The sequence below is a fragment of the Camellia sinensis genome, chromosome 12 (assembly GCF_055761805.1).
Source record: "Camellia sinensis isolate YWXY chromosome 12, ASM5576180v1, whole genome shotgun sequence".
Lineage (NCBI taxonomy): Eukaryota > Viridiplantae > Streptophyta > Magnoliopsida > Ericales > Theaceae > Camellia > Camellia sinensis.
Genome location: NC_138972.1, coordinates 52,141,932 through 52,202,879, shown reverse-complemented (window position 1 = coordinate 52,202,879; position 60,948 = coordinate 52,141,932). Strand labels below are relative to the sequence as shown.

At 36.3% G+C, this 60,948-nt stretch overlaps 3 protein-coding genes across 4 annotated transcripts; all 3 read left to right on the top strand.

Annotated features, from left to right (window-relative positions):
* The first annotated feature begins 1,570 nt into the window (after positions 1 to 1,570).
* LOC114278745 (putative disease resistance protein RGA3) lies at positions 1,571 to 12,586 on the top strand. 2 transcript variants are annotated; one of them, XM_082898586.1, is made up of 3 exons: positions 1,577 to 4,758; positions 7,863 to 12,149; positions 12,245 to 12,586. In XM_082898586.1, exon 1 carries the CDS (start codon positions 1,719 to 1,721, stop codon positions 4,602 to 4,604), a length of 2,886 nt encoding a protein of 961 aa, XP_082754712.1. In that variant the 5' UTR covers positions 1,577 to 1,718; the 3' UTR covers positions 4,605 to 4,758; positions 7,863 to 12,149; positions 12,245 to 12,586. The 2 variants fall into 2 exon arrangements, with proteins under 2 accessions (XP_028076664.2, XP_082754712.1); XM_028220863.2 differs by lacking the exon at positions 7,863 to 12,149 and having other exon boundaries at positions 1,571 to 4,758.
* A 1,527-nt stretch (positions 12,587 to 14,113) lies between these two features.
* LOC114278740 (uncharacterized) lies at positions 14,114 to 16,729 on the top strand. Its single transcript, XM_028220853.2, has 4 exons — positions 14,114 to 14,265; positions 14,598 to 14,736; positions 15,222 to 15,294; positions 16,353 to 16,729. The coding sequence occupies exons 1-4, from the start codon at positions 14,235 to 14,237 to the stop codon at positions 16,596 to 16,598; spliced, it is 489 nt and encodes a 162-aa protein (XP_028076654.2). The 5' UTR covers positions 14,114 to 14,234; the 3' UTR covers positions 16,599 to 16,729.
* A 17,448-nt stretch (positions 16,730 to 34,177) lies between these two features.
* On the top strand, positions 34,178 to 35,365 carry LOC145803567 (uncharacterized). Its single transcript, XM_082896871.1, has one exon. It carries the CDS (start codon positions 34,178 to 34,180, stop codon positions 35,363 to 35,365), a length of 1,188 nt encoding a protein of 395 aa, XP_082752997.1.
* The last annotated feature ends 25,583 nt before the right edge of the window (positions 35,366 to 60,948 follow it).

Here is a 60,948-nt window from a genome sequence, read left to right as displayed (position 1 = left end):
AAAATAACATGTAACCATTGGAGCACTATTCCTATAATTTGGTAAAATAGTATTATTTATTATCAAATTATAACAATATTATTTTAACAAATATCATTGGAGATGCTCTTAAAAATGAGTTTCTTGAAAATTGGCTAACGATATGTGATTTTGAGGAAAAAAATATTTTACTTATTGTTCACGCAAACCAAAAAAAAAAAAATATGTAAAATATTTTTGAAGAAGCGTTTTATGTGAATAAACGAAGCAAAAAAAAAATGTTTAATTTTTGTTAAACGTTTTCCTGGCCGAAATCATAGAGTGATCATGTAATCTTCTCATTTTTTTTTTTCTTTTCTCTCTTCCGATCATTTTAGAGAGATTAAAATGTGAATTATGAGAGAAAATTTCTTTCCATTTTTTTTCTCTATTTATTCCCACTTATCTCTTGTTTTGTAATCAAAACAAGTAAGATTACAAAAAGTCACTACGTTTGGTTTGAAATTTTCAAAAATAGTTTTTAAAATTTTTAAATTTTGTATTTTAATGATTTTTTAAAAGTATTTTAATTAATTAATTAATTTTTTTTAAAACTTTTTAGATTCACTTGATCTTGATATATTTAAAAAGTAAAAAATTTGTACAAAATATTTAAAAAATTCATTGAATACAACAAAATACGAAATGTGTTGAATTTTTATTTTTATTTTTATGTTTAGTGGTTTTTTTAACAAAAAATTCACAAATATATATATTTTTAAATGTATCTAGATTAGTTACATTTAATAAATAAAAATTTATATAAAATATTAAAAAATTCACTAAAAATAAAAAATAAACATAATAAAAAATTCAATTTTACGAAAAACAGAGATACTAAATGGAAAATTCTCCCATGTAATGCAAATCATATAAAATTCTAATATAAAATTAGGCAAATTTTTGCAAACTTAAACAATTGATTTCATAAAAATATATAAATTGAATATATATTTGTATAAATTCACAAAATCACAAACTTACACCAATTTGTCTTTTAACTTACATGTCTTTATATTACTAGTTAGGACAAATTACAAATTTTTCCTTGAAGGTTATATTTATATAACAAATTAGGAGGTATTTGTTATACAAATAGAAATCTCAAGAATAATTTGATATGAAAATATAAATTTAAGAAATAAGATGTAATTTTTTGAATTGAGAAAAATTTGTATTTTAGTCGAACTTTGAAGGGCTGTTGGTAATTTGCCCTACTACTTACATAAATTCGTCTACGGAATTTTGGCCAAGTTTGGCATATTGTAAAAATGTTAAAAAGTCAAAAAGATACTCAAAAAGTTAAAAAGTTAACACTATTCACCAAAAGTCAACAATTACGGCTGCATAACTCCCAATCCTAATTTTTCCCTACAAATCAATTTTTACAATTTTTTATTACACATTTTTCCATAAAAAGTTAAAAATTTAACCTAAACATCCATATTTTCTTCCTTAATTTTTTAATCTAAAAAGACAAAAAGTACACTTATTTAAGACACACCAAACAACCCTTTGTATTAAAATTACATACGTGTGCATTCTCTAGAGTAGCATTTCCATAGTCATCAAGGTGTAAAAAGAAGAGGAAATAAGGTGAGAAGCACTGTTGGGTGTTGACTTTATATATTCTGAGGAGCGAGGAGAAGATTAAAAAAAAGGCTTTTTTTTTGTCTGTTGTTTTCCCATAATTTGGTGCCATGGAAGCTGCATTTCAGTCTGGTATTGCCTCTGCTTCTCTACAAGTCATCCTTGAAAGATTTGCAACTTTTGCTCTCAACGAGATTGGCCTAATACTCGGCGTTGACGATGAGCTCAGAAAATTGGAAAAAACTCTGTTGAAAATCCAAGCACTTGTTGATCTTGTTGAGGACAGTCATGCCATCAACAACACCAAGGCTTGGCAAGTCTGGCTCGAAGACCTCAAGAAACTTTCCTACGATGCAGACGACCTGCTCGATGAAATTTCTCTCGAACTCTCCAGGTTCAAATCGAAATCCCACCCACAAATCTATACTAACAAAACCCAGGTGCGCGATATGGTCTTTTCAACTTTTAAATTGAGTTTACCTCATGAGATTAGTAAGTTACAGAAGGAATTGGAAGGTATTGCTAGTGAAATGGACAGTTTTTCTCTAACTCAATTGATCAAATTTGGGTTTCCAAGGAGGGATATGGGGATCCAATTGGGTAGTACAAGTTGTGGTAGTAGTAGTGTATCATTGGTAGATGAGATGAATTTAATTGGAAGAGAGAAGCAGAAGGAAGAGATTGTGGAAATGTTGTTGACTGAGGATGTTGGGGGAAACAATGTTTCTGTGATTCCTATAGTGGGTATGGGTGGTTTGGGTAAGACAACACTTGCTCAGATTGTTTACAATAGTGAGGAAATAGTGAAGGATTTCGATTTGAGAATGTGGGTATCTGTGTCTGTAGACTTTGATGTGATTAGGATTACAAAGTCAATCATTGAGTCTGCTACTGAGAGAAGTTGCAAGTTGTTGGATTTGGATCCAATTCAGGTTACGGTGCAAAAATTACTCCGGGGTAAGAAGTTTTTGTTGGTGTTAGATGACTTGTGGAATGAGAATTATGGTGATTGGGATGTCTTGAGAGCACCTTTTAGAGTTGGGTTAAGAGGAAGCAAAATTCTGGTGACCACTCGGAGTTCGATAGTTTCATTGATTGTTGGCACCACTCCGCCATACTACTTGCCCAGTTTGTCTGATGAAGATTGTTGGAAAGTGATGAAACAAAGAGTGTTCTTAAATTGGAATTCGGATGAGAATGAGAGGTTTGAAGTGATTGGTAAAAAGATAGCCAAGAAATGTGATGGTCTTCCATTGGCAGCCAAGACACTTGGGAGTGTCTTACATTCAAAAACCAGTGAAAAAGACTGGGACACACTGTTAAGAAGTGAGCTGTGGGATTTGCCTCAAGATAAAAATGAAATATTTCCAGCTCTAAGACTGAGCTACCATCATCTGCCTACACATCTAAAGAGATGTTTTGCTTATTGTTCAATATTCCCTTGCAATCATGAGTTTGAAATAGATAATTTGGTCCTTGTGTGGATGGCGGAAGGACTCATTCAACCTGTAGGAGAACAAAGATTGGAAGACATTGGCAGTGACTACTTCAGTGATCTACATTGGAGGTGTTTTTTTCAATATTCACATGTTAATATTCACAATCAACCAGTATATAAGATGCATGATGTCATTCACAGCATGGCACAATTCATTTCTGCTGGTATGTGCTTTCGGATGGAGGACGACAAAGGATGCTGGTATCCTATGTTTAGAAATGTTCGTCATTTGTCTTTGAATCATAAAAATATTCAACATATTACTTCAAAGCCCTTTGATAGATGTAGAAGAAGATTGCGAACATTCTTAGTGATGTGTGAAGATGGTGCTTGTGTTGGACAAATCCCTTCTGATCTATTTCTGAAATTAGGTCGCTTGAGAATGTTGGATTTAAGTTGTATTGGCATTGATGAGCTGCCAGATTCCATCGACCACTTGAAACATCTTCGGTACCTCAACCTCTCTGAGAATCGATTCCAAAAGCTTCCTGAATCAATTGATAATCTTGTAGGCTTACAAACATTGAAGCTCAGAAACTGCTTTGAACTTCTTGAATTACCCAAAAACTTGAAAAATCTGACCAACCTACGACATCTTGACTTGGATGTAAAACGGCAACTGAATTCTATGCCATCGGAACTTGGAAGATTAATTAATCTCCAAACCCTCTCTGCTTTTATCGTGGGAAAAGAAAAAGGACGTAGTGTTGCGGAGCTGAAGAACATGAGGTTTCTTAGGGGATCGATTTGCATTACAAATCTTGAGAATGTGATGAATGTAATGGAGGCTAAGGAAGCAATGTTAGACAAGAAACCACACCTCAACAAAGTGGAGTTTCAGTGGAACAACTTCGGAGATAGATTCATTCAACAAGAAGTCCTAGCAGGCCTACAGCCTCATGAAAATGTGAAAGAGTTACAAGTGACAAACTACGGTGGAATAATTTTTCCTAGTTGGCTCAGTGACCCATTGTCATGTAAACTTGTGAGTATTCACTTGCAAAGCTGCCAACGATGCACAATCCTCCCCCCTCTTGGGCAACTTCCGTTGCTGAAATCTCTTTACATTGAAAGTATGGGTGATTTGGTTAATGTGGACCATCGTTTTTGTGGGTTTGGTACTGTTAGGGGGTTCCCTTCATTAGAGTCACTAAAATTCCATGATATGCCAAACTTGACTGCATGGAAAGGTTTAAGTCCTGCTGACATGCCTTGCCTTTTGGAGCTCACTATTGTAGATTGTCCACGACTAGTTACATTACCATTACTTCACAACCTCAGTTGCCTAGAAAATCTAGACATCAGTCGATGTCCAAAACTTCAGTCATTACCAGAGGAAGGTCTGCCAACTTCTCTTAAAACCTTGATTATTGTAGAAAGTGTCATTTTAAAAGAAAGATGCAAGGTGGAAGAAGGTGAAGATTGGTGCAAGATAAAAACAATCCAGAAGATAGAGATTGACTACATAGAGATTCCTAGGCGGTCACAAAGAATCTGAAAGTTGCAAGCATCATAGCTGATTCACTACTTGCGTCGGACTATTTTGAAACTTCTGTATCAAACAGCCTTTTGTGGAGTTGAAGTAAACATGAGCATAATCGAGTTTGAAGTTTAACTAAAAGGATGCGACAAGGTTGGGTTTTGAATTGCCTGTAAGTTTCAAATCCCTTTTGAATTAGCAACCATGTTTTTTTTTTTTTTTTTTTTGGGTTTTCTTTATTAAATTCAAATCCCCTAGTATAGGTTGTTTCAGTTTGTATGGTTCCAGCCATGCATGTAGTTCAAACTCACTCTCCAGGCACATATTGCTCACATAGTTTATCCAGCCAATGCAGTTTGCGAATGGTTGAGACTTTCTTAAGGTGCCAATGAGATTATGGAGCTTTTATATGGTATCTATGATAAGCATTAACATACACCTGATTTCTTATAATAGCTGCATTTGTTTCAGTGGTTTATTTATTTATTTTATTATTATTATTTTTTTCTTCAGAAAAACATTTTCTGCATTTTCTAGTGTGTGGTATGATAGAAAACGAAAGTCAACGATTTTTATTTATTTATTTATTTTTATTTTTATGTCAATGGAAAAATAAGCTGATTTGTTTGGAAAACATTTTATTTTTTTAAGGTGAAAATGTTTTCCACTTTCCAAATGTAGAAAACATTTTCCAGACCTAGCAAGACAGACAGATAAGTGTCATACCAATGCCACCACCATTGTCACTACGACCATTACCACCGCCATCACTACTACAAAACAACAACCATCACTACACTGTTGGCGATAAAACCCACCTTAAAAGAAGCATACCCAATAAAAATATGCATACACAAAAGAAACACACAATATTTAACGTGGTTCAGCTCAGGTGCCTACATCTACAGGAGAGATATGCCACTATAATCAATAGAGAGTACATGTGAGATGGCTGAAAATATTCAAAATTCACACTACTACTTGAACCCCATGTTCAAGATAGTTGAGTCCTTGCTCACCCCATTGTCCTATGGTTACTTTTTCTCTCACACAACATACATCCTTTTCTTCCCTTGACAACTCTTACTCTCACCACACATTGGAGAGTCCCTCTCTCTCTCTCACACACACACACACACAAATTGGGGAGACTCCCTCTCTCTCTCTCTCACACACACACACACACACACACACACACACACACACACTCACACAAATTGGGGAGACTCCCTCTCTCTCTCTCTCTCTCTCTTACAATGGTGAGCACCTCTCACTCACTCTTAACTCAACCCATATACTCATAGTTATACATAACCTATGAAGCACGGACACTTGACACAGACACGCATCGAACACGTTGTGGACACGTGTCCGACACTCTCCCTAAGGTGTCCCACTTTTTTTTTTTTTTTTTTTTTTTTGTTTTGAATTTTTAGTTAGACACGCAATGGACACGCGATGACACGTTTTGGATACGCATGAGATAGATCGAAGAAGCCCTAATCTGTTGGGGAGAGAGAGAGAGAGGAAGCCTTGAACCTATTCAAACGAGATCAATGGAAGGCCCTTCTGAGGTATTCTTCTTCTTCTCCTCCCTTTTCTGATTTTGTTTCTCTCCCCTCCTTCTTCTGATTTCGTTTCTCTCTTCCTTTTCTGATTTCGCCTCTCTCCTTTCTTCTGATTTCGTTTCCTTTTTTTTTTCTTCCTAATTTCGTCTCTCTCCCCTCCCCCTTTTTTTTTTTTTCTTTTTTTTGGGTATCTTTGTTTTTGTTGAACCTAAAATTCATAGAACAAATTATTTTTATTTGAAAAAAAATCAATTTTTATTAAAATTTTTTAGGTAATATGTTTATTAATTTTATTATTTTTGTAATTTTATAGGAACCAATGATTTTTTTTTTAAATTTAGATATATAATAAATAAATAAAATTATATATATTAAGCGTGTCCCTAGTGTGCCATGTTTCTCGTTTTTTGAAAATTTACGCGTCTGCGTGTCCATGTCGTATCCCGTGTCCGTATCCGTGCATCATAGTACATAACATCAGATAGTTGAGGAGACATACAAAGTAAATACGCATTCCTTTTGGTCTTTCCTATGATGACAGCCGAGTACCCAAAAAAGCATCATGCACTTCATTTTCAAACCTAATGTCAGCTGCTACTTCCTTCCATGCCATTTCATTAACCAATGTTGACAGCACCATTACAAATAAAACCTTTGCTCTTCCAAGACTAATATTGGCTGCTCCGCAGATTGGCAAACTGTGAGATACACCACTGCCAATAATCACATTAATTTTCACAAATGTCATATATACCATGCATGTACATGCATATACACACATATCCAATAACATTGAGCCTCAATTAAATGGCTCCCAAGGGGAAAAACCAATTACCATTAATAATAATATATTTCCATTTCGTATTGATAGAAAATCCCAACACACACCTCCCACCACTACGATCGTTGTTGCCACCACCACTGCCACTACCACCACACAACAATCACCACCACCACCACTCTACCACTCTATCGCTATCTCTCACACCACCAGAAGTGCCATCATTTTCAAGGTCACAACCAAACACAAGAATACATTTTGGGGGAAAAAAAGGGCTTAGCTTAGGCAAGAATACGTTTAAAGTGATATAAGTAGTAATGTATAATTTAAAATGTTTTCATGCTGCGTTTCATTAGTTATTAATATAAATAATTTGAGGAACTTTTATCTGTGATTTCTGTTTGATTGGATTTTTAAAGTAAAAGTGGATGAATATTTTGCCCTTGCAATTATCTGTGTACAAATGGCTTATAGATTTAATGTTATCTGCAAATAAAGTAGTCAATATTTAATGATAATTAGTGAAGTGCATACTACTTGTCAATGTTGTGCTATAGCTGTGAAATAATAGTGTGTGCTTTCTTTTGCTATTTTTTATATTGACCTTGGTTTTTGTTGGGAAGCTCCCTTAATTAGCTCACTACACATGTTTGGGCTTAGCTTAGGCAAAATCTTTGTAATTAAATATGTTTAGGCATAATTTCTGTATAAGCCATATATTTTAAATTATGTATATACCTCACTTGAGAAGAATAGAGATTAGCCAATTCTCAAAGTTCTTTCATGGATTGCTTGAGTGACAGAAATGGTGGAGGGCAGTGGTGTGATATCCAAGTTTTATTTATATAATAATTATAACATTAAGAAATTATTTATGGGATGACTTTGTAATTTCTTTTACTTAGATGGGTAATTTTGTAATTGTAGAAAACTAGGATAATGAGCCAATGCTTGGGCTTTTAAGTCTTGCGGCAGAGACATAGGTTGATATATATGCTTATTTTCTGAGGGTCTAAAAGAGAGGGCCGTTCAAGGGTTTGAAAAGAGGAGTGGGTGATTTTGATCTGTTCATCTATTAAAGGTAAGATTTTTAATGGTATTCTTGTCTATTAATTTAGTTTCAATATAACAATGCATGATTCGTATGGGTAAATATGAAAAAATAAGCATATTTGTCTAATCGGATATTGGGTGTCGGTTTTGCCAAAATATGAATACAGTGGGTTGTTTTGGCCACAGAGTATCTTGTATGTTGATTGGGTGTGTGCATTTTGGGGCTGATATGTGATAGGTAATTCTAATGGTGGTGCATTTGTAGGATACAAGCTTTGACTGCTAGCAACTATGGGTTTATATATGTAAAAAAAAAAAACAATAGAATAAAATAAGTCTTGAAGATTGCAGAAGCCGTATTTTGGGATTTTGGAATTTACTTGTAGACTATAGGATTAGATTATTATATTATAAAGAAAAGAATGATGGGCGTATTTAGGATAATAATATTTGTATATGTGGTGTAATATTTTATTAGGTTTGTAAGATTGAAGTGGATCTTTGTATTTTGAGGTTAGCTTTGGAAAATATTATTTTAGCAGTTTGAGGTAAGTAACCCTCTATCACTGTTGGTCTTTTTCAATCCTATTGAATTTAAAAATATATGTTTCACTATTGTAAATAATAATAATAATAATTATTATTTATTTCTAGCATTCTTGTTTTCTTAAAAGAAAAATATGGATCAAGTATGCAAAGGCATTGAATATGAATTCTGAAAATTATTCCTATACTTTTCATGAAACTATTTTGAAAATTTGTACCAAAATGTTTTCAAATGATATTGAATGTTTTATATTTAAAAGAAATTTCTTGTTTGAATTTTGAATATGATTGTAGTCTGACTATTATCTAGAACTAGCCAATGGAGGGTTATTTATTGGCACCAAAACTAGTTTATTCTGGGTCTTTACCACATGCCTTTGTGTGATTTTGGGTCTTGTCACGGGCTAAGTGGTTGTAGTTACCAAGACTTGAGTTTGTGAATCAAATCATTGAACCATTGGATTTCAAACCATCGATTTGAACAAATGAAATTACTTCGAATTATCTTATTGTGTTTTGAATTAAAATGTATTGTTACACCGTTTATTTTCAGCTATGAAACCATCTTGCAAACTAATTGCTTCAGTCGTTGAATTGTAGAGAAATACATTTATTGTTTATTGACTATTTTTCTGTATACTTAATCTAGCTAGCAGTGATAATTGGTTATTTGTTAAGCTATCCCTTTTTTTTATTTTTTCTTTTTCAGATTTTGAAGAGTAGAGTTGCGCAGGTTTTACTTTTGAGAGTGCTAAGAGTAGGAATATGATTTAAGTTATTTTGGATTACAATTTTGTTAATGGACTATCGTAGTGGACTTGGTGGAGGTTTTCAGAAGTTAAGAATTAATTATAGTTTGATGGATTTTGAAACTTTATAATTAAAGATGAGAAATTTTATTTTTACCCCTATATTTTGCCTCGATGATCAATTACACCCCCAGACTTTGAATAATTTTAATTTTATCCCCAAAGTTTTTGAAATCGTATCAATTTTCCGCCTGCAATCACATTTAAACGGAAAAAGTTAAAAAGAATTATATTGACTCCAAATTTCAAAACAAAGATGCAAACTCACCCTCTCTTATCCAAATTCACTCTTCTCCCTCCTCTGTTGTCATCTTCCACAAATTTCTTTGCAACTCCTCCCTTTCTCTCTTTCTCCTCCTCTATTTCTAAGCCCTAAACCCTCTCTCCTCTCTACACCTCTACAACTCTGCCGGCTACTACTGGTGGCGACATCTAGCCCTCTTCCTCCTTCCACCAGTGCCCTAATTTTGCATACATATCAATCAATGAATATATCAGATTCCATTCCCATTCTTATACTAAAACCATGAAATTCTTTCCCGGCAAGGAAACAATCTAGTTCAACCAACATTGATACAATTTCAAAAACTTTAGGGGTAAAATTGAAAATTATTTGAAGTCTGGGGGTGTAATTGATTATCGAGACAAAGTATAGGGACAAAAATAAAATTTTCTCATTAAAGATTTATTTTATGTCGATTATTATTATGGTTTATTTGATTGGACTCTTAGCCTTGCATGCTCACTTAGATGAGTGTGTGGCGTTGTCACGAGGCTTGGGGCATGACAAGTGGCACCTCGACACAATTGGAAACGCTGGAAAGAGGCAGAGAGGTGCCGTTGACTTGAACTTCACTTGAATTTGTGTTTGGAGGTCTAGTTGATCACAGTTTTTTGTCTTGTTCCTTATTTGGTTTCCTGTGTATCCACGTGTTAGGGGTAGTTTCAAATTCAACATGTTTCCTTGTCAAAATGGTAGTTCAGGACATTGGTATCTCGGATCAAAATAGCTGCTTTATGGATGAAGTTTTGAAGATTATTAAATGTTAGTTTCTACTCCATAGTTAAGGTTTTTGATATAATGTTCTTTCACAAATCTTCTATCAGAAATGTTTTTGAAAAGGACCAGTTCTAAGTTTTGATGTCGATTTAAGGCCAAGATAATATTTTCACTTTGACCTAGTGAAGATTTTAGTAAAGCTATAAGAGACCATCTGATGTGAGAGCCATCTCACTATAGATGTGGTAATAAACTAAGACAAGACCAACTTGATAATTCCAAAAGCCTGGTAGGGTTTGATTTCAAGCTTTGTAGGCTTTGATGTGTTTTTTGGTTTACTGTCATGGAGAGGGTTACCTAGGAGACGGAGACTACTTGAAAGTGGTCTCAAGGGACAAAGTGGTTGCTTGACACCTAAGTTAAGCTACCTGCAACAAAAGCTTTGTCAAACCATTTTATTTTTTGTTCCGGATGGTTTGCCAAATCAGTAAATGTGAGATATGAGCTCCCAACTTTCCACTTTCCCGAGGGGGTGGGTCTCGATAAATTAAGACCTTAGATCCCACTTTTTCTGATTTGGTAGACCATAATTGGTTGGGACTATTAAGTGATGAGGTGTTCTTGGACCCACCAAAATGGGACTGAAATCCATCCCTGGTCAAGTGAAAGCTACCTCTGAGTACGATAGTTGTGGATTAGTCCAAAGGGTGTTGCATGGTTTGATTTTTTTGCATTTCATGTCTTCGGGCTTTTAGCATCTGGGTTAGGTTTGAAAGATTTGATTCACCAGGGCAAATTGAAACATCCCAAGACATGTTGAGACAAGTTGCGTCGTTTAAATCTAGAAAGGACCTATTTTGTGTGGTAAAATTCACTCTTTCCTTTTACATGGCACTATGGTACTTTTGTAATCATTTCCATTTTTTGAGTTTTAATTTTTAATCCCCATTTGTACCAAATTTGAGATGGCAGTCCAATATGGAGTTTTCTGGTGGATGCAGCATTATTCATTGTGACCAAGATTTTGAACCAGGTTTTGAGTTGATTATGATGCAAATATGTCAACTGTCCATGTATGCTGGTACCAAGGTTGTTCTCCTGATATGTACATCATCCAAAATGTTTCTGTTCTGTGACATAGCCAAAATAGCTGCCATTACTAAAAAGTTATATATATATATATATATATGTGCCTTTAGAGATCTGTCTTTGAAGAACTTAACACCCTGTTTGAATCCTGAGATGAGAAAAGAAGGAAATGGTTGGAGTTTCTCACCTTCTTGTTTGGATGGACAATGATTCAAATAGGACACTTTTTATTTTATTTGCTTTGCATTTGAAAGCGTAGTTTAGGTATTATAAATTTTTGTAAAGAGTAATTTTGGTTTCTCACAAAATCTCACCACTTTTAGTGAGAAACAAAACTCAAGTTTAGAGTGAACGTCTTTCTCGCAATTTCTGTTCCTTTCTTATCATTACTCACCTTATTAATCATTCAAACAAGTGATGAGAAACTTTATCCTCTTATTTTCTTTTTTTTTTCTCACTAAAACCCTCAATCCAAACAGAGTGTAAGGGAGATTGGCAAAAAATGATTACATGGGCAACATTTCATTCAAGTTGGTTATTCAAGTCTACTGTAGGTTGTAATGTCATATAGAGATGGATTCAAGTGTGGCTCCAATTGCTGACTTATTGTTTGTCAATTTCTTTATTTGCTTCTTCCACGCAGACTTGAATATTGTTCAACTCACCACAATAACACTGCAACTGATACTGATTCGTCTTCCGATTTAATTCCTTGATGTAAATACTCTGTGTTTGTAGTTTTGTTAACAAATTGAGGCTTACTCTCTGACTCATGCTTACAAGTAACTTTGTTTTGGCATTTTCAATTTCAGGTCTACATTTATAAGGATTGCCTTACACATCCTCTGGAGCTGTCAAAATATGATAAAAAATTATTCACAATTGAATAGATCTTGTTCTTTTGAATCCATGTCCATGAAAACTGATTCAATAATGCTGACCAAACAATATGAACTATATGATGTCCACAGTGTGAACTTATCTTTGGAACTATTGTATTCATTTGACACACTAAAATGTGATTACTGTAATTTTAATTTATTATTATTTTTTTTTGTTAAAATTTATTGTAACTTCCTTTTTTGTTCTTTAATATCACCAGCATTTTATGTAAACGTTGTTTCTGAGGAATAGGAAACCTTGGATTGTAGTAATTGGTATCCGTTAAATTTGTTTTGTGATTGTTTTTGTGACTTCATCTTACTGAATAAAATTATGTTTTAAATGTTGTATAGAGACAGTGGCGGAGTCATGAATTTAATATAGGGGCACATATTAATTATAATCTCAAAATTTTCTTCCCCAATCAATAACAATAACATAATAATAATAACAAATAAAAAAAATTTACAAATCAAAACTTAACAAATAATTATAAATTAATACTCATAATTTTTATTTAAAAGTAAAAAGTAATAGATAAAGGTACCTATAAATAATGAAGAGAAGACACTAAGGTTGTAGTGTGGTTTCAAATTTGTGTTGTGTGATCCCAATCTAGTGAATCGTGAGTTGATAAATTGCAAAGCAACAAAGGAAGTCAAAGAAAATATGAAAACACTTAAAATGTACTGTGAATAAATAAAAAAATAAAAAAACTCCATACACTTTTTGACTTTTAGAGGTTTTGTCGAGTGTTACAGAAAGCCTTGCTTAGTAAGTTTTTTTTTTTTTTAGATTGACCCTTGCTCAGCAAGTTAAGAATTTAATATAAAAGTCTGAGACTTTTTTTTTTTTTTTGGAGGGGGGGATGCACGTGATTGGAGTTGGGTCAGTGTTTGGTTGGGGGCTGTGTGTGTTAGTTTTTAGCTAAGATCAATAATAAAAAAAAAAAAATTGAAAAGTCCGGACGTGGTTGGGGGTTGCGTCAGTGTTTGGTTGGGGGCTGTGTGTGTCAGTGCTTAACTAAGATCCAAAAAAAATAAAAAATTAAAAGTCAGAGGGGCACATGACCCCTTTAGTCCCTTTGTGCCTCTGCCTCTCTGTATAGAGATATATTTTAAAATATTTTAAGTGACAAGTGTGACAACCACATACAATTTGCACTTGAACTGAGCATAGTTAACACTTGCATCGATCTTATTTTACAACGTTGCAAAGGGAAGGGACTTTGGGGATTGGAGTGGTTATGGTGGCTAGAGTTTGGGTGAAAAGAATTGTTGGGTGGGGTGGGGAGCTATTGGCGGTGGTGGGGGGAGCAACGTGGGTTAGTGAAGAGGTGATAATAGTGGTGGTGATGGTGGGATGAAGGAGGGACTAGGGGTTGTGAGGGAGAGTATTGCAGTGGTGGCCAGCAGTTGGAGTGACAGAGGAAGGAAGGCAAGAAAGGAGGGAAAGGGAAGAGAAAGGGCAATATGGTCAATTCATGAGTAGATTTTTCTTATTTGTAGTTTGTAATTAATTTTCTTCTTCCCAAGTGCGTTGCAATTAAAAAAAAAAAAAAAAATCTCCAATGGTTTGAAAATATATTTTTTGACTTCCCACTTATTTGAAATTTTTCTTTGCTTAGAACTTCCAAAAATAAAAAAAAAAAAAATAAATAAATTGAAAAATAAATTAGTGAAACTGATTCTTGACATATATGAGAAGTATGGACTTGAATTGGATGAGGATTGATCCCTTCTTCCTTTGCGTACTCTACCATACGGCTTGGCTTCTTGCTTCAGCAATGCAATTATACTCTTCCCCCCTTTTGAAGCCTCCATACCCAACCATAAAATTCAGCCTAAATCCTCTTTTTCACTTTTGTGTACCCATCACAATCTTATTGTCACAACATTGTCAAGGAGGAGATAGACATAGATGGGTCAATCACTTAAGAAACTAGCTCCTGGTACGCAAATCACCCTCTCTCTGTCTAACGCACACATCAACATGGTATCAGACCTCAGATTAAGAGAGTTCTTAGATTCAAAATTTTCAATTGGCATTTGTTATTTTGTCATCATTTGATTTCTTCTTCTCTGTTTGCTTGTTTATTTCTCTTTCTATTTGTCTCTCCATGTGAAAGAGGGTGTTAGATAGATTAATATGTATCGTTAGACTCATTTCGTAACCGTTTGTTATATTTTTGAAACAATTGGTGACTTAATACAACACATATTTTTTGTCCTTTTCAAAATGTAATTCTTTTTTTTCTTTTTTTATGAATCATTTTTGGTGTAGGAAGTGAGGAAAACAAAGCCAAGGAAATTGGACCAGTAATAGAAACTTGCTATAATACATACTTTGCAGGCACCGATAAGCATGTCCACCGGGAGTGGAAGTCAGATGACTTCTACCACGCTGTTTGTGAGACCATCGAGTACTTTTCTTTTCTTCCCTATCAGTTTCCCTTCTTTTTTTTTTTCTATTAAATTTTTGAAATGTTCGAATTTTTTGATTTGAGAAAAAAATTGAATATATTTGTAGTGACATGTGAGCGAGCATAGTGAGCTCTGCTATTTAGATGTAATAGTTACTTGATCGTGTTAGATTTAGCAGCTATATGTTAATATAAAAGTTTAGGATCCATATATGGTTTATATTATAGACCATTATCTTCTCCATTATACAATTGTAACAGAACATCTATATTACATATCCAATGGCTATAAACTAGGAATGCGAATTATTGATAAGTGAGTGATGATGCCATGGTATTATTGTTATATTAATCTTAAAAATATTGTGGAGTGAAAATTAAAAATAAAAAGCAAAACAGGACACCTATTGTAGTAGCATAGCGGTGTAATTTTCTAATTATGAGCAATCAATTTGTGTTGGTTTGTTTTGTCTATTAATTGACAGAGAAATTAACAAAACGCTTGGTAGCACACAGTTCCGTGTCCCAAAGACAACAGAACTTGAGCAAGTATTCAAAGTAAGCATCTTTACATCTAGTTTAATTCCTAATTTTCTTCCCATAGTTTCTCCATTGCTAATTATGAGGCCTCCTTGGAGGACATGCTTGTTATTCAAAAATAAAAAAGCATTACATTAACTTTCAAAAGTTTTGCTAACATGCCTCCAATACAGCTTTTGAATTGGTGTCTTAACTCTTGAATGAGTGAACTCTTACTAGAAATTAATTAGGGTAGTTCAATTGATGACTCTATACAATCTCAATTCAAATGCCAATAAGGTTTTTTTCCCGATTGATCAAAGGTCAATAGGTCAATTTTTGTTAAATACAAAAATTGATTTTTTTTTTTTTTAATTAACAGGACATTCTTTAATTGTTTATTTATTTTTTATTATAAGGCTCTTTCTTGTATTGGAGTAAAAATTCAATGTGTGGTATTACCAACATAAAACCACATGATGTGGAAGGTAAACCTTATGGTTCAGGTATCACACATATACATGGAGGATGAAAGATAAGAAATAATTGGATGGTGATACTAATGACATGGTATCACCGTTGTATTCAAGTTTTTCTTCTTTTATTGATCTAGTTAGTGTTAGAGTTGAGTTTGGAGTATATATTGTTAGACTTTCTTACATAATTGATTGTCTATTTGATGTAATTTTATTGATATTTATAAATAATCTCCTTTTTTTTAACTATATAAATAATAATAATTAAAAAAAAAAAACTCTTATGCCAAGTTTGGTTGGCGATGGAAGGGTTGTTTTGTCATTTTGCAATAAAATTCTTATCTCGGGTTAAATTTTTCCACCCCAAGAACAAAATTATGTCACATATGTATAATAAACGGACATTGTTATAATCAAAATGCATACAAAGAATAAAAAGGACTGATCATAATAAATACAACAATGCTATGTTTATAGAAGAATACAAAATGCACAAATTTGTGACAAACAATTGTACATTTTGCGTTCGATACCTTGCAATTAGACTTTTGTAATAAATATCTTTGTGGAAACTAATATTGAATCATTGATGCTTCCGTGTGGGTGTTATGATTTTTCCAGATTCACCATAAAGGCGAAGACAAAGTGACAAAGGAAGAGTTTAATAAAATCCTCCAAGATTTGGTATTCAAGACTAGGTTTTCAGGTTTTGGAGCAAAAGACATGCTCATCTACATCTTTGGGGTTCCAATGACCACCCTATTCATCAAGCAGAAGATCATTCCCAAAGTCATTCCTAATGAAATTTTCATCCCTGTTGTCACTTCTGCCACTGTTTTTGTTCTTGCCAAGCTCAACAAGATATGACCACCACTTATTCATTACATTCATGCACTTGTAATATTCTTCTAATTGAATTGAATTATCTTTCTCATGTATTGTTTTAAGATTATTTGAAGGGTTAATTACACTTTTTTACTCATGTATTTTTATTTAAATGTCACTTTTGTTCTTGTAATTTTAAATTTAATGTTTTGGTCCCTACATTAATCCAGTTTCAATTTGACCATTTCATCCAAATTTTCGTTAATTTTTCCTACGTGTATACCTTAGGAGACTGACAAGTGTTCCAAAATTGTTAATTTTAAGTTCTAACTTGAACGGAAAGGACAAACTAAAACTAGATTTAAATTGTAAGGATTAAACTATTTAATTTGAAATTATAGATATTAAAGTAAAATTTGAATCAAACTATAAGGGTGAAAAATGCAACTTACCCCTATTTCAATTCCAAATATCATATAAATCTTATGTGGTTTAACCCAAAAAAAAAAATGATAAAATACAATTACGGTGTTTAAAGTATGTGTTTTGTGAATCAATGATTTTTGTACATTAGCTAAAGCTCTTGCTTTACTAAGATGTTTTCAAGTCTTACCACCCGCCCGTGTAGATCTTACTTCACTTATATCCTCTAGCAAAAAGTCTAGGCGCATAGACGACTAAACATAGAACTGAACATAGAAATTGTACATCTGGACAACTGCTCAGACGACTAACCAGAGCTTGTCGACTACGACTGTCATGGTGTCGACTGCAATTGTCTTGGTATCTTCCGGTCGTCCGATGGAATAGTTTCTATGTTTGGTTCTGTGTTTGGTCATCTTTGTGTGTAGCATTTTTGTATCTTCTAGTCTTTAGTCTCAAAAAATTTTGTCTCTAAGCACAAATAAAGAAGATAAGATATAATGTTACAGGATTTAAGGAAAAATTTGCCAAAATTAAAAATTGGGTAATTTACATTTATCTCCCCTTATGTTTCTGACAAATACAAGGACCGCCCATATAGTTTCAATAATTACATAAACCTCCCTTACTTTATCTGACAATATCAAGATTCTCCTAATTCGTCAATTTTGCACAAACGATGTTACTTGCCTATACTATGACCATATACCCTTTCATTTGAGCGCAAAAAGACGAAAACACCCTATAAAGTATGCCTTTTACTTTTTCAACCCCGCAAAGTATATTGATCATTCCTCTCCCTACCGTATTCAACTCTATTTTTTGTGCTCCCTTTCGCCTCTCTCTCTCTCTCTTTGCTAATCACTCCTCCCCCTCCTTCCATTTACCAATTGACCCTGTAACGAGTTGAATCAAATTGAATTTATTTATTTATTATTCTTTTCAATATCTGTTTAGTATTTTTTTTTAATATGTTTATGGGCTTGGGTATTGATTGGAGTCAGATTGGTATGAATTTTCAAATCGTTTGATTATGTAGTTAATACTATTATAGTTGTGGTGTCGTGGACCATTCTATTTAAATTGGTAAAAATAAATTATATTACTTCTTGATTTTGACTTCGTAAAGCCCGCTTGGCAATTTTTTTTAGTTTTAGTTATAGTAATTCTTGGGTCTTGAGTAATAAATGAGATATAAATTTAATTTTTGAAATTTATTTGATTAGCCTGTACTTAATTATTTTGGTTCATATTTAATTATGTGAATGGTGATGACCATTTTAAGTCTTTTAAAATTGGTTTATACTTTATTCTCAATTGGAGATTTATTTTAAATTATTAAACTCTATTAATTTTGAATCTAATTGATTGAATCATGACTCGTTTGTAACCATGCTTTATTATTATTATTATTATTATTATTATTATTATTATTATTTATTTATTTTATAATCTTGAGAGAGTTATAAATATTTATGGTATGCACCATCAAACGAAATATATTTTGTGGTGAGAAAATATTATATCATTTATATTATAAATATTATAATGATGTCGAGATATATTTTTAATTGATATATATAGATGTCTATATATAGATAGATATTTGTATTGATTTGAAAGAAGAAAAAAAAAAATATGAGGAGGTAGCAAACCCATATGGAAGGGCTGCCCCCATCCCAATCAACTTCACTTCTTTAAATTTTTGGGTGCAGATAGGGTAAGTGCTATGTAGTACCTTTCTCTTCTCTCATTGGTTGAGAGAATGGGGGCTACTGTAACGCCCTCAAAATAATAACATTAAACCCATCAGATAAGACAAGCATTTACATATAAACTAACCACATTCCTTTATTTCATTGAGTTTCATTACATAAGTATTACATGTTAACATCAAAACAAAATGCCCTACGGGCTTACAGCTTTCCAAGTTAACACTTGGTTTCAACAAAAGAGTACTAACTCGTTTACACATTAAGCTCTTGGCTTGAAGTTACATGTAATACATCAAAAGTAAAACAACTACACTATGTCCGCCTCTAACCTCCCAAGCTATGTCCTTGGAGGTGGCATGCTTCCTGCACCTGAAAATGATATTCCCATAAAGGGTGAGCCACAGCCCAGTAGAAATGCACTAAACCAACCATGGACAATGACTAAAACATTAGCAATTGATAGTTGGTCAAAACTGATACAATCACATAAATAACATATTTATGTCAACGACTTACAAGTCCCAATTACTTTTCATTTTCCCTTTAACAACAGATAAGCATACTAGCTCTATCATCGTTTCCACAGATATGTATAAAAACTATATCTCACATTCAGATATGCATAAAAACTATATCCACATTCTCAACAGATATGTATAACAACAATATCCTCAGATAAGCATATAAGCTGTATCCACATTCTACAACAGATATGTATATCAACAATATCCACAGATAAGCATACAAGCTGTATCCACACTTCACAAAGATAAGCATATGAGCTCTATCTTCACTTCTCTAGACAAGCATATGAGCTGTGTCTACGGAGTTCATCCCCTATCTCCTCCCAATACCTATCCGGTTTAGAGGTACATCCCCTATCTTCCCCTAAACCGCGGAGTACATCCCCTATCTCCTCCTCTACACATAACGTATATAAACACATTGGTTCTATATACAATCACACAATACACACATTTAATGTATTCTATCAACCGTCAAGTTCCATGACACATTCCATTGATTAGTTTCCGTTTACCTAATCATCAAGCATTGTCTACAACAATCTCGACTATCCTCCACCGATAGCCCAAAGCAGTTATTTCTAAAACAGAAAATAAATGCACAAATGGATATTCAATCAACATTTCATTTCCTCATTTCTCACCAATTAATTATCCCAATTAATTAAACAATGTAATTAGGCCATTTTCCATAATTACCATTTCAACCCTTAGGTCCCATTTTCATCAATGATTCAACAATCGTTCCATTTTTCTATGCCAAACATGCATCTAGGTTTATTATGAATAAAACCCCAACTTTTGTAAAATTACACAAAAGCCCCAAACTTTCACAAAATTACCAAACCAAGCCCAACATCTCAAAATACCAAAATTTAAAGACAAAACCTATAGAGAGGAGTAGGTTATCCCTACCTCAAATTCGGAGTCCCAAAGGAGAAGACGACAAAACCCAACGTGCTCCAAAACCCGAGATTTTCAGATTAAAATGAAGCCCTCGACGATCAACAACTTTTTTGTAAAGGCCAAAGGTGAGTAAATCACTCCTACTAGATCAAAACCTAGAGAGAAGGTAGAGTCTAGAGTGAGAGGCTCAACAATGGTGATTTTGGAAAAGTAAGAGAGAGAAGAGAAAGTGAAAAAGTGATTTAAAGAGTCACAAATTCGGGACTTTAACCCAGGTCTCCGCTCGAGCGTAAAACACCCCGCTCGAGCGGCCACTCATAGACTTCCGCTCGAGCGGCCAACCTCCCGCTCGAGCGCAGAATGCACTCGCCCAGCACTTTTGCAGAACCAGGCCTCCGCTCGAGCTCCCAACCCTACGCTCGAGCGGCACTCAGACAACCCCGCTCGAGCGGCCAATACCACGCTCGAGCGTACAACGCTGCACAGGAAAATACTGAATGGGTGTAATCTACGCTCGAGCGCCAACACCTCCGCTCGAGCGTACAGGCCAAAAATCTGGGCAACTAGTTTTGGTTTCTAAACTCAACCAACCTGTAACAAACCCGCTCAACACATCCTATAACTCAAATACAAAGTAAGAAAGGATGTAAACAAGATAATAAACAACTACCAACATCCACAGACACATGTCCGGATCACTATACAACAAGGGTAAACCCGGGATCGCTATAACCTCCCCCCCTTAAAGAATTTCGTCCCCGAAATTAAACACAAGTTTTCAAAAACAAGTTTTCCTCCATTTTAAACAATGTTACATTTTAACATTCAACAATTCGACCCATTACTGGTCATCCCATCCCTTTAACAAGAGACATATCACAATATGTAAACAACATATGTATTATTAACATGCACCAACATTATGCACTAACTTTCCAATGTCAACAATATATTCAACATATATAGTGTTACATCCAACTACCATATGAGGCAAGTTCCAAAACATGCTTCCAATAATCAAAACATTCTCAATGTTTTACAACTTAAGACATATATAAAAGCTCTTAAGTTCAACATAATGTAAAATTTAAATACAAGATCACACATCAACAAACAAGTCCGGATATTTCTCACGGACTTCCAACTCACGTTCCCAAGTGGCTTTCTCCACTCCGTGATGTTTCCACAAGACTTTCACCAAAGGAATGGTCTTACCACGCAGGACCTGATCCCGCCTATCCAAGACCCGAACCGGTCTCTCCTCATACGAGGCATCCTCATCTACCTCTAAATCGCTCCAATCCAGCACATGTGATGGATCTGGCTCATACTTCCGAAGCATACTCACATGAAACACGTCATGCACTCCGGACAACTGCGGCGGTAAGGCTAACCGATAAGCAACCTCACCTATCTTCTCAAGGATCTCAAAAGGACCAATAAACCGAGGGGATAATTTCCCACTCTTCCCAAACCTCATCAGGCCTCGCCTAGGTGATATTTTCAGAAAGACATGATCACCTACCTCAAACGCCAAAGGCCTCCTCCTACGGTCGGCATAACTCTTTTGTCGACTCTGGGCTGTAACAAGCCTCCTACGGATAAGCTCAACTTTCTCCGTCGTCTCCCTAACCAACTCCGGACCCAACAAAGGTGCATCACCCACCTCGGCCCAACAAACTGGAGACCTACACGGTCGGCCATACAAGGCCTCAAACGGTGCCATACCGATGCTAGACTGAAAACTATTGTTATAGGCAAACTCTACCAATGGCAAGTGCCTCTCCCACGTCCCACTGAAGTCCAGGACACAACCCCGAAGCATATCCTCGAGGATTTGAATAGTACGCTCGGACTGTCCGTCAGTCTGAGGATGATAAGCCGTACTAAAGGTCAACTTAGTGCCCAGTGCACTCTGCAAACTCTGCCACAACCTAGCAGTAAAACGAGGATCTCTATCTGAGACGATCGTCACTGGGACCCCGTGCAATCTCACTACATCCCGAATATACAAATCGGCAAGATGATCTACCGAATCTCTCACGCGCATAGGAATAAAGTGCGCCGACTTAGTCAACCGGTCTACAACCACCCAAATAGCATCACTACCCCGCTGAGTCCTCGGAAGACCTACAACGAAGTCCATAGTGACATGCTCCCACTTCCACTCGGCAATAGGCAAGGGTTGCAACAAACCCGCTGGCCTCTGATGCTCGGCCTTCACTTGCTGGCAAGTAAGGCACTTCGATACGAAAACAGCCACATCTCTTTTCATACCCCGCCACCAAAACTGGCGACCCAAATCCTGATACATCTTAGTACCTCCCGGATGCACCGCAAGGCGCGAATGGTGAAACTCTCGGAGTACTTCCTCTCGGCAAGACTCCGGTACAAACAAACGGTCTCGGTATCTCACACTCAGGTCGGGATATACCGTCAAACCCTTCTCAACTTTCCCACTGGAGATCTTTTCTCGGAGGGATTCTACCTCAAGGTCACCTCTCTGTGCCTCTAACACTCTAATCACAAGTGTAGGCTGCACAACGACAGAAAACAAGGCCGCAGCCTCAACAGATTCGCCCAGTAGCAAATCAAACTCGCCAAGTGCTCCCAACATCACCCATTCCCGGATGGCTATACAAGCTACATCACTAATGGTTTTCCTACTAAGGGCATCGGCCACAACATTGGCCTTTCCCGGATGATAATGCAACTCAAAATCATAATCCTCGATGAACTCCATCCATCTCCTCTGCCTCAGATTCAAGTCTCTCTGTGTAAACAGATACTTCAAACTCTTGTGATCCGAGAATACCTCGAACCTCTCACCATAAAGGTAGTGCCTCCAGATTTTCAAGGCAAAGATCACAGCTGCTAACTCTAGGTCGTGTGTGGGGTAATTCTTCTCGTGTATTTTCAACTGACGTGAGCCATAAGCTACCACTTTTCCCTCTTGCATCAACACACAACCCAAACCCTCTCGTGAAGCATCACAATAAACCGCATGACCCAACCCTCTCTCCGGAATAATCAACACCGGAGCGGTGGTCAATCTAATTTTCAACTCTTGGAACGACTTTTCACAAGTCTCACTCCACACAAACTTGACTCCCTTCTGAGTCAGTCTAGTCAACGGTGACGCTAACCTGGAGAAATCTTTCACAAACCGACGGTAATACCCAGCCAATCCCAAAAAACTGCGGATCTCAAACACACTCTTAGGCTGTGCCCAATCTTGCACTGCCTCAACCTTGGATGTATCAACAGACACCCCTTCCCCGGATACCACGTGGCCTAAGAATTTGACTTCCCCCAGCCAGAACTCACACTTCCCAAACTTGGCATACAGCCTATGGGCTCTAAGTAACTCAAGCACCACTCTCAAGTGTGCCTCGTGCTCCTCCTCAGAAGACGAATAGATAAGGATATCGTCCACGAAAACAACCACAAATCGGTCTAAGAACTCCTGGAAAATCCGGTTCATCAAGTCCATAAAGACTGCCGGTGCATTAGTAAGTCTGAATGGCATCACCAAAAACTCATAATGGCCATACCGCGTACGGAATGCCGTCTTAGGAACATCTTCCTCCCTGACCCTCAACTGATGGTAACCCGATCTCAAGTCTATCTTAGAGAAACAACGGGAACCCTTCAACTGGTCAAACAAATCATCTATACGGGGCATAGGGTACTTATTTTTAACCGTAGCCCGATTCAACTTCCGGTAGTCTATACACAATCTCAAGGCACCATCTTTCTTTTTAACAAAGAGTGCCGGTGCTCCCCACGGTGAAACACTATGGCGAACAAAGCCCTTATCGAGCAATTCCTGGAGCTGAACTTTCAACTCAACCAACTCTGCTGGAGCAAAACGGTAAGGTGCCATAGAAATCGGCGCCGTACCAGGCACTAAATCAATAGAGAACTCTATCTCTCGGTGAGGTGGCAAACTAACAAGATCTTCGGGAAAGACATCCGAATACTCACAAACCACCCTCGGTAATACATGCTGGGTCTCACCACTCTCACCACTCTCAAAGCTAGCAAGTAGACTACTAAGTTCACTTCGCCCTCGCGAATCATACCCCGGTGGCAAAACACTACCAACCCGGTCTCCCAAGAAATGGAACCACTCCCCGCTCAAGGTACACAATGTAACCCTCTGGCGGTAGCAATCAATAACAGCCCGGTATGACGATAACCAGTCCATACCCAAAATAACATCAAAACCCTTCATGGGCATGACAACAAACGGAAAAGAAAGCCTATAGTCGGCGACCTCTATATCACATCCTCTAACACCCTGTTTCAGAATCAACTCACCACCCAAAGGCGATACCACACAAATAAGAGATGCTAACTGTGCTAACTCCAATTCCAAAACAGATGCAAATGTAGCAGATACAAAAGAATGAGATGCACCCGTGTCTATCAACACATTAGCAACTGAGTTGCAAAACAGAAAAGTACCTTTCACTACTGATGGAGCCGGTACTAAATCCTGCGCGGTAACAGCATACACGCGCCCCGTAGGCCCCTGGTCTACCTGCTCACCTCTCGGAGCAAAAGACTGCTGCACAGACTGGGATGACGAAGCTCCCGGATTGGCCCTCGAGGCCTGCACAGACTGAGCTGGCTGAAAACCCTGCGTCTGCCTAGAACCAGACGCTCCCGAAGTGGCACTCAACTGTGGGCAAAACCTCTTCATGTGCCCAGGTTGTCCACACTGATAACAAGTCAAGAGCTGCCCCCTGCCCAAACTCTGACTCTGCGGTCTAGCTGAAGAAGAAGCAGCTTTCTGACCCCCACCCTTCTGCGGGCAAACAGATACCTTGTGACCCAGCTGGCCACACTTGTAACAGGTGAAATCCCCCTGACCACCTCTCCCGGAGCCTGCACTCGGCACTGGAAAGGTCGATCTAGCAACACCACCCTGCGACTGCTGAGGGTTATAACCCTTCTGTCTCCTGCCATCACTCTGACTATCCTGGCTCCTCTTGGAGCCTCTCTGACCCTCATCCTCCTCCTGCATCATAAGCTCCATATGAGCTGCAGCGTCCACTAGGTGTCTATACTCTCGAATATAAGACCCACCAATTCTCAACTTGAGGCCCCGCCTCAACTTCCGCTCAAACTCATAGCAACGGCGTTCCTCAGACGCCACCAGTTCAGGTGCAAACCTAGACAGACTGGTAAAAGTAGCCTCAAACTCGGCCACTGACAAGCCCTGCTGATTAAGCCGGCTAAACTGATCCCTCAGCTTCTCCCTAGCTGCTGCTGATAAAAACCTCTCTTGAAAAGCATTCACAAACGCCTCCCAAGTACCACCAACACGAGCTTTCTCGTACTTCCACCATTGACCCGCATCTCCCTTCAGTTGGAAGGATGCCAAGGTCACTTTCAGTGCTCCGTCCTCGATGCCAAGCATCTCAAACGTCTTCGTTGTCTGTTCGAGCCATTCATCTGCCTTAAGCGGCTCTTTAGGATCCCCGATAAACTCGTCCGGATTACACCGGAAGAACTCCCTCTTCAAGAAGGAAGGCCCTGTCTCAGCTGCCTGATTCCCAGCTCTAAGAATACCCAAAGCTCCTGCTATCTCTCTGGCCAAGGCACCCATAGCCTGCTGACCCACTGGCTCGGCCACATTGGCCTGCCCAACTCCCTCCTGCACTGCCGGAATCTCACCCTGTAACGGTACTTCCTGCCTCGCAGGTCTACCACGCCTAGCACCTCTTCCTCGTCCTGACATCCTAATAAAGGCAACACAGAACGTTAGCACATTCATAAGTGTGCCGAAACTAAACACTCACGTCCTAATGCATGGACAACTGTAATTCACTCCACATAAGCACATAAACACATAAGCACTTACAAACTTCATTTCCGGATAATGATAGTCCCGAGGCGTTACTAGAGTTCCGGTTAGAAACAGCGTTGATCAAGTGCTTTTCCAACAAGACTCCCAGAAACTCAAGGATCCAATCAACATCCTAGAAATTAAATCCCATACCCACATAGTCACATAAGCATGTTATCAAATAAACACATAGCATATGGTACTACATCTACGTTTCTATCAAGCGAGACAAACCCATTGTGATCCTAATCACTTCCCACGTACCCAAAGTATTCGAACCCGGTACGCTCTGATACCAAGTTGTAACGCCCTCAAAATAATAACATTAAACCCATCAGATAAGACAAGCATTTACATATAAACTAACCACATTCCTTTATTTCATTGAGTTTCATTACATAAGTATTACATGTTAACATCAAAACAAAATGCCCTACGGGCTTACAGCTTTCCAAGTTAACACTTGGTTTCAACAAAAGAGTACTAACTCGTTTACACATTAAGCCCTTGGCTTGAAGTTACATGTAATACATCAAAAGTAAAACAACTACACTATGTCCGCCTCTAACCTCCCAAGCTATGTCCTTGGAGGTGGCATGCTTCCTGCACCTGAAAATGATATTCCCATAAAGGGTGAGCCACAGCCCAGTAGAAATGCACTAAACCAACCATGGACAATGACTAAAACATTAGCAATTGATAGTTGGTCAAAACTGATACAATCACATAAATAACATATTTATGTCAACGACTTACAAGTCCCAATTACTTTTCATTTTCCCTTTAACAACAGATAAGCATACTAGCTCTATCATCGTTTCCACAGATATGTATAAAAACTATATCTCACATTCAGATATGCATAAAAACTATATCCACATTCTCAACAGATATGTATAACAACAATATCCTCAGATAAGCATATAAGCTGTATCCACATTCTACAACAGATATGTATATCAACAATATCCACAGATAAGCATACAAGCTGTATCCACACTTCACAAAGATAAGCATATGAGCTCTATCTTCACTTCTCTAGACAAGCATATGAGCTGTGTCTACGGAGTTCATCCCCTATCTCCTCCCAATACCTATCCGGTTTAGAGGTACATCCCCTATCTTCCCCTAAACCGCGGAGTACATCCCCTATCTCCTCCTCTACACATAACGTATATAAACACATTGGTTCTATATACAATCACACAATACACACATTTAATGTATTCTATCAACCGTCAAGTTCCATGACACATTCCATTGATTAGTTTCCGTTTACCTAATCATCAAGCATTGTCTACAACAATCTCGACTATCCTCCACCGATAGCCCAAAGCAGTTATTTCTAAAACAGAAAATAAATGCACAAATGGATATTCAATCAACATTTCATTTCCTCATTTCTCACCAATTAATTATCCCAATTAATTAAACAATGTAATTAGGCCATTTTCCATAATTACCATTTCAACCCTTAGGTCCCATTTTCATCAATGATTCAACAATCGTTCCATTTTTCTATGCCAAACATGCATCTAGGTTTATTATGAATAAAACCCCAACTTTTGTAAAATTACACAAAAGCCCCAAACTTTCAAAAAATTACCAAACCAAGCCCAACATCTCAAAATACCAAAATTTAAAGACAAAACCCATAGAGAGGAGTAGGTTATCCCTACCTCAAATTCGGAGTCCCAAAGGAGAAGACGACAAAACCCAACGTGCTCCAAAACCCGAGATTTTCAGATTAAAATGAAGCCCTCGACGATCAACAACTTTTTTGTAAAGGCCAAAGGTGAGTAAATCACTCCTACTAGATCAAAACCTAGAGAGAAGGTAGAGTCTAGAGTGAGAGGCTCAACAATGGTGATTTTGGAAAAGTAAGAGAGAGAAGAGAAAGTGAAAAAGTGATTTAAAGAGTCACAAATTCGGGACTTTAACCCAGGTCTCCGCTCGAGCGTAAAACACCCCGCTCGAGCGGCCACTCACAGACTTCCGCTCGAGCGGCCAACCTCCCGCTCGAGCGCAGAATGCACTCGCCCAGCACTTTTGCAGAACCAGGCCTCCGCTTGAGCTCCCAACCCTACGCTCGAGCGGCACTCAGACAACCCCGCTCGAGCGGCCAATACCACGCTCGAGCGTACAACGCTGCACAGGAAAATACTGAATGGGTGTAATCTACGCTCGAGCGCCAACACCTCCGCTCGAGCGTACAGGCCAAAAATCTGGGCAACTAGTTTTGGTTTCTAAACTCAACCAACCTGTAACAAACCCGCTCAACACATCCTATAACTCAAATACAAAGTAAGAAAGGATGTAAACAAGATAATAAACAACTACCAACATCCACGGACACATGTTCGGATCACTATACAACAAGGGTAAACCCGGGATCGCTATAGCTACATTTATGTGTTGGGTGATGGGGAGACAACATGGGAGGCCATGGTGTTTGTGATTGGTTGAAGGCAACATGTGACATGCCACATGGTACCCTATCTTCACCCAAGAATTTTTCTCATTCCTCTTCCTTTCAATTGGCACAATTCTCGCTCTCTCTCTGTCTTTCTTTCTCTCTCTCTCTCTCTCTCTCTCTCTCTCTCTCTCTCTCTCTTTTGTTGTTACATTTATCATGTAAAATTTTTGATTTGCCAAAATCTATTCACCTTGCTTGTTTCCACTTTTCAAAAAACATTTTTCAGAAAATTATACTTTCTTATTTTTCGTATTTTTTTATTTTTACTGAATTTTTTTAATATTTTAAGAATTTTTTTTAATTTTTGGACACACCTAACATAAATACACCTAAAAAGTAAAAAAATTGTAAAAAAAATCTTTTAAAAATTCACTAAATACCAAAAATACAAAAAAAAAAATACAAGAATTCAGTACATTTTTTATATTTTTATGTATTTATTAATTTTTTAAAATATTTTTTCACAAGTTTTTTTACTTTTTAGATACATCTAAGTAAGGTGCATCTAAAAAAGTAAAAAAAAAATGTTTAAAATTTAAAAAATATTCACTAAAAACAAAAACAAAAAAAAACAAAACCAAAAAAGTCAATTTTCAAAAAACTTAATTCAGAAAACTCAAACCAAACACACTGATTAGGTTTTAGGCCATAGTTCTTAAGATCAAAGTGAAGAGTTTGGCAAGAGCAGCGTTTTGACAAGTGGAGATCGAAATCTAACAAAGTCAAAAATTAGGGTTTTTGCTTATTTCCTCTTCTAGCTTTTAAACATTGTGTATGTGTTTTAACTTTATTATGTGTTATTTTGATAGTGTGATATTTGAAAAGATTAGGATTTTATTAATGGTATATTAATGTATGAAAAGGGGGAAGTTCTCAACTTTTTTGAAAATCTCTTATTAGTTGAGTTCGATTTTTTTGTATGACTCATGGATGGAGGAATGTATTTTTTTAATGAGAAATTCCCAAATTTTAATAAAATCCTAAAAATTTAAAATATTAAGATTTAGATTTTTGGGATGAGTTTGTGAAAAACTTACAAGAGTTAAAAATATATGTGTATTTGAACAAATGAGAATTTAAAAGTGGATGTTTAAAGGGATGAGATTGATGAGAATGTTGAACATTAAAAACCATTAAGGTTTCTTTTGAAAATTGTTTAATTTGAAAATATTGAACTTTTGAGAAAGATGAAAATATTTATCATGTTGAGGTATTGAGAAAAGTCGAAAGAAATATATGTTGTGTTTGGCATTATGAAAATTCTTGGGAAATTCTTGAGTTTGAATAAAAAGGAAAAATTGATGAAATTTCTAGAAAAGTATTATGATTCTTGATTGAGTTGGGAAAGAGGAGATTAAACATGTGATTGTTACTCCTATATTGAAATTATTGAAAATATGAGATTATGAGTTATATTTGTCCCTTGAAATTTTTATTTTTGTATAGAGATAATTGTTTTGGCAACCAGTGGAGGGTTGTATTGATTGTTGTAGAAATTACATGTGAAGTAGGTAAAAAGTAAAGTATTTGCAAATTCATGCATGGCATTGAACATTGCATAATCTCTTGATTTTAATCCTTGCATTAGATTTGATAAATTGATTTTCAAATTGATTCATTAAGAATATTTGAAATGTGTTGAGTTATGGGATAAATACGTTTGATAAGTCCGGATAAGGGGTGTAGTTTGGTATTATTTAAGTTGGCCTGAGTGTCTAGGGTGAAAGACCGAAAATATGCGCGGAGGAGGTACCACGTACCTTTCAGTGAGAGATTGATAAAGTGGTGATTAGAAGTGCTTGATATGCTTACTTGCAGACACCAGCCTAGGGATTACCAGTGTCGTATTTACCACCCCTTGTTCTATCAAATGGATGATTGAATTGGTTATGTTTCTGAACAAGTGCATGCCATGAGAATTTCAAAATGGGAAAACCTATGAATTTTGGCATTGGCGTCTCACATGCATTGCACCTCATAACATTGTTAAACTGCATGCACTTTATTTAGATTATCTCTGTTGGGCTTTATGCTTATCCCTTAGTGGAAACCATTTTCAGGTGATTGCGATGTGCCTTTGCCGAAGTGAAGACAAGGACGAACTTTTGGAGCACGAAGCTCGGCTTTTATTTGTTTTCTTTTTGTAAGCCAAGGGCTATTCATGTTTGGGTATGAACACCTTTTTTGTGCAACCAGGCAAGGTCTTGGAACCTGTAGCCAATAGGGCATTATTTTGTACTTAGCTTGCTTTAAATATCTATCATCACATGCCATAGATTTATATTTTATAAATAATGAATGTATGAATGCATGTGATTTCTTTTATGATTCTTACTAGAAAGTCATGAATAGAAAAGAAAGGGGTTTTGGTCCTTACATTAATGAATGTAACATTTATCATTCTCCCTCTTATGTTAATGATGGAATAATTGAGAATTTGATCATCTTATGAGTTAAATTGGGTTTATCGAATGTATATATTTTGGGGCGCTACAGACCCTCTGTGAAGAAATGGTAGAAATTGAAGGAAAATAGAGAAAGGGAAGAGATAGTGAACATTGCTAAGGAATAACATTGAATGGAAGAGATGGTAGTAGATTTGCATAAGATCTGTATCAAATTTGTGATCGAGGATTTTCTTGGCTTCATCGAGATCGACTGTGGATTAGAGACTGTGGATTTGCGGCAATGGATTTGTAGCGGTGGCACTACAGGAAATGATACTTTTGGTGACTAAATTTGGCGACTAAACAATTTTTAGTCGCCAAAAGTGGTGGAATTAGAGTCTAAATATTTTATTAGTCAGCAAAAAATACAAGATTTAGCTACTAAAGTTTTTTAGTCGGTATATATTGCTTATCAACGACTAACATAAATTCAGTCACTAATAATGGCACAATTGGCTACTAAATTATTATTTAGTCGCTAATTATTGAACAATTGCCGACGAAAACAATCTTTAGTCATTGTAACATTAGTTTTAGCTACTAAATTTATTTGGTCACCAAATGATATAGTTGTTAAATTTTTTTAATCGAGAAATATAGCTTATTGGCGACCAAACAATATTTTTGTCGCTAAATATTCCATCATAGGCTACTAAAAACGTTTAGTCGCCGATAGTATATATTTTAGGCTACTAAATTGTTTTTTAGTCGGTGTCTTATATCTTTTACCGACAAAATAATCTTTAGTCGCCAAATGGCAGCAGATGATATTCAAAACCTTTTAGCGACCACACAAGTTTGGTTGCCAATGATTCAGAAGGTGACAAACAAAAACATTAGTTGCTATATAAAATTATTTACTCCTTATATATTAACTTTTGCCAGCAAATAAAACATGTAGTCGCTAAAGCTCCAAATGTTTTAGATTTATTTTCGTGCCTATCTCACACATTTTGCTTCTCTTTGTATACACATAGCCACAGAACATCTCTTGCTCTGTCGTTCCGCTGCGTAAATCACTAGCAAACCTCACGACCTCGCATCCTTAGCACCGTCGTTCCCCATACGCCGCAAATCACCACAGCCACCACCGTTAACAGGTTCATTCCCTTTTGCTCTCTTGCTCTATCGCTCTCTGTCTCGGTCTCACTCTCTCCATCTCTCTCTCTCTCTCTCTCTCTCTCTCTCTCTCTACCCTTTCTTCTATTTCCCTAACTGTGAACTCTTGGTCTAGGGTTTTTATTCTACCCATTTCGGTTTATTTTTTCGTAATTTCTGAAATGGGTTTGTTTGAAGTGGTTTCATTACTAGAGTTTTATAGGTTTGATGTTGTAAATGGGTTTGATTTTAGGGTTTGATACCTTTCCCCATCTTTTTCCTTTCTCTCTCATTAGTTTCAAAGCTCTAATCCATTAATTGTCTATCTAATCTCATGTATTCTAATTATTTTCATTGAAATTTTCTCTCTCATGTATTATACTCGTCACTATTTATGTAAATCTGTATGAAATTTACATACACAGATTATCTGATCTGTGTATGTATTTTGAGATTGAGATTATCTGTGTATGTATGTTGAGATTGAGTTTACATTTAAACTGTAAACTGAATCTTCAGTTTACAGATTGGGTTTACACTAAGCCTAGCAACACATGAATTAGTTTACATTTAAATGGATTGAACTGAATGCGTAATCTATGATTGGGTAATCAGTTTAGATGTAGTGGCGAAGATTCAGTTTAAATATAATTAATATGTATTTTGAGATTGGGTAATCTAAACTGACACATACATAGATAATCTCTGTATGTATTCTCATCAGTTTAAATATAATCTCAATCAAATTATCTGTGTATTCTCCGTTTATGTATTCTCTGTTTGTATGTTCTCTGTGTATTCTCATCAGTTTAAATTTTGTGTTCTGAGATTGAGATTATCTGTGTATGTATTCTCATCTGTTTAAATATAATTAATATGTATTCTCATCAGTTTGGTCAATTATTTGCTCATGTATTGTATCATTCTTCTCATAAATTTTGCCAAATATAGTGCAAAAGTGTCATCTAACACTTGAAAGACAATACAAGGAGATTGATGCACCATTATTAAAACAAAAATGATATTAAAGGCAAAATTGATGAAATAATGATATTTTTATAATTATAAACTAAATTGATAGACATTTTAATTTTTATTTAATAATATAAATAAGATACATCATTATGAGTGATTTTTTTTTATTTTTTTTTTTATAAATTTTGTTTGTATTTTCTTTATTATCCTACTTCACCCAAATTGTCATATTTTATGGCCATCCTCAAAAGTCCTACTCGGTCATATTTTATGGCTATCCTCAAATAATATAAATAAGATACACAAATTTTTAGCTTATCACAATGTGGATTCTTTAGTGGTCCTTTTTCTTATCCTTGTTGAGCGTGCCTTGAGAATAATTTAGAACATTCTTTTGGTATGGCAACTCTTGATTAGAAGTGAATTTGCTATTACCTAAAACTCCAATTTCACAAGATTTGAGGATTTCAAAGACAATAGATATAGAAGAGGTGGAGGACCTTGTGTCATTTCTTTGTTGATATTTGTTAAACAAACTTGCATACCAGCTTTCCTATTTTTCTTTTTCATTACTTTCTACATTGTTGGCTTTTGTGTTTGAGCCTTCTTCACTCTCCACTATTGCGTGTATAAGAGGGAGGATGCAATGTCTATTGCTTATGAGACCAAACCCTTGCAAACATCACACTTTTGTAAGTTTGCTCCTATAACAAAAGTAAGTTTTTTTCTAGTAAACGTGAGCTGATTCAAGTAGAGAGGAGTCCCAATGATGCTAGCAATATACCTAAACCATATTTTCTCCTAAGGAACATTCTACAACTTCACCCACAGTGGAACAAGCATTTAAGCTTTGGTTGTTTACTATAATTCGTAACCTTTGATGGTAGCTTGGTTGTTTCTTGTACTTACGATGATTGTGTTTGGTGAATTTTCTCATTCTTTTTTACCTCTTCTCGTTTACGTTGTACTTGTATAGTCCAAATAGTTAGTTGTGTCACCCTAACTTTTGAATACAATCCCTAAACCATGTGTTTCCAAATTTTAATCTATGTTGCAAATAAGTGAAAACTAAAACTTTTGTCGTAAAAGATGTACAAGAGTTGGATGATGATAAAAGATACGCAATTCCATTGCTGAGTATTTTTGTTTATTTGTTGTCCATTCCTACGTTAATTTTGCTTGACTTGTAGGGTTCAAAAGATGGACAAGAGTTGGATGATGATAAAAGATAGGTTGAAAAATAAAGAATACCAACAAGGTGTTAAGTCATTTATTGACTTTGTTACGAAGGATTTAGGCCCACACGATAACATTCGTTGTCCGTGTGTCGATTGCTTGAATGGCACAAAACATAGCCAACAAGTTATATGGTTGTACTTGATTCGAAGAGGAATCACGTGTTCTTATAGAACTTGGGTGCACCACGGGGAACATGTTCCATTGTGTCATGATCAGCCTAGTGTGTTAAACGATGATGGTGAAAGAGATGGAGTTACAATTTTTGACATTGACAATAATTTGGGCGAGTTGCCTACTATGTTAGAAGAGATTTACATGAGTGGCCTCATGAATGATCATATTGACGAAGAACCTAATAGCTCGGAGAGAGAAAATTTAGTGAAGTTCATTAGATTGTTTGATGATGCTCGACACAAAGTGTACTCGGAGTGTGAAAAGTTTTCCCTGTTGTCCTTCGTTATTAAGATGCTTTATATTAAGATGTACAATAAATGGATCGACAAATCTTTCGATATGGTTATACAAGTTTTCAAAGACATTCTCCCAAAGTGTGATGAAACTGTTCCATGGACCCTTTATGAAGCGAAAAAGTTCTTACATGAATTGGGTTTGGGATACGAGGCCATTCATGCATGCAAGAATGATTGTATTTTGTTTTGGAAGCACAATGCAAAATTGGATAATTGCCCTACATGTAAGGATTCTAGATACAAGTTCAACAATGTGAGTGGTAAAAAGATTCCTCACAAAATATTTAGGCACTTTCCTTTGACACCGAGGTTGAAGAGATTATACATGTCGAAAAAAACCGCTGCAGATATGAGATGGCACAAAGAGAAACGCGTGGATGATAGAATGTTAAGGCATCTAGCCGATGGTCACGCATGGAAGGACTTTGATATGCATTATCCTACATTTTTTGTGGAACCCCGACATGTAAGGTTAGGGCTTGCCATGGATGGTTTCAATCCGTTTGGAAACATGAGCACATCGTACAGCATGTGGCATGTACTCTTAATGCCTTACAATCTTCCCCCGTGGAAGTGTATGAAAGAGCCATTTTTGATGATGCCAATGCTTATTCCCGGTCCATCTGCCCCTGGAAGAGACAACGATGTTTACTTGCAACCATTAGTGGAGGAGTTATGAATTTGTGGGAGCATGGTGTGCAAACATATTATGCCTCAAACGGTCAAATATTTAAAGTGCATGTAGCAGTCATGTGGACCATCAATGACTTCCCCGCATATGGTACCATGTCTGGTTGGACTACAAAAAGGTTACTTGGTGTCATGACCCGAATCCGCCCCTACGGATTAAGGTCATAACCGGCCAGCAATCATGAGATTACCTATGGCCTCAAACCTAATCAAACATATTTCAATAGAATAGGGGATAAAACGGAAGCAGACTTAAAAATTTTGTCCAATGAGATGTGCTTACATCATAAAACAAACATTCCATATTAACTTACACATATAAACAAAATTAACATTTCATATGCCCAGGAACTTTCAAACATGTAGTCAGCCAAATAAAAGGCTTTTATACATGATGATCCACATATTCACTAGGGTAACAAAATAGTGAACAAAAGAACGAAAGAAAACAAGGTCTCATGCGTGAGACGTTTGGGCTAACTCCACAAAAACTTGACTCCTCTCATGTCTTTCATTAGGGCTGGGTTTGGATATCTCTTTGCTCACCTACACACACACAAATGAGAGTGAGCGATAGCCCAGTGAATAATATCAAAATAAAGTACATGAAAGAAATTTGTAGCAGTCATATCAAACGGCCTCAGGCCCAAGCGTATCAAACGGCCTTAGGCCCAATTCATCCTTATCAAATGACCTCGGGCCCAATTTGTTCATGTCAAACGGCCTTTGGCCCAATCATATATATATCAAACGGCCTTTGGAACAATCATTCATAACAAACGGCCTTTGGCCCAATCATACATGTCAAAGGGCCTTTGGACCAATCATACATGTCAAACAGCCTTTGGCCTAATCATACATGTTAAACGGCCTTCAACCCAATTCATTTTTTTCCATAATCGTATCCATGTGTGTGTCATACTCATGATCGTAATCACATTCGTATTCAATCAGTACTGTGTAAAAGACTGTCATTCAGACTATTCATCCATAATTCAAATTACAAATCCATAAGGCTCATACAGAAGTAACGTTTGGAAAGTAACGTACTTGAACATATCTTTAATAAGATATTACTCATAGTGATCTGCCGGATGATTTGCCCTTGTGCTTGACCCTATACATTTCATAAACATAATGGGTCACAAGCGAGTCAATCCGTTCTTAATTTATACATTCCTCTTAGGCTTCTTTCTTATTCTTTTAACTCATTTATAATGTTCGATGCATGCCTAAGAGTGCTTAGAAATGAAAGAGAACGGAAAGCAAGTCACAAAACCACTTTTCATAATTTCAGAAACAGGGTTCTTTACTCGAGCGGACCCCTTTGGTCTGCAAAAGTACTGGTTGCCCCATTTTTGCGCTTGAGCGTGACTTTGGACGCTCGAGCTGAGAGTCAAAACATATGACTGGGCACTCAAGCGTCACTCCTCACGCTCGAACAGATGTCAATGTCTGCAAAACTTCGGGGAACTAACATTTTAGGCTCGAGCGGCGCATTCCCCGCTTGAGCGGACTCGACAAATTCTGGAATTTTCAGATTTGCATTTGAAGCTCAAACTTAGTATTCAAAGGCCCAAAGCTCGTGTTTTTGGTACAAAAACATGGAAGGTCGATGCATGGCATGAGAATATGGATTATTTTGAGACCAATTGACCAAAACCATGATCTAATTCTCAAATCATTTAACATTTTTCTTGGTATGGTTAAAGCTCATGCATTGAAACTTCATACAAACTTCATATCTTTATGAATCATTTATGCATGTCAATTATTGACTCCAATCCCTCTTCAAATAGCACAAATGATGCTCAAAATTATGGAGCTCATTAAAACTATGCATGCATGTATGATTTGGTGTCATATTCTTCATGTTTCAATAATCAACTTCTAATTACATCATAAATCCTTAGAATTGAGTTTCATATCATGATAATTCTCACATGCATGTAGTAAAGGACTCTCAAATTAACATGAACTACATGTTTCATGCTCAAATATGCAAATTCATGGCAATTTCTTACATGGATGTGTACATTGACTTCAAAATCATCAAATTCAACTCAATTCATGTTCTTGATCACAATTCATCTTTGATTCCACATAATCACAACTCAATACTCAGGAATTCATGTCTAACTACTCACCTAGAGGCTTCAATCTTCCAATTCTAGCTAATTCTTGGGCCTAGCCTTTCAAATCTTGAATTCTCTTGCAAAAGTCTACAAGGATGGCTTCTCTCTCTCTCTAAACTGGCCCTCTCTCTCTCTATAGAATATGATTTTAGCCAAGATGAGTTCAAAAGATAGAATTGAGTGTATATAGGCCTATTTATAGGCTTGGCTAATCAAATTGATTAAGGCTAAGTAATGATGCTCTACTTTAATCATTTTGAATCTAATTATTTTGTTTCGAATTAATTTCTAATTAAATTTCACCATAGGCTCTCTAAATTACGTTAATCACAATGGCATAGTCAATTTTGGTTTCTGTGGCCGATAAGGCCTTCAATTTTCAGTTCTCAACAGTAAGTTGAGTAGATTTTCCTACGGTGAACAGATATATGGCTAAATTCACATATAATCATGCAATTAACACCCAAATTCAAATTAATCACATAATCACAACATGAACACGATTAATTAACTTAACACAAGACAGGGTTATCACACTTAGCTTGCCCTAATTGTAACATGGATGCATCATCTCAGCGTTTGCAAAGTAAGACGGGGTACATGGGTGCCCGCCGCTACTTGCCCGAGAACCATATTTGGTAAAGAAGTAAGCTCTTCAATGGTCAAAATGAGCATCGGTCCAAACTTGTGGAGTTATCGGGAGAACAAATACTGCAGCAAATTGATTTGAGGAGATACAAGCTGTATGGCAAGCATCCAAACAACCGAAAAAGACAACGGAATGAAAATCCACCGCAAAAAGAAGCATTATGTTTGACCTACCCTATTAGAAAACACTGAAGCTTCGACACAACCTTGATGCCATGCACATAGAGAAGAATATATGTGACAATCTGGTTGGGACACTACTTAGCATTGATGGCAAGAACAAGGACACAGATAAAGCACGCTTTGACCTAGAAGAAATGCGGATACGAAAGGAGTTATACTTGAAGAGGCGTTCCAATGGCTCATTCGAGAAGCCTCTGGCATCGTACACATTGTCCCTGGTAGAGAGACAAGGTTTTTGTTATTTCTTCCAATCGATTAAGTACCCAGATGGCTATGGAACAAATATATCCAACTGTGTCACCGCTCATGGTGGAAAATCACCTGGACTCAAAACTCATGACTGTCATGTCCTTCTACTACAACTACTTCCAATTGTCATGCATGGATACCTTTACGAGGAGATTGGGACCACACTTTTTGAGTTGGGAAACTTTTTCAAACAGTTGTGCTCAAAGACATTGGGGGCGACTGATTTGGAGAAAATGGAGGAACAAATCATACTTATACTTTGTAAGCTTGAGGTTGGGAGTTAGAGCCAAATATGTCCTGTGACAATTGACGGAATGTAATTCGGACCCGTAGGTTGGGAGTTAGAGCCGAATACGCCCTAAACTTAGTCAAAAAAGGGAGTTTTGGGGGGCGAAAATTCAAAACAACCCCCAAATCACCGTGTGGCTCTCAAGGAAAACTTCCCCATGACAAATAGGACTTGTGACAACTGACGGAATGTAATTCGGACTCGTAAGTTGGGAGTTAGAGCCGAATACGCTTTAAACTTACTCGAAAAAGGGCATTTTGGGGGAAAAAATTCAAAACAGCCCCCAAATCACTACGTGACTCTCACAAACAACTTCCCCATGAGAAATAGGACTTGTGACAACAGACGAAATGTTATTCGGACCCATAGGTTGGGAGTTAGAGCCGAATATGGCATAAACTTACTCAAAAAGAGCTTTCCGGGGGCAAAAATTCAAAACAGCCCCCGAACCACCGTGTGGGTCTCACGAACAGCTTCTCCATGACAAATAAGTCTTGTGACAACTGACGGAATGTAATCCGGACTCATAGGTTGGGAGTTAGAGCCGAATACGCCTTAAACTTACTCGAAAAACGGCATTTTGGGGGCAAAAATTCAAAAAAGCCCCCAAACCAGCATGTAGCTCTCACGAACAGCTTCTCCATGACAAATAGGACTTATGACAACTGACGGAATGTAATCCGGACCCGTAGGTTGGGAGTTAGAGCCGAATACGCCTTAAACTTACTCGAAAAAGAGCTTTCTAAGGGCAAAAATTCAAAATAGCCCCCGAACCACCATGTGGCTCTGACAAACAGCTTCTCCATGACAATTACGACCTATGACAACTGATAGAATGTTATTCGGACTCGTAGGTTGGGAGTTAGAGCCGAATACGCCTTAAACTTAGTCGAAAAAGGGCGTTTCAAGGGTGAAAATTCAAAACAGCCCCCGAACCCCCATGTGGCTCTCACGGAAAGCTTCCCCATGACAAATAGGACTTGTGACAACTGACGGAATGTAATCCGAACCCGTAGGTTGGGAGTCAGAGCCGAATACGCCTTAAACTTACTCTAAAAGGGCATTTTCGAGGCAAAAATTCAAACAGCCCCCAAACCACCGTGTGGCTTTCACAGATAGCTTCTCCATGACAAATAGGGCTCGTGACAACTAATAGAATGTAATCCGGACCCGTAGGTTGGGAGTTAGAGCCGAATACGCCTTAAACTTACTCGAAAAAGGGCGTTTTGGGGGCAAAAATTCAAACAGCCCCCAAACCACCGTGTGGCTTTCACGGATAGCTTCTCCATGACAAATAGGCCTCGTGACAACTGACGGAATGTAATTCGGACCCGTAGGTTGGGAGTTAGAGCCAAATACGGCTTAAACTTACTCAAAAAAATTCAAAACAACCCTCGAACCACCATGTGGCTCTCACGGACAGCTTCTCCATGACAAATAGGACTTGTGACAACTGATGGAATGTAATCCGGACCCGTAGGTTGGGAGTTAGAGTCGAATACGCCTTAAACTTACTCGAAAAAGGGCATTTTGGGGGCGAAAATTCAAAACAGCCCCCGAACCACCGTGGGGGTCTCACGGACAGCTTCCCCATGAAAAATAAGTCTTGTGACAGCTGACGAAATGTAATCCGGACCTGTAAGTTGGGAGTTAGAGCCGAATACGCCTTAAACTTACTCGAAAAAGGGCGTTTTGGGGGCAAAAATTCAAAACAACCCCCAAACCACCGTGTGGCTCTCACAAATAGTTTCTCTATGACAAATAGGACTTGTGACAACTGACGGAATGTAATCCGGACCCGTAGGATGGGAGCTAGAGCCCAATACGCCTTAAACTTACTTGAAAAAGGGCGTTTCGGGGGCAAAAATTCAAAAAAGCCCCCGAACAACCTTGTGGCTCTAACGAACTGCTTCCCCATGACAATTACGACTTGTGGTGACTGACGAAATGTAATTAGAACCTGTAGGCTTAGAGTTTAAGCCGAAAACGCCTTACACTTCGTCGAAAAACTCATAACACTTTGTTTAAAGAGCGATAACTTTATTAAAATAACATCCACATATTCTAATAATTGTCTTTATATATTTACAGGATGAAGTAATTACATATTAGATTGTTTGTACTGTTGGTTGGAATAAATATTGCATGATACATATATATATATATATATATATGCTTTTATTTCCAAGAAGACATTTCTCGATTGTTCTACCTTAGATGCATGTTAGAACATGTTCGCTATGGCTGATTGAATTGATATTTTATAACTAATTCTAATGTTTTCTTTCTTTTTTTTTTTTTTTTTTTTTTTTTTTTTTTTTTTTTGTAGATGGCTTTGTTGCATGGACTTGTGGATAATCCATTTTGGTGTATGGAGAAGAAATTTCACTTTTGTATAGTACTAATATAATACTTTTGTCGTCCTCAGCTTTTGTGTAGTTCACTATTACTGATACAGAAAACTTTTGGCAATCAACAGATAGTGACTGGCGTAGTACATAGATTACCTTATGTCGTGGTACATATATAACCATTTTTCGGCGTACATATATGACTTTTTGTCATGGTCTATAGAAATTTTTTGTCATGGTACATAGATCACCTTTTGTCGTGGAACAGATTACAATGGTAATTTGTACCATGTCGAATGGTAATTTCGCTTGGTAGTAAATGTATTTTTTGTATATGGAGGGCTTTGATTTTTGTATGGTTCTATATTTTTTATGGAATTATTATTTTAGTTTGGACAATAGTTGGTTTGTATGGACTTTGACATTTAAAGTTATTTATTCTTTGTATATGGATGCAGATTGTGGAATGATTGTTTATATACGTATTACAAGTTGCATGGAATATAGACAGGTTGTGGAGAAATTACAATTTTGTGACAAAACATAATATCATGTTTTTGGCAACTAAACAATTAGTAACTAAAAAGAAATTGGGAAAATTGTTTGGGCGGCTAAAAGTTTTGTACCAAAAAAAAAAAAAAATAGACATTTGGCGACTAAAAGTTTTGTAGCAAAGAAAAATAAACATTTGGCGACTAAAAATTTTGTAGCCAAAAGAAAAGCAAAGATTTGGCGACTAAAAGTTTTGTAGCCAGAAGAAAATCAAACATTTGGCGACTAAAATATTTCATAATTAAAAACAAAAGCTAAAGAGTAAAAACACTTTTGCCGACTAAAAATTTAGTAGCAAAAAATGTGGGACTTTAGGCGACCAAATATTTCGTAGCCAAAATAAGAACTCTTTGCCGACTAAAATTTTAATAGCCAAAAATGTGGAACTTTAGGCGACCAAATATTTAGTAGTCAAAATAAGAACTCTTTGCCGACTAAAATTTTAGTAGCAAAAAATGTGGGACTTTAGGCGAGCAAATATTTAATAGCCAAAACAAGAACTCTTTGCAGACTAAAATTTTAGTAGCTAAAAATGTGAGACTTTAGGCGACTAAAAGTTTGGTCGCCGAAAATGTATTAATTTAATTTTTATGTCCAACCTTTTGACGACTAAAAATTTAGTCGGGAATTGAATACATTTGGCGACTAAAATTTTAGTCGCTAATTACCTTTACCGACAATTCTTCCACGACTACTTCTGCAACCAAATAATTTAGTCGCTGAAACCCTTCGGCAACTAAAAATTAACTTTTGGCGACTAAATGAAAATTCTTGTAGTGTGGGGCTTATGATAGTGTGCTTGTAAGGGGTGGGAGGGACTAGGTGGGAATTTTGGTAGTTGATACGGAATTTTGGTAGTAAGGATGGTGTTAGGTGGGGATTTTGGTTGTGCAGTGGAGGAGGTGGAGTTTGTGGGACATTGGGCATTTTCTCCTTCTCTCTTTCTAATTTCCAACCACTATAAGTGGCATTTTGTCGAACACCTGTGGCACATAGGTTGTCTATTTGATGGTGGCTCTAGGAAGGGAGGATGGGGATGGAGAAAGAAGAATGGGGTCCTTGGGGTGTTTAGATGGGGTGAGGGTGGTTTGCAATTATAGTGGTAATATTGATGGAAGTAATAACATGAAGCATGAGGCCATGCTCATGCCTCAACAATGGTTGGATTTGGACTTGCCTCATTATCAAGGCTAGGATTGATAATTGGGTTTGTGTTGAGGAGAAAAGAAATTGAAGGCTTGTGTACCTTTAGTAGCAGGGAGAATCCCTCTTTCAAACACTTCATCCAAAGAAGCTCAACTGAAACTCACGAACTGCTTGAGCAACTCTAACACTATGTTTGATTGGAAGATTTGGATAGGGATTTAGAAATGGAAAGGAAAAAAAGTGTGTGAAATTAAGTAAAATGTAGGTATATTTTATTCATATTTCACCTATCTTTTCCTTTTCCTTTTCTAAATCTCCAAACCAAACACAGCATAAAAAGACAGATAAAATAGAATCTCCCTTCCTATCACCTTTTCCTGTTACATATCCTTGCTTGATCAGCAACTCCCCAACCCACCCCTAAATCCACCAACAAAACCATGTACCCTTACCAATGACACCCTAAATCCTCCAATTATTTCATCATCACTCAGCCTAAAACTGACTTCCATGTCTCCACTACTTCCTTATCCATCGCTTCATCCAGCTCGTCATCACCTCCCTCACCAATCATCCCACATTGGCTAATAAAAAATAGAGGTAGAAAGTGATAAAGGAAGAAATTTGGGTGATTTTTTGAGCATTCAATATGTAGACAGAGATCACAAAAGACGCGTGGAATCTGGGTTTACTGGTTAGAGTTCATCAGAACATAGTTTTTGTAAGATACTTTGTTTTCTTTATTTATTATTTAGTGATGATGATAATGTGAAGAATTAAAAGCATAAAAATTGTTCTTCACTTTTGGCAGCCTCTCCTCTTTTTTCTCTTGCCTTGGATTTTCTGAAGATAGAGTTCAAGTGCCTTTGGTATTAGTATATATAGATGGGTTCAAGACACTTGAGCACATTATGAGTATTTCAGTATTTATCTTTAATGACATCAGCAATTTCTATTAGTTGTATGAACAACAGTAAAAAAAAAATGGAGGAATTTTGATATTATCAGTTAAAGTATGAGAGGTTTCTGTAATTATTGAAATTATAAGGGAGGTCTTTGTATTTGTCAGAAACTTTAGGGGAGGTAAGTGTAATTTATCCTAAAAAAATTTTAGAACTAAAGTGACACAAAATGCATCATTTAGAGACAATATGTGAATTTTAATATCATTCAATTAATGATTTAGACCACCCATTTAAAATTAGATTAATTTGGCTTGAATTGAAAATTTTATGATGAATTAACAAAATTAAAACTTACAGAATATATATTTTGATGATTGCAAGTATATTTAATCTAACATGAAAAATAAAAATATAATATAATATAAATGACTGTTTACAAAACGATTTGGTTATGTAGATCTCTAACTTGGGTTAGAGCATCTCCAACCGTTCACTTCTTTTTTCACCAAATCTGAGTAAAAAATAGGTTGTTTTCTCAATTTGATACTTCTTCTTCCAACGGTGATCATCAAAGTAGAATTGAGGGAAGTGGTCGACCGGTAAGGGCAAATATATTTTTTTTTTTTTACCTGTTTGAACATTTTTTGGCCGGTTTGAACCTACCTATTTGAAAGGGAACCGGTCGACCGGCTGGTTGACCGGTTGGTCTCCTCCAACGGTCACGCACAGTAATTTGGTGAAAGCTGTATTCTGTTATCAGTTTGATGATTTTTTTGTTCAATTCTCATTTTGATACCAATTTGGTGAAACCGTTGGAGCTCCAAAGAGTGCATTTTTCACCAAATTTCAAATTTGATGCCAGGTTTGCTTAACCGTTGGAGATGGTCTTAAACAATCCCTCAAACGATCTGCCAGCCATAGGATACAAAAAATAATAAATCGTAATAAATAAAACAAGCGATGGGGAAAAAGAGAGAGTACTCTATTCCTCCAGCCAAGCAAAAGATTACTTCTGTTCAGAGGTAATCATATAGCATCATTCCGTAGCAAAGCGTATTGCGCTTCAGTGAATATAAAAAAATGTAAAGGAGTAGGACAAGAAAATGTGAAGAAACTTTTGAAGGTTTAAAAGTTAACGCCGTTGTTTGGGCGAAAACCTTTTCTGACATAAAATATTTTTTGTGAAAACCCTTTTTACAAAAAAATTTCAAATAAAATATCTTTTTTATGTTTGGAGCTGGTGGTGGTGGGAAGAAGGTGACAACACATAATTCTGTGTCTTAAATTTTTTGTTTTTTCTTTTATCCCAAAACACTCATTGTGGTTTATGTTATCTCGAGATTCCTTTTAAATTCTCAAATAATTTAACTAATGAAATTAACTTGATTGGTCAGAACTTCTGAACCTCACTAGAAAGTCAGGAATTCGAATATCCCCACTTACGTGTGGGTCTTATTACACATGTATTTTTTGGGATTTTTTGTCATACTTTGTGAGTTTTTTTTTTCGTATTGATTATAGGGAGACTTATTTATAAATCCATTTTCAGACACTTATGCTAGGCTAAGTCCTGTGTAATTTCTTATACAGTCTCAAGTCCTATTTAGATAGGAATGCATTCCACAAGATCCTACATAAGCGTAACGTGACGTGACACTTACATAAACGTAACATAATGTGACACCTACATAAACGTAACGTAATGTGACACCTATATAAACGTAACGTGACACCTATGCGTAACGTGACACCTACATAAACGTAACATAACGTAACGTGTCACGTTACGTTTCACAAACTTAATGAGTTTTATTTTTTTAAATTGAATGTGAAAATGTTGCTGATTTATATTGGTGTCACGTTACGTTTCATATTATGTAGGTGTCACGTTACGTTACGTTTATGTAGATATGATCTATGGTAACATTCAATTTAGGAAATTGAATGTTACCATAGATCATAGGTGTCACGTTACGTTTATGTAGGTGTCACGTTACGTTACGTTTATATAGATATGATCTATGGTAACATTCAATTTTCTATATATGATTTTACTATTATTTATGATATTAACAACTAATATTGAGGGTAAATGTGTCAACAAACTTCCCACAGGACTTATGGGAACATAAGTTTTTTAGTAGGACCATATGTAGCATAAGTCTCCCTAATAGGACTTATTAATAATTTTCCCGTGATTTATATGTTATATTTGATGTTTTATCACTACGATTGCAATTCATTGGGTTTTATTATAATATTACGTCAATCAATTTTTTTTTTTTTTTAAAAAAAATTCTCACATAATTTAACTAGGGCCAATAAAATTGTTTATTTCTTCACTAGTTTGGGCTAGTGGTGAACGTTAAACTTCGAAAATTTTTATCATATGTATAATTAATTTCTTATTGATTAGCAAAATTTTATTTTTTTAACATAATTTAATGATTATTAGTATTTTAAAATAGAGTTACAGAATTTGTGAACAGAGATTTATTGGCAACCAAAGACTACTTCGTGAGATCTCTTCAATGATAGATCGAAGTATTCAGCCAAAATTTGGATATCAAGTTTTGAATACAAAATAGCAAACAATTTTTGGGTGCCAGTAGGTAAATGTCATGTGGTATTTTATTCTATTGTAATTAGGATCCATTATATTTATGTTGGCGTTTGAGAGGAAATAGAGAAGTTATGCATTTGTGATTGGTGGAATGTATCACTTAATAGTGTCATGTGACACTTTCCCAACATAAAATTTTTTTTTCCAAAAAAGCTATGGACTCATAAAGTCAGTCCAAAAAGTTAAGGGCAAATTATAGGAAAAAAAGAAAAAAAAAATTCTAAGATTTTGCGTATTTTTCAATTTAAATTCTAAGGTTTCAATTTTAACAATTAAAACCCTGATGTTACTTTACCTCCTCTGTCCATCTCCATCTGATGAACTAACGGAAACCTCTATTTTTAGCAATAGAATTTTCAGATTTAAACCTACATAATGTATGTGTTTACTATATATATATATATAACCAACATTAGCCTCTCAACAAATATTGTGAGAAGTATAATTGAAAGAAAAAAACAAAAAAACATATATATCAAAAATGGGTGAGATCTCCTCTTTTTCCCTGCCGCAAAGAAACTATTGTTGGTATATTTTCCCCTTCTTGTTTGTGAATGGAGAATTATACTGTATTGCTTTTTCTATGATGACCAGTTTCATTTTTGTGTCCCTTCACTTTTTGTTGTCTTTGGGTTTGCGATGTCTGGAAGCCTTTCTCAAATAATTTCTCGTTCTAGTTTTTTTGGTGTCGATTCTTCACTTGTTCTGAAGAGTCCGGGGTCAGGTCCAGAGTGCCCGGGGATCGAACCAAAAATTTATGGGCTGCTGGGCCAGGGATGCACGTGCGGGGGATGAGACCGCACATACGTGGAGAGGTGAAGTTTTGTGGCTTGCACTCTACCTAAAAGGCACGTGCGGACTGAGGTGCGGGGGACCACCGCACGTGCGGAGATGAGGGTCGCACGTGCGAGGAAAGGCACTCTGCACATGCGGGGTTGGGCGCCGCACGTGCGGTACTCTGGGCAGTCTGAATCTCTGTTTTTTTCTCTCTTTTTGGTCGTGTGTGTATCACTTTTTAGGCACTTCCCCCTTACTCTAAACCCTATTTTTCTCCTCCTTCTCTCTAGAAAACCTCCTCAAACACTAAAACTCTTTGATTTTGCAATCCCTTGGATCTAGATTCATCATCATCATCATCTCTCCCTCTCAAGCTTTGGAGATCAAAAGCTAGAGCTTCACTTGGTGTGGTGGAAATCAAAGCTCTCTCATCTTGGATTTCTAGGGTTTCCTCTCTTTTCTTCATCAATCCTTGAGGTAGGGATTTCTTGAGTTATATATACATGTTTTGCCATATTAATGTTGATTTAAAAGCTCTCTTGAAGTCTTATGTTGATTTCTATTTTGAGACCTAAAATGTAAAGATATTTAGGAGTGGGTTCAAAATCCCAACTCTTTTGTTAATCCTAGGGGTTTTTCCTTTTATTAAACTCAAGGAAAATGATTTTGAAAGGGGTTTCACTAAGGAAACGGGAAATGTTTTGTCTTTAATGAAAAACCCTAGAATTTGGGGGATTTTGGAAAAATATAAAAAATGCCTATGTGTTTTCTTTATTGTCTTGTGTCAAGAGAGTGGATGAGTAAATTTCATCATATGTCTAGCCAAATAGCAATCTACTTGATATGTGAGAAATGAGATGTTATTTTAATATCATTGCTAAAGACTTAAACATGTATTGTTGTGAAGGGAAAAGAAATGGTTGTGCACCATGGAATGTGAGAATTATAAAATCTTGGAGATTTATGTTTGAAAATATTAAATGAGGTCTTGAAGGCATCATATTAACAAGAATTATGCATGGAGAGAAATTGTTGTTGTGTATGGATGGCTTACGGTTATGTTGCGAAATAACATTGGAGAGACGAAAAGAGAAATGTATTTGTTTTGATATTGTTGTAAATTGTGCCATGGTAGACAAAGAGGATAAGAAATGCTTTGTTGTATACAAATGTCTATATATATATATTTACATTGATGAGGAAATTTCTTGCATATGAAAGATTTTGGGACATGAAGATGACATTTACATGTTGTTATGGCTTGAAATGATCAAATGTTGAAAGAACACATAGTATGGTCAATTGTAGCATTGGCATTAAGAACATTTTGCATATCATGAGGATTGGTTTGAAAATTGGAACTTCCTTTGAGAATGTGATATTGTAATTGAAAACTACGGAACTGTTATGGGGTAGATATGTTGGTAATTCCGGTTAGGGGGTGTAGATGAATTCAAAAGTTGGCCTAAGTGTCCGAGGTGAAAGACCGAAAACACGCGCAGAGGAGGTACCACTTCCCTTCTGGTTGGGGTTATTGGTAGTGCTTTTGAGCCAACTTGCAGACACTAACCTAGGGATTACCTGAGTCGTATTTATCGCCCCTATTGATTAAAATTGGAAGTTTTTTTGGAAATTGTCAAGATTGCAAACTTTTATTGAGACATGATGATCATCAAGAAGAACATGATATGAAGTTTTCTTTTTAATGGCATTGCATGGCATTGACATTTGCATTTTACATTGATAGTTTGCATAACTGTATATACTTTGTAAGAAATTCTCTACTGGGCTTTATGCCCCTATGGGATTTGGTGCAGGTAAAGATGTGGTGGTCCCGTTGAGTTGAGGGCGTAGACATATGTATTTTTGTGAAGAGTGGACAACTCTATTTGTTGTATTTATTTTGCTAGCCAAGGGCTGAAAGTGCATGGGTCCAAGAGACTATTTTGTGTAACCGGGCTTATGCCTTGGAAGGCGTAAGCCCTTAAGGGCACTTTAATTACTTGAGACTAGATGCTTCACATGCTATGGATTCATGTGTTTTTAATACCATTGAATGTATATCCGCATGTGAACTTTTGTATAAGCTCATTCATTAATCATGCAAAGATGGAAGAATTGTTGTCTTTATTTGGCGAATGTTAGTTGATGTGGTTGTTTTATGTTAGATTATTTCGGGGCGTTACATTTTCAGTATTTGTGACTTGTGTCGACCCATTAAACATTTGGGCCTTTTGAAGGCTACTGTTGTGATTGGAATGAGTGTGCAAGTTAGGACCATGTTATTTCTTTTTTGTATTGTTCACCGTCATTGATTAAGGCAATGACATTTTATTTTGAGAGTTGGAAAATAAGCATTTATTCTTAGTGATATATACATTTCTCTCATATTCTCTGTTTGATTTAATAAAGTTGTTTAATGTTTCGTGTCCACTTGGTAAATGGCATATTGACAACTACTTCTTCCATTTCAAATTGTTTGCCTATTTAATTTTATAGCATAAGAAGATAAATAGGGGGTTTTTTTTTTATTTTGGTGAATAAGATTGATTTTGGGGGCTTTATTTTGTTTCCAAAATTGGGGGCTCAAGACAGTTGCTTGGGATGACTTAATATTGGGAAAATTGTAAATCGGTGGATCTCTTCAAAATAAATGTAAATTCATAAAGATGGTTTTTGAGCACTTCTAAATTTAATGAAAAAAATATGTGAAAGATTGGAAATCCTTTAACGCATTAATATTAGCTTGAAAATGTAAGATTAATTACATTTGCTTGTACACTTAGCACATGTTTAATTAGCAAGATTAATAATGAGAAGATTAATAATTCATAGAGTTAGTGTAAGATTGGTTATTCAATTGAATTAATAAAATAAATAATTTTCTCTTGTTCACTTTGTTTTGCAATAGATATGAAAATATACAATTCAAATTATATATTTGTATTACATTATTAGTTGTATGATTCAGTTTAATTGGATAGAATCTTTATCAGGATCTAATCCTAAGAATAAAAATTACAGCCAAACAATTGATTGTGAATCTCATATTAATTAGTTGGAATTAAGTTTATAAAAATACATAAAAGTTTTCATTACATTTATAAAGTATGAAAATACACTACATCAATCATCAGGCATAGTTTTTAACTAGATGGCTTCCATAAAATTAATCAATCATAACCAAAATCAAACCATAATACAAAAAAAATTATCCAAATTTAAATTTTGCAAGTGTTAACTAATAATTTCGATAAGCTTTGCCTAACAAAACCGTCTAAGACATGAGCCAATGGCATCTTGCCAACATAATATATATATATATATATATATATATATAAGATAATGAGAGAAGAAGATGGTGGAGGAGGAGGAACACTTACAGAGAAACTCTGCTAAAAAGTGGTGAAGAGGTGAGGCGTATTGCTTGAGAGAGAAAATGAGGAGGGACTTTGGGAAAAGCGAGAGCGAGCTATAGACATAAACGTCAATGCAAACCCATAAAGCTCGTTTTTGAAAGAAATGTGAATCCTGTGAAACCATGAGCTAAGAGAATAATATATCAATAAAGGTTAAACTAAGAAAATAATACAGAATAATATATCGAGGAGGGAAGGGAGCAAAAGAATCCACTAAACATATGAGTGCACAAAGGAGGAGAAGTTTTATTTGTGGTATAATAAATTTCATAATTAAAAAAAAAAATCTTTGTGGAAGTACTCTAAAATGATTTTTATTTTTGTCCACTTTTCATATGATTAGATAAATACTACGACCAAATGTATTTGTGAAATAAATTTACAATATATTTTTTTAGACAGAGTTTATCAAATTTGAAAATTTACTTGGTTTTATATTTCGAGAATGGTTTTTGAGTTTTGGAATTTGGAATGATTTAATTATTATTATTATTATTATTAATTTTTATTTTATTTCATTTTATTTTATTTTTTGTAGTTGAATAGATGGATGTGAGAAAAAAAAAATTGATTGATGTGTAAGAAGTGAGAAAGATAGCAGAGAGAAAAAAATAATTGATTGATGTGTGTAGTAATGTGATGTTTAGAAAGCCGTCTCGTTTCATTTTGAGTTATGTCGGGTAAGTTGTTGTTGAAAATTTTTTTCTAAATATTTTCGATTGCATTGTTTCTTTTCCGAGTTTTCACCTATCCCAGAGGGTTCGAGGTGGACTCCGGAGTGTCGGGAGAGAAGCCGAAGTTTTTCCAGCCTAGCAGACCAGAGCCGCAAGTGCGGGGCCTTGGGTAGTACATGCAGGAGAGGGATCCACACGTGCGGTAGGTGAGGCTGCAAGTGCGGAAAGCAGGGAAGAGGGTTGTGTGCACACTGCCTCAAATGCTAAAAGGCAGGTGCGGAGGTGCGAGAGTGACCGCATGTCCGGTGGTGAGAGCCGTACATGTGAGAGAGGCGCTCCGCGCGTGCGGGAGAGGGCACCGCACATGCAGCCAGGCGCGTGTTTTGCCGCGTTTTTCATGCATTTCAGCTATGTATTGAGTTTCGTGCATTTCAACTATGAAATATATCCACTAGACTGCAGAGGAAGTGCTTAATAGCAGATGAAAACATTGTCATGTGATGGGTGGCACCAATACACAATGACATCACACAGTGTGAAGGCACCGTTGAACGCAGTCAACAAAAGTGATAGATACTTCATATACAGTATCTCAAGCCTATCAAAATGTTCGATCTCTAGTAGAAGTGTTAACACCTCGACAATCCAAGCCATGGCAACGGCAGGATGAACTCGGTGGCGTCGAAGAAACAGTAAGAACCACAAAATGGGTGTCCAAACTGCCATCTGAAATAAATTTATAAAGTAGGAAAATACAATATATCAATCATCAAGCATAGTTTTTAACTAGATGGCTTCCATAAATTTAATCAAACATAACCAAAATCAAACCATAATACAAAACAAATTATCCAAATTTAAATTTTGCAAGTATTAACTAATAATTTCGATAAGTTTTGCCTAACAAAACCGCCTAAGACATGAGCCAATGGCATCTTGCCAACATAATATATATATATATATATATAAGATAATGAGAGAAGAAGATTATAGCGATCCCGGTATTCCCTGTTATTGTTTAACTGTAATCCGGACTCGGTTCCGTAGATTCGTTGTTGTTTTATCCTCATTTCTATCCCTTACTCTTTGTGTTAGAGTTTTGGGTCGTGTTGGGCAAGTTGGGAATAAGTTGGTTGTGCTTTAAAACTTAGAAATTTTTGCCCAGGTTTTGGTCTCTCCGCTCGAGCGGGCTTTTGTTGTTGCCTTTCCGCTCGAGCGGAAGTTTGGACGCTCGAGCGTGAATTTCCTTCTCTCAGCATTTTGGTCGTCTGCAGAAACTTCTGGGAGAGTGCATCCGGTGCTCGAGCGGATCTTTGGACGCTCGAGCGTGAACCTGTGTCTGACGCTTGAGCGGGGTGTTGTACGCTCGAGCGGACCTGTTATTATATCAGTTCGTGAAATCACTTTTTGAATGACTTTTTGATTTCCTTTCTCTCTCTTACTTTTTCAAAACCTCCATTGGAGAGCACCTCACTCTAAAACCTAACTTCTCTCTTAGGATTGATCTAGCTAGAGTGTTTTCCTCACCTTGGGCCTTTGTAAGAAGTGTGTTGATCGTCGAGGGCTTCGTTGTGATCCGAGAAATTTGGGATTTGGAGCACTTCCGAGTTTTGCTCTTCTTCTCCTTGAGTTCTACATTTGAGGTAGGGATTTCCTTGTTCTTTTTCAATACTTCGTCTATAGATAGACATGTGGTAGTTTTGTATTGCATAAAAACCATACCTATGTTGGGTTTGTTTGAAAATCATGAGGAAACCTAGAGTTGGTTGATTAAGAATGGATTTATTGTCTTTGGTTGTTCATTGGACTATTTGTGGCGTAAAATAGCATGTTGTTGTTGAAACATAGACAAGCCCTAATTTATATGTGTCTTGATAAATTAAAAGAGGGGGTTTTGTTCTTTGGGCAAATACTTGTGTATTTTGGGTCTCAAATGAGGTCTTTGTTGTTTATTGTTGATGATTGAACCTTTTTGGTCAATGTTGAAAAGGAGGGAGAAAAACCCTAACTTAATGATTATGACTTAAATTGCATAATTAATTTGGAAGGTTATGAAAGGAATGGAATTGATTTTGGGAAAATTGAGAAAAGTGTTTTTCTTTGAAATAAGTGGTGGAACATGTTGATTTGGAAAAATCATGAGAGTTGACTTTGAAAGTGAAGAACGAAACTTTAACTCTATGTGAGGCATAGAAATTAAATATGGGAATTGGGTTGTTGTGTTATGCATGTCAAGTGCACTTAATTGGGGAATTTAATTTGTAGCTACCATGCATGGGTTGTTGGTGGGTTTGGGATCTCATGATAATTGAGTTGGTTAATAGATGTACAATATACATGCATCTAGAGGTTTTGTCCTTGGTCATCGGTGGAGGATGACGTGATTGTGTTGAATTGTCGTGTATACATTACACCATTGTTGATTGAACATCTTATGTGATGAAATGTTGAGATGCATTATATATGTGTATTTGTTAGGGAGGAGAGAGGGGTTGTACTCCAGTGTGTGTGAGAAGATAGGGGATGGACTCCACACACCTATGTGTTCATGTACCTTAACACATTGTTGATATCCGGATAGTTTATATGTATGTCTTACATATGTTGGTTATGCCTTGTTGCATTGTGATTGTTGGTGTTATACCCTGCGCTGATAATCAGAGGTACCGTTACCTTCCAGCTAGCGCCTGGAGAAATGAATGCGCTGAGAATCTAAGGTACCACCCCCTTCCAGCTAGCGCCTGGTAAATTGGTATGTTGTTGTGAGAATTGACTGCGCTGAGAATATAAGGCACCATACCCTTCTAGCTAGCGCCTGGTAAACTGGTAATGTTTTTGTGAGAGGTGTATCTTTGGCTTACTACGCACATAGCTAGTAGAGCAAAGTTTCGTTGTTGATATTTCACTGTGTTTGGGAATATCATGGATTGTGTTAACTACGGTTTTGAAGGGCCGAGTTGCCCCATTGGTTTATCTTATGCCTGTTGGGAAGAAGCCAAAATGTCATATTTGTCTTTTGGAAAGTGTGAAGGAAAACGGATATTTTCAAAGATATATATATATATATATATTTTTAGAAGACATATCTGTGTATGTTTGGGAAATGGAAAAGAGTAGAGGACTTAGTGAAATTATTTCTTAAGTGATTGTTAATGTTATGAAAGATTGGGAACGGGGATTAATGAAAAGAAAAGAAAGATGAATCGCCTATGGCGTTGATTGAAAAGGTTATTTTCAAGAAAAGTTCATACTTATGTATATTTTGTGTAAACTGTCACATTACTATTCTAGTATGAGATTAAGCATTCATGATCATAGCTATCTGTAAGTTGTTATTGTTGAGGGCCATGTTGAGATCCCTACTGGACTATATGTTCATCCCACGTTGTTGAATCTTTTTCAGGTATTAAGCAGATTGAGCTGCAAGATTTGGATCTACCTATTTACTGGCCACGGGGCCTCAGTTATGTTGGCGGAATGCCATTGTTGTAAAGGGTTACACCCTTCTTCGTGTATCTTAAGTGATGTAAGCCCAAGGGCAATTTATTAAGTATGTTCATGTAATATTTACTTTGCATACGAATGAGAGTATTGTTAATCACTTCTACGGATTGAATGTATGAGTTTATTTCCGCATGTTATCTCTGAAATTGAATTAAGTTAATGAATTTGGTAATGACTCCGAGTAATAAAAAGTGGGGCGTGACAAAGATGGTGGAGGAGGAGGAACACTTACAGAGAAACTCTGCTAAAAAGTGGAGAAGAGGTGAGGCGTATTACTTGAGAGAGAAAATGAGGAGGGACTTTGGGAAGAGCGAGAGAGAGCTATAGACATAAACGTCAATGCAAACCCATAAAGCTCGTTTTTGAAAGAAATGTGAATCCTGTGAAACCATGAGCTAAGAGAATAATATATCAATAAAGGTTAACTAAGAAAATAATACAGAATAATATATCGAGGAGGGAATGGAGCAAAGGAATCCACTAAACATATGAGTGCACAAAGGAGGAGAAGCTTTGTTTGTGGTATAATAAATTTCATAATTAAAAAAAAAAAAATCTTTATGGAAGTACTCTAAAATGATTTTTATTTTTGTCCACTTTTCATATGATTAGATAAATACTACGACCAAATGTATTTGTGAAATAATTTTACAAAATATTTTTTTAGATAGAGTTTATCAAATTTGAAATTTTACTTGGTTTTATATTTCGAGAATGGTTTTTGAGTTTTGGAATTTGGAATGATTTAATTATTATTATTATTATTATTATTATTATTATTATTATTATTATTATTATTATTATTATTATTATTATTAATTTTTATTTTATTTTATTTTATTTTTTGTAGTTGAATAGATGGATGTGAGAAAAACAAATTGATTAATGTGTAAGAAGTGAGAAAGATAGCAGAGACAAAAAAATAATTGATTGATGTGTGTAGTAATGTGATGTTTAGAAAGCCGTCTCGTTTCATTTTGAGTTATGTTGGGTAAGTTGTTGTTGAAAATTCTTTTCTAAATATTTTCTATTGCATTGTTTCTTTTCTGAGTTTTCACCTATCCCAAAGGGTGCGAGGTGGACTCCGGAGAGTCGGGAGAGAAGCCGAAGTTTTTTTGGCCTGGAAGGCCAGAGCTGCAAGTGCGGGGCCTTAGGCAGTACATGCGGGAGAGGGGGGCCACACGTACAGTAGGTGAGGCTGCAAGTGCGGAAAGCAGAGGAGAGGGTTGTGTGCACACTGCCTCAAATGCTAAAAGGCAGGTGCGGATTTGCGGGAGTGACCGCATGTCCGGTGGTGAGAGCTGCACGTGTGAGAGAGGCGCTCCGCGCGTGTGAGAGAGGGCACCGCACATGCAGCCAGGCACATGTGTTTGCCTCATTTTTCATGCATTTCAGCTATGAATTGAGTTTCGTGCATTTCAGCAATGATATATATCCACTAGACTGCAGAGGAAGTGCTTAATAACAGATGAAAACATTGTCATGTGATAGAAGGCAAGTAATGGGTGGCACCGATACACAATGACATCACACAGTGTGAAGGCACCGTTGAACGTAGTCAACAAAAGTGATAGATACTTCATATACAGTATCTCAAGCCTATCAGAATGTCCGATCTCCAGTAGAAGTGTTAATACCACGACAATCCAAGCCATGGCAACGGCAGGACGAACTCGGTGGCGTTGAAGAAACAGTAAGAACCACAAAATGGGTGTCCAAACTGCCATCTGAAATCAAATTTATAAAGTACGAAAGTACAATATATCAATCATCAAGCATAGTTTTTAACTAGATGGCTTCCATAAATTTAATCAAACATAACCAAAATCAAACCATAATACAAAACAAATTATCCAAATTTAAATTTTGCAAGTATTAACTGATAATTTTGATAAGTTTAGCCTAACAAAACCACCTAAGACATGAGCCAATGGCAGCTTGCCAACATAATATATATATATATATATATATATAAGATAATGAGAGAAGAAGATGGTGGAGGAGAAAGAACACTTACAGAGAAACTCTGCTAAAAAGCGGAGGAGAGGCAAGGCCTATTGCTTGAGAGAGAAAATGAGAAGGGACTTTGGGGAGAGAGAGAGAGAGAGAGAGCTATAGACATAAACGTCAATGCAAACCCATAAAGCTCGTTTTTGAAAGAAATGTGAATCCACTAAATGTATTTCTTTGATCAGCAAAAAGTACGAAACCAAATTGATAATAAGCAAAAAGTAGGAAACCATGAACTAAGAGAATAATATATCAATAAAGGTTAAACTAAGAAAATAAGGCAGAATAATATATCGAGGGGGGAAGGGAGCAAAAGAATCCAGTAAACATATGAGTGCAAAAAGGAGGAGAAGTTTTGCTTGTGGTATAATAAATTTCATAATTAAAAAAAATATCTTTATTAACGTACTCTAAAATGATTTTTATTTTTGTCCACTTTTCATATGATTAGCTAAATACTATGACCAAATGTATTTGTGAAATAATTTTAAAAAATAATTTTTTAGATAGAGTTTATCAAATTTTAAAATTTATTTGGTTTTATGTTTCGAGAATGGTTTTGGAGTTTTGGAATTTGGAACGATTTAATTATTATTATTATTATTATTATTATTATTATTATTATTATTATTATTATTATTATTATTATTATTATTATTATTATTAATTTTTACTTTATTTTTAATTTTTTTTTTTTTTTGTAGTTGAGTAGATGGATTTGAGAAAAAAAAATTGATTGATGTATAAGAAGTGAGAAAGACAGGAGAGAGAAAAAAATAATTGATTGATGTGTGTAGTAATGTGATGGTTAGAAAGCCGTGTCGTTTCATTTTGTGTTATGTCGGGTAAGTTATTGTTGAAAATTCTTTTCTAAATATTTTTGGTTGCATTGTTTCTTTTCCGAGTTTTCACCTGTCCCAGAGGGTGCGAGGCGGACTCCGTAGTGTCGGGAGGGAAGCCGAAGTTTTTCTGGCCTGGAAGGCCCAAGCCACACATGCAGGGCCTTGGGCAGTACATGCGGGAGAGGGGGGCCACACGTGCGGAGGGCGAGGCTGCACGTGCGGAAAGCAAGGGAGAGGGTTGTGTGCACACTACCTAAAAGGCAAGTGCGGAGGTGCGAGAGAGACCGCACGTGCGGTGGTGAGAGCCGCACATGCGGGAGAGGCGCTCCGCACGTGCAAGAGAGTGAGCTGCACGTGCGGTCAGGAGCGTGTTTTGTCTCGTTTTTCGTGCATTTCAACTATGTATTGAGTTTCATGCATTTTAACTATGAAATATATCCACTAGACTGCAGAGGAAGTGCTTAATAGCACATGAAAACATTGGCTTGTGATAGAAGGCAAGTAATGGGTGGCACCGATACACAATGACATCACACAGTGTGAAGGCACCGTTGAACGCAGTCAACAAAACTGATAGATACTTCATATACAGTATCTAAGGCCTATCAAAATGTTCGTTCTCTAGTTGAAGTGTTAACACCTCGACAATCCAAGCCATGGCAACGGCAGGACGAACTCGGTGGCATCGAAGAAATAGTAAAAACTACAAAATGGGTGTCCAAACTGTCATCTAAAATCAAATTTATAAAGTACGAAAATACACTATATCAACCATCAGGCATAGTTTTTAACTTGACGGCTTCCATAAATTTAATCAAACATAACCAAAATCAAACCATAATACAAAACAAATTATCCAAATTTAAATTTTGCAAGTATTAACTAATAATTTAGATAAGTTTAACCTAACAAAACCGCCTAAGACATGAGCCAATGGCAACTTGCCAACATAATATATGTATATATAAAAGATAATGGGAGAGGAAGATGGTGGAGGAGGAAGAGGAACACTTATAGAGAAACTCTGCTAAAAAGTGAAGGAAAGGTGAGGGCTATTGCTCGAGAGAGAAAATGAGGAGGGAGTTTGGGTAGAGAGAGAGAGCTATAGACATAAGCGTCAATGCAAACCCATAAAGCTCGTTTTTGAAAGAAATGTGAATCCACTAAATGTATTTATTTGATCAGCAGAAAGTAGGAAACCATATTGATAATAAGCAAAATGCTGGAAACCATAAACTAAGAGAATAATATATCAATAAAGGTTAAACAAACAAAATAATACAGAATAATATATCGAGGGGGGAAGAGAGAATAAGAATCCACTAAACATATGAGTGCACAACGGAGGAGAAGTTTTGTTTGTGGTATAATAAATTTCATAATTAAAAAAAACATCTTTATTGAAGTACTTCAAAATGATTTTTATTTTTGTCCACTTTTCATATAATTAGATAAATACTACGACCAAATGTATTTGTGAAATAATTTTAAAAAATAATTTTTTAGAAAGAGTTTTTCAAATTTGAAAATTTATTTGGTTTTATGTTTCGAGAATGGTTTTGGAGTTTTGGAATTTGGAATGATTTAATTATTATTATTATTATTATTATTATTATTATTATTATTATTATTATTATTATTATTATTATTATTATTATTATTATTATTATTAATTTTTATTTTATTTTTTTGTAGTTGAATAGATGGATGTGAGAAAAAAAAAATTTGTTGACAGGTAAGAAGTGAGAAAGAGAGGAGAGAAAAAAATAATTGATTGATGTGTGCAGTAATGTGATGGTTAGAAAGCCGCCTCGTTTCATTTTGAGTTATGTTGGGTTAGTTGTTGTTGAAAATTCTTTTCTAAATATTTTCGGTTGCATTGTTTCTTTTCCGAGTTTTCATCTGTCCTAGAGGGTGCGAGGTGGACTCCGGAGTGTCGGGAGAGAAGCTAAAGTTTTTCCGGCTCGGAACGCCGGAGCCGCACGTGCGGGGCCGTGGGCAGTACATGCGGGAGAGGGGGGCCACACGTGCGGGTGGTGAGGCGACACGTGCGGAAAGCAAGGGAGAGGGTTGTGTGCACACTGCCTAAAAGGCAGGTGCGGACTTGCGGGAGAGACTGCACGTGCGGTGGTGAGAGCCGTACGTGTGGGAGAGGCGCTCCGCACGTGCAGTAGGGGGCACCGCACGTGCGGCCAGGCGCGTGTTTTGCCTCATTTTCCATGCATTTCAGTTATGTATTGAGTTTCGTGCATTTTAGCTATGAAATATATCCACTAGACTGCAGAGGAACTGCTTAATAGCAGATGAAAACATTGTCATGTGATAGAAGGCAAGTAATGGGTGGCACCGATACACAATGACATCACACAGTGTGAAGGCACCGTCAAACGCAGTCAACAAAAGTGATACATACTTCATGTACAGTATCTCAGGCCTATCAAAATGTCTGATCTCTAGTAGAAGTGTTAACACCTCGACAATCCAAGCCATGGCAACGGCAGGACGAACTCGGTGGCGTCGAAGAATCACTAAGAACCACAAAATGGGTGTCCAAACTGCCATCTGAAATCAAATTTATAAAGTATGAAAATACACTACATCAATAATCAGGCATAGTTTTTAACTAGATGGCTTCCATAAATTTAATCAAACATCACCAAAATCAAACCATAATACAAAACAAATTGTCCAAATTTAAATTTTGCAAGTATTAAGTAATAATTTCGATAAGTTTAGCCTAACAAAACCGCCTAAGACATGAGCCAATAGCAGCTTGCCAACATAATATATATATATATATATATAAAAGATAATGAGAGAGGAAGATGGTGGAGGAGGAGGAACACTTACAGAGAAACTCTGCTAAATAGTGGAGGAGAGGTGAGGCCTGTTGCTTGAGAGAGTAAATGAGGAGGGACTTTGGGTAGAGAGAGAGAGCTATAACATAAACGTCAATGCAAACCCATAAAGCTCGTTTTTAAAAGAAATGTGAATCCGCTAAATATTTTTCTTTGATCAGCAAAAAGTAGGAAACCATATTGATAATAAGCAAAAAGTAGGAAACCATGAACTAAGAGAATAATATATCAATAAAGGTTAAACTAAGAAAATAAGGCAAAATAATATATCGAGGGGGGAAGGGAGCAAAAGAATCCACTAAACATATGAGTGCACAAAGGAGGAGAAGTTTTGTTTGTGGTATAATAAATTTCATAATTAAAAAAAAAATCTTTATTTAAGTACTCTAAAATTATTTTTATTTTTG

Bases quoted from the DNA above. Each gene is read 5' to 3' on its own strand.
- LOC114278745 (XM_028220863.2), top strand. From the start codon at position 1,719: ATGGAAGCTGCATTTCAGTCTGGTATTGCCTCTGCTTCTCTACAAGTC.
- LOC114278740 (XM_028220853.2), top strand. From the start codon at position 14,235: ATGGGTCAATCACTTAAGAAACTAGCTCCTG. The intron at 14,266-14,597 runs GTACGCAAATCA...TTTTTGGTGTAG, and splicing joins ACTTAAGAAACTAGCTCCTG to GAAGTGAGGAAAACAAAGCC. The intron at 14,737-15,221 runs GTACTTTTCTTT...ATTAATTGACAG, and splicing joins GCTGTTTGTGAGACCATCGA to AGAAATTAACAAAACGCTTG.
- LOC145803567 (XM_082896871.1), top strand. From the start codon at position 34,178: ATGGACAAGAGTTGGATGATGATAAAAGATAGGTTGAAAAATAAAGAA.